Source organism: Jaculus jaculus, chromosome 1, assembly GCF_020740685.1.
Source record: "Jaculus jaculus isolate mJacJac1 chromosome 1, mJacJac1.mat.Y.cur, whole genome shotgun sequence".
Lineage (NCBI taxonomy): Eukaryota > Metazoa > Chordata > Mammalia > Rodentia > Dipodidae > Jaculus > Jaculus jaculus.
In genome coordinates this window covers 219760121-219832209 of record NC_059102.1, presented here as the reverse complement: position 1 = coordinate 219832209, position 72089 = coordinate 219760121, and the positions used below count along the sequence as shown (strand labels likewise).

The window sequence follows — 72089 nt, the reverse complement described above, 5'->3', positions numbered from 1 at the left end:
AGTGACATCTTTGATTCCCTACAAAAGGCAAAGTTTGATGTCTCAGGACTGACCACTGAGCAACTGCTGAGAAAGGATCAGAAGACCATCTACAGACAAGGCACCAAGGTGGCCATCAGTGCAATATACATGGACTTGGAGGCTTTTCTGCAATGGTTGAACCTCCTTGCTGATCTCAGTACTTTTTGCCAGGCTCACAGCTAGAGGCCCTGGTTGCCATGACAATATTTTTCAACACTCACAATGAACCCGTGCGGGAATTGGCTGTTTTCTGTCCTCATGTGGTGCACTGAAAGGCAATATGTGGAGTCCTGGAACACTCCCACTCCCCACCGCTGAAGCTGAGCCCTGTCGCAAGCAGCCACCCTAACCTCCAAGCCTATCTTCAAAGCAATACCCAAGTCTCCCAGAAGAAACTTCTGCCTCTCCTGCAGGAATTGCTGTCATCCTACTTTGACTCTACAAAGGGTTCTCCAGGGCAGCCTGAGACAGTGGGTGTGTCCAGGGAACAGGGAACTCTCTGATTTTTGGACTGATCCAAGATGAAGAGGACCCTCCACTGCCCTCCCCACCCCCATGAACAGCCTGATGGACAAGTATCCTCTGGATCAGGGGCTGCCCAAGCTCTCAGCGGAGGCCGTCTTCAAGAAGTGTACTCAGATCTCACTGTCCCAGTTGACCAAGCCCTCTGTCTCCAATAAGTGACCCTCGGACCGGGAGGGAGGGGAGGGGCGGGGCAGGTGGCTTCGGCCACCTCAGGTGCATGTTTTGAGATGTTTGACCCTTTCAGCGGTTGTCTCTCCATTGCTCAGGGTTGTGGTGTACTGTTCTCAATAAACTGGGAGGAGAGGAAGGGGAGGAAAGCAGTTGCTGTAAGAATGGCTTTCTGCTGTCTCTCCAGTCTGTACAATCAGACAAGTTTCATTATTTAATGTGATTATTTAAATCTGCACTGATTTTCTTCAGTTTCACTTGCCAAGGATAGAGTATGATACTCCCACTGCCCCAGCAGAGGGGGAAGGTAAGAATGTAGACCCCTTCTGTGTCCTCAGTAAAGATCATAAACAGAGTCTGTTTCTGGTTTCTGTCATGGAGCCCATCATTCCTTGCGTGTCTCCATGAATTCATCCCTCCTTGGCTACAGAGTCTTATGCAGCCCATGCTGGCCTCAAAGGCACTCTGTGGCCATGGCTGGCCTTGAAGTCCTGATCCTCCTGAGTATTGTGATTACAGGTGCGTGCCACCACACCTGGCTATCTTCTGTCTTGATCAGGTAGCCTGGCAACCTGTTTCTTTGACTCCTTCTGTCCCAGAGCCACAGGAAGCCTGAAGACTTCAGGGGCACTTGAGACCTCTGGTCCTTCCTTGAGGGTTCAGGAGGCATCCCGGAAGACTTCATGGGCTCTTTTGCCAAGGTGACAGGACTGGGATGAGCCTGGGTGTGTCCTCTGCCTTTGCGAGTCTGGTGATTTCTTGTTCATCTCTTTGTTTTGGTTTATGTTGAAAGAAAGCATGGCATTCTAACTCTGCTGTAAGTGTCTTTTAGGAAGACACTTTCTGACTGCAGGTCTCAATTTCCCCATCTGCAAAGCAGGGTTGGGACTAGATATTCCTTGGTACTCTGGGATCTGCCACTTACTGCTATCCTTTCTCTCCTCTGCCTCTCTATGTTTCTTCGTGTTTGGTCTCAGTGCTCAGGGCTTTGAATTGCCTAGTGCTAAGGGACTGGACCCCATGTAGCATGTATGGGGCTGTCATTCACACCAGAGTGACCAGCAGAGAGCTCCCTCCCACGGACTGCTTCTGCATGTGTAATCTCTGTTTTTCTTTAGATCAACTTGTTCCCATATTCTCACCCCATATAAGGTGTCAACAATTTCAGTGAGGTACATGGTAGTTTTGGCATTGAAATCTTCCAGTGTGAGGGGAACAGTCTGGTGTCACTTTTAAGGGTATGATGTCTGTAGCCATTCGTTTGGAATGTAAAAGTAGTGGTGTGATCACTGAACCAAAGGACTTTATGTTTTGTAACTTTGGTACTTTGTTTTGCATTTTTGTTAAAAGTATTAAATATATTTTTCCTGTTTTTAAAAAAAACAAACAACAAATGGCTGGTTGAGCCCAGTGTCTGGTGGATTCAGCCAAAACCAAGAAGTACAACTGCCCCAGCAATGGCAATGGCATGGCTCCTAAGAGGACCTAGGAGCAAATCAGGAACTCGGACAGAAACAGCCATGCTGAGTAGAAGCCTGGCCCAGTGATGGAGCACGCATTGCACAATGATGAATGAGTCTTGAAGGAAATCCAGAGCACTCTGGAGGAGTACTGAGGGAGCCACGGCAATTTGCGTTCTCACCGAGTGGCCCAGGGATGCAGTCTCAGCCGCAGGGAAGCAGAGTGAACAAGGCCAGCGTCCAGGCTGTGAGATGAGCACACACTACTAAGGGCCTTTCTGCAGGGCCTGCCCCAGCCAGAGAGGTCCAAGCACGGCCAAGCCAGGGACTGCCAGCATCCCGGTCACCATCCTGTTGCTGATGGCTTCAGGGGAGGAAGGCCCTACCCCTGGGCTGCCCCTCCTGGGGCCTTGTCTTGGTCCTTTTGTCAGTGTTGCACAGTTTTTATTCCTCCATCCCCCTCCCCCTGCCTTTTGTAGTGGGCTGGGTTTTAAATTATAAATTTCAACTGCCTTTGAGTGAACGTTTTTAATAAATACCTTATTACCTCAAAAAAATACAATGCATTCAGTCCAACTTTAAAAGTTCCTGCTGGGTGTGGTGGTGCATGCCTTTAATCCCAGCACTCTGGAGGCAGAGGTAGAAGGATCACCATGAGTTCGAGGCCATAGTTTTTATCAATCCCAAACATCAAACATCCCCATAGTCCAATATCTTTTAAATGAGCCATAATGCCAAAAAAAATACCCCCCTAAAAGACAAAAATCCCCACCCAAAAAACCCATATTGGCACAGAATAAACATTCACACTGCAAAAGATGGTACTGGACATAGCAAAGAAATATTAAACCAATAACAGATTTAAAAAGGACAAACATCAAACTCTGTAGCTAAATGTCCAACAACACTAGCCAGTGACAAGACTCCCAGTCCAATAATTCTAACCAGCAACAAGTTTCTGGAGTTCCAATTCCACTCTTCCAGCTAGGCTATAACAGTCCTGAAAACTTCATCCGGGGCTGGCAGCTCTTCTTAGCAGCCTTCTCTTGGTCCTGGCATCTCCACTGGGTCTCCACTAAAACCCATGGCCTATCCTCACAGTTTCATCAGGTTTCCATGCAGGCATCCAACAAACCTGCTTCACACTGCCCATGGCTGTCTCCAAACCACAAAACTGTTGCAAATTCAATGAGCCTCTCTTTCCTGCCTTTGTTATACTCCATACCAGGTGGGGTGCCAATTTGTTAATCCAGGGGGAATAAAGCAGACTTTGAAGAACAGTATACTTCTTGAGCATTCAAGCCCCTTCAAATAAGTCTACATTCTTCCTGTTGCCCCAATGCCAGTCAGCTGGCCGATTCTCAAAAGTTGTAATCTCTCATATAATTGCAGCTGAATTGGCAGAAGTTTCAGCCCAAAGATTTCAATTCCACGCTATATCCCTCTGCTCACACCAGTCCATTTCTACATAAAGCAACCCTGCACAAGCTCTCAGGATACAGGCATAACAGCAAGTCTCTCACACAAACTGCTTCTAGCCCAGGCCTGGCAAAGCTCTTTCTCACCCTCACAAACCAAACATCACAGTCCATAGTTCTTACTGCATTAAATTCTTACAAGTCTGATCAGAATAGTCCATCAAGCTGTACTTACAGCACTGCAAGGCATCTGTTAGGCCAAGGTTTCAAATTTTTCCACATTCCTCTGGAAAATCAGCTCCAAAAGGTCAAAGCCACACAGTCAGGTATCTAGCAGCAACCACACTCTGGGTACCAACTTTGCTGTTGCAGTTAGGTTCACTTTGCTTGCAGAAATCACCCAACCAAGAGCAGCTTTTGGGAAAAAAAAAGGGGTTTATTTTGGCTTACAGACTCGGGTAGGTTGGGGGAGCTCCATCACGGCAGAGAAAACAAGGGCATGATCGGGGGTGGACAACAACCCCTGGCCAACAGCAACAGGATAGTGTGCCAGACACTGGCAAAGGGACACTGGTTATAATACCCATAATCCTGCCCCCAACAATACACTGCCTCTAGGTGGTGTTAATTCCTAAATCTCCATCAGTTGGGAACCTAGCATTCAGAACACTTTAGTTTATGAGGAATACCTGAACCAAACCACCACATCTGATTAGCTGTTAATATTTTCATGTTCAGAATACCAGAGTTTCACCTAGCACCCCAAATTTCTCTAAAATGAAGGGAGCATCCATAAATCTTGTGTAATTGAGGACTGTGATGAATGACTAGAGATTGCTCCCCTAACACTCAAGGTTGCCTACCAGTGGAGGCTTGTTCCCAAGTTTTACATGTTTAAGAGCTTTTAAAGTGATTTGTTTTCCCTTGCATGAGAGTGGAGGTAGGCAGGTCAGGAGTTCAAGTTCATTTTCAGCAACATAGTCCCAGGCAGCTTGGGCTCTGAAGCAATGAAACAAGATTTTCCCAAGTTTTGGCTTTGTATTCCCACCATATACTCTGGGAATTGGCTTGCTTTGCTTAAAATTGAACTCTTATTTTGAGGGTTACAGCATTGACCCCACTTCAGTAAAAAAAAAAAAAAAAAAAAAAAAAAAAAAAAAAAAATCATAGAAATAAACAACTTAAGACTTCACCTCAAGGACTTGGAAAGAGAAGAACATCGTAAACCAAAAATCAGAAGAAAGCATGCTTTAAGTTTAAACAAAAGACACCATCTGGTCCTCAGATTTTACCATCTACAGCACAGCATTGTGATGCCTGTTATCAGTGTTTGTTCTATGAGGTTCTTTGTTCAAATTTTGGGGTCTTAAATTACTCCCAAATTATTCAGCTGCACTCAGAGCTTGAGATCATTGACCATACTAATTAGCCCTTTTGGGATGGTAGGGATCAACTGTCAAAAGCTTTCTGAAAGGAGTATAGGGAATTATATGGTTGGAACTTGCTTAGATTCACTTCTGAGCTTCAGAATAGGGGGTTTCAAATCATAGATTTCAGGACCATAAAGTTTACTTGGAGAATGAAACTTAATAAAAATGTGACATTGCCTAGTGTGGTAGCACATGCCTTTTATCCCAGCACTTGGGAGGCTGAGTTAGGAGGATCATCATGAGTTCAAGCCACCCTGAGACTACATAGTGAATTTCAGGTCAGCCTGGGCTAGAGTGAGACCCTACCTTGAAAAACCAATAATGATAATGATAATAATAATAAAATAAAGTAAAAATGAATAAAAAAATAAATATCCAGTAATCCAAATTAAGTGTCTTTTTGATCCTGAAGATTGCAAAGTGCTACAGTGCTTCAGGTTCATTGGTGGCAATTCTCCAGTGCTGCTTGGTCCAGTGAAGGACCATCACATGAACTGTGAGTGGCAAGGATGTTGTCAGACAGCTGTTTCACATAGAACATGAGTACTCAGAGCTAGGAAGAACAGTGAGGTACTCACCATAGATTTTCAGTTTGTGTGCTTGCAAACCCTCACATCTCAGATCTATGGCAAAGACATATATTTAGGTGCATCAGTACATTATGCCCACTGAGAGGGGCTTACATCTTTTTTTTGTGTGTGGTGGGAGGACAGAAGCAGTGTCATGATTGTTTTGTTGCCAAGGAACAGGCTCACAGAACTGTTGTTGCATGCACAAAGTCCCTCTCCCTTGTGGACTCTGCACTTTCCTTTATTTGCAATCTGGTTCTGTAACCACTATCCGTGGAGAATCCCCAGTTTTTGATTGCAAGTCTGAACCATTTCATGATGGTTGACAGAACTCTTTCCTAAAACTTGTTAATTCAACAACCTGAGTTCAATTCCTCAGTACCCATCTAAAGCTAGATAGAGTGGCACATGTGTCTAAAGCTTTTTGCAGTGACTAGACTCTCTGTTGTGCCTATTATCTCTCTCTGCTTGAAAATAAATAATATATATACCTATATATTTATATATTTAAAAAACTCTAATATTTATATCAAAGGTAATAGTCTACAGGCTTCAGGTGTATGTGGTGCACAGAAGGTGAGGCCTGGAGTGGGTACTGTGTGCAATGTTAGGAGGACACAGTACTAACTGAGACAATATAGGATTTTAATAAAAATGTCAACTGCAAGTCACACTACCACTGTTGTCAGTATTTAATGGCATTATAATATACTTTTAGTTGCTTTTCTAATTTAATTCTATTACTCTGTTGTCTGACTGACAACTGATAATAGTGTTAAATTTGATGTAAATAAATGATACCCTTGAAAAGGACTGCCTGCCTTCTGACAAGGTTTGCAAGCTGTGTTTTGAAGATATATTACAAAACCATTGTAACAAAAACCAGCATAGTATTGGCACAAAAACTGACATGTATATCAGTGGAACAGAATAGAAGACCCAGATGTAAACCTAGGCAGCTACCACCATCTACTTTTTAATAAAAATGCCAAAAATATTTACTGGAGATAAGATAGCCTCTTTAACAAAAGGTGCTGGGAAAATTGGATATCTATATGTAAAAGAATGAAAATAGATCCTTATCTATTTTCTGTTATCTCCATGCACAAGAATCAAGTCCAGGGCTGGAGAGATGCCTTAGTGTTTAAGGCACCTGCCTGAGAAGCCCAAGGACCCATGTTCAACTCTCTAGATTTTAAGTTAGCCATATCATAAAGGTGAGGCAAGTGCAAGGTCACACATGATGACTAGGTGGAGCAAGCATCTGAAGTTTGATTTCAGTGGCTGAGGCCCTGGCATGCCAATTCTCTCTCTCTCTTTCTTCTCTAAAAAGTAAGTTTAAAATTTTTTTAAAAAGAATCAAGTTCAAATGAATCACAGACCTTAATATCAGACTTGAAACTCTGTGTTAGAGGAAACAATAGGGGAAATACTTCAACATATCTGCATAGGCAATGACTATATATAACCCCAGTTGCTCAGGAACTAAAACCACTATTCAACCACTGGCTCTTCATGAAATTAAAAAGCTTTTTTACAGCAAAGCTTTTTTACACTGTGAATAGAGCAAACAGACAACCTACAGAATGAGAGAAAATATTTGCCAGCTATACATCTGACAGAGGATTAATATCCAAGTCATACAAGAAAAACTAAATATTAAGAAATCAACCCAATTAAAAATGGGCTATGTGGTAAGCACTTCTCTTAATGTTCATACTCATATATATTAATGCTACTCTCACTTTTGGTTAGAGAAGCTTCTCTTTTCAGATGGTGGTGACCTTAGGATGACTCAGAAGGCACCATAGTGCTGAGAAGAAGTGACAAAAGAGTGCTCAGCATTGAAGCATCTCTATCACTTCTTCCAAGGATCAGGTCCATTGCAGAAGAGGTGGTGGAAAGAATGTAAGAGCAGGGCTGGAGATATGGCTTAGCTGTTAAGGCATTTGCCTGCAAAGCCGAAGAATCCCAGTTTGATTCTCCAGGACCCATGTAAGCCAGCTGCACAAGGGGGCGCATGCATCTGGAGTTTCTTGCAGTGGCTGGAGGTCCTGGTGTGCCCATTCATTCTCTCTCTCCCTCTCCCTCTTTCTGTGTCTTTCTCAAATAAATAAATTAATAAAATATATTAAAACAAAAAAAAACAAAAAAAATACATATATTAAAAAAAAGAATGTAAGAGCACTCTTCCAGACACAAAATGGCCTGTATATCCATACCCTCATAGTGCCTGACACTACCTACACAAGACCACCATAACAGGAGGAAAAGATGATGACATCAAAATAAAAGAGAGATTAATTGAGAGGGGAAGAGGTATGATGGAGAGTGGAGCTGCAAAAGGGAAAGTGAGGGAGGATTACCATGGTTTATTGTCAATAACTATGGAAGCTGTCTATGTATAAATAAATAATAAAATAGGCTACAAAACTAAATATAGAGTTATCAAAAGAAGAAAGGCAGATGACCTATCAACATCTGAAAAATAGTTTTACATCCTTAGTCATCAGGGAAATGCAACTTAAACCTACTTTGAGATTCCATCTTACTCCTGACAGAATGGCTATCATCAAGAAAACAAATGGGGGGAGGCTGGAGAGATGGCTTAGTGTTTAAGGCATTTGCTTGTAAAGCCTAAGGATCCAGGTTAAATTCCCCAGAATCCATATAAGCCAAATGCACAAGGTGGTGCACATGTCTGGAGTTAATTTATAGTGACTGGAGGCCCTGGAACACCCATTTTCTCTAAAAATAAACAAACATGACTATAAAATCCAGTGAGGACTCATTCTACACTGTCAGTGGTAATGTAAACTGGTATAAAACAAAAAAAAAAAAAAAGAAGGGAAAAACAAAACAAAACCAAACAACACAACAACAACAACAACAACAAAAAGACCACTTGGAAGAGCAAAGGATTTGGATACCCAATATTCCATTCTGGCCAATCCCAAGCAAGCAACCCTGCCACAGCTAGGCATATGGGTGGGACAAAGGCACAACGATGTACATATTTACACACACAGCAAAAATAAAATAAAAAAAATGAATTAGGAAAATTAGGGCTAGGGAGATGACACAATAGTTAAAGGTGCTTAGCTTGTAAAGCCTGTCAGCCAGGTTCAATTCTCCAGTACCCACATAAAACCAAATGCACAAAGTGGTACTTACAACTTGAGTTCATTTGAAGCAGCAAGAGGCTCTGGCCCACACAATCTCTCTCTTCCTCCCTCCATCCTCCATTTCCCTACTTTTTTACTAACTAGTAATGTTAGAAAGCAAAAATAAGGCTGGGCTTGGTGCATGCCCTTAATCCCAGCACTTGGGAGGCTTAGGTAGGAGGATTGCTGTGAGTTTCGAGGCTAGCTTGGGCTAGAGCAAGATCCTGCCTTGAAAAACCAAAACCAAAACAAAACAAAAACAGAGTGTTAGGGCAGAAGTATCTTGTGGAGGTGGAGAATGTTGCCTCCAGAAGCCATACATTGTTCTTAGAAAAATTTCATTTCTTTGGTGGGATATCTTCGGGTGAGCTGTTGGCCAGAAAGCTTCCCCTAGAGTCCCCCTAAAACTGTACAAGTTATTACCAAGGCTCTGGGTTGCCCACCAGAACCAGATAGTAAGATCTTATTACTGAAGACTTCACATATTGAGGTTGCAGGTCACTAAAAATAAATCAAGATGGAGCTGAGCTGGAAGCCTTCTCCCTGTTAGGATGCTAGAAAGACCTACACAGCTTGTTGGCAGAGAAAAGTCGTCAATTGTTAACCAGCAGTGCACCCTGCAAACTTCACAGCTAGCCAGATAGGCCAAATGTTCCAAGAAGTACATGGTGTCATGCTAGTTAAGGGAGAAACCGACCTTTCTGTGATTAGACCTGGGGACCACTCCAGGGAGAGGACTCCTGCCTGGTACTGAAAACCTAATGACAAGCCTATGGCTTGGGAGGTCCTAAATGTGAGGGGAGAAACTTGTTGCCTCAATAAATGGATATATTAGTGTTGGGAGTGGTAATGCATGCCTTTAACCCCAGCACTGGGAAGGCAGAAGTAGGAGGATCACCATGAGTTCAAGGCCACCCTGAGACTACATAGTGAAGTCCAGGTCAGCCTGGGCTGGAGTGAGACTTTACCTCAAAATACCAAAACTAACTAAATAAAAATAAATGGATATATTAAATCCCTCAAACTGCCCTTGTAATACATGTAATACATGTAATACATGTAAATACATGTAAAGCCCAGAGATAAGAGACAACAGCCAGGCCTGGTGGCCCATGCCTTTGATCCCAGGACTTGGGAGGCCGAAGTAGGAGGATCACCATGAATTTGAGGCCAGCCTGGGACTACAGAGTGAGTTCCAGCTCAGCCTGGGCTAAAGTGAGACTAACTTGGGGTAGGGGGGAATAGAAGCTGGACATGGTGGCCCATGTCTTTAATCTCCCAGCATTAGGGATCAGGAAGCAGAGTTGGAGGATCTCTGTGAGTCTGAGGCCACTCTGAGACTACACAGTGAATTCCAGGTCAGCTTGGGCTACAGTGAGAACCTACCTTGAAAAAACAGAAAAAGGATAGAGAACAAAAGCATTGTTGATGCAAAAGATACAGTTTTTACCTGAAAGGGGATAAGAGATGGTTTATTTTGGAGCCAAATATGAGTGACCATGGCCTGTGGACACAGATTTAGGTTACACCACATTTTATGTTTTAACATGTTAACAATTTCAAGAAGGTTTTATAGTTATAGAACAAAAGAAAGTCATAAATCAATGCACTTTTCAAATACATTGGCTGACCATCAGGTAGGCAGGTTACAGGAAAAGAGGGAAATCTCCACCATAGGCCTCAGATGTTATCTGTTATCTGATGACATTCTTAGCCCTTGGGTTGGTAGAAGCTGGGGTCTGTTCTTCCGTTCCAAAAAGGATTACACCTGATCAACTGATAGTCACCAGGATGTTAGTTCAAACACAGAGGATGGCTATATATGGCTATTAAGGGGCTAAAGGTAGCCCAAGGTAATTTGGCTCTGATTTGAAATATTCCAACTCTTTGTGATCACAGGAACTTTTATCAGTCCATTCAGCCTTGCTGGAAGTAGGCACAGCAGATACAGCTATTTTCTGGAAACTTTAGTTCACAGTTCTCCCATGTTGGCCAAGCATCACATTCTGTGCATATAGAAGCCAAATATAATATTTATTATTGTAAGGTTTGGGATTGACCAAGGTCATGGAGACAACTCTGAGGCAAAGATGGAAGCTTTTATTTGGGGGAAAAGCATGAGCTGCCAGGACTGACTCTCAAGAGCAGAGCAAGGCCCACTTTTGAGATTACAGATAGTGGGCTATATAGAATTCTCAGCTGGGGGAAGGTGAGGAAGGGAAGAAAAACTCCTCTGTTCTTTACATTAGCCATTTCACAGAGCTAAGGTGTGAGACTAGAGCAGTGACCAAGTGGGAGATAAGGGGGCAGGACAGCTAGACCTGGGGCACTGTTAGGCAAGAAAGGGATAATAGCTGGGTGGTTTCTTGAAGAATATGGATGACCCATGTCCTCCTGTCTGTTTCCATCCTGATGTTTTTGGTGATTCCATTTTGGAAATCCCATCTTGACCTAACAATTATGCCCCACATAGCTGGGAAGGCTCATTCCTAGGATCTAGTATCGATGAGGCTGAATAGCAGGCAGGAAAACCATCTTTAGGAGAAAGGGGTTGTTAAAGTCATTAAAGAGGAAACACTTGGATCATGTTAAATCTACTACTCATCATGATCTAGGTATACTTAATTTTGTTCTAAGAAGTTGGATTTAAAAACAGTGGTACCCCAGAACATTTTTTTTTTCAGATTGTTAAAATAAAACCTTGTTAATTTTAAGGTAGAAGCTTGTTTTTTATCCAAATTATACTGAGAGAAACTTGCATCCCTTTAAATATAAAATCTTGGTTCAAGTAAGGTAGAAGTCTGGATAAGAAAACAGTCATAACAAAAGCAATTAATGAAAGAAAATGATATCATTCTCATTTGTACCTGTGCTAAAACCAACATTAGCTTTATCTTAATCATTTAAAATATGCTAATGAGGGCTGGGGAGATGGCATAATGGTTAAGGCATTTGCCTGCAAAGCCAAAGGACCTCAGTTCGATTCCCCAGTACCCATGTAAGCCAGATGCACAAGGTGGCACATGCATCTGGAGCTCATCTGCAATGGCTGGAGGCCCTGGCATGCCCATTTTCTCTCTCTCTGCCTCTTTCTGTCTTGCTCTCTCAAATAAATAAATAAATAAAAATCTAAAATACCAAAGAAAAATTCAAATATCTAAGACAATTTAAAAAAATATTTAAATATAAAGGGATTTACAAAATGTAAAAATAAGAGTTAGAGATGTTTAGTTACTTGGTGCCCTGGCCAGTGGGGAGTTGAAAAAGGACTCAAGGAGAAGCTAACCTGAGTGAAAGAAGGCAAACAGACCCAAGAAGGAGACTATGCTAGGTGTTTGTCATGGCCTTGAGAGTTTATTCTTACATGTAGGTTTATACAGGGTTGTAGGGGGAAGGGGACGTGGTCAGGGCAAGGAGTTGGAGGGGGAAGGGGATGTAGTTAGGGCAAAGATCACAGAGTTACATGAGATCAGCCTAGATTGGTTAAACCACAATGCCTTTGTTTCTTCATCAGCTACCGGCAGGATGGGGGAGTGTTCAGCCAGGTGTACGATCCCATTGTTTCTGGTAGTTGACTATTAGGTGAGGAAGTAGAAACTTAACTTGCTATATGGCAGGCTCTGTTAACATGGCTGAGGTTTGGTTCATAGCTCCCCACATCTCCTCCCTTCTTTCATACAAAAAGAGGGGAAGGCCCTCTTTGCAGCGGTGGGCATTAACCAACTGGGGGAGTAGGGACCTGACTCCTCCCATGGGATGTCTTTTTCCCACAATCTTTGGCCCTTGGTACCTTTTGGGGAGGGGAGGCAGGGCCTATGTGGCCGGAGAGCAAGGCACAGCCTTAGTGATAACAGTTATCACTAAGTTAACAACTTCCATGTAAGTCAGGTTTTTCTCTCAGGGAATTCAGAAGTGGTCAGAAAGGGACCTTCCCTTGCGGTGCTTTGCCTAGCACCCACATTGTTGCCCATATCACACTCACTTTATTGTGAGCTGATATGTATAGGTCTGAATGCTATGCAGCTCCTAAAGGAGGGGTAGCTATTTGGCCAAGACAGGTAGACCGCAGCGATAGCAGAGGTGTAGAGGACAGCAGTATAGTAAATAAGTACAGAATGCAAGATAAAGGGAGAGTGACAGCTGCAGGTGGCAGGTCTTCAGTGGCAACGCCTCGCCAGCTCCAGTCTGTGATAATGGACCTGTAAAGGCTGCACCTTAATGGCTTGAATCTGTTGACATACAAAAGACATGATTTTAATTATAAAAATGGGTCCGATTGTGAGTGAGAGGATTAAGATAAGTAGGTGTTCTGGTACTGATGGCAACCAGGAGAGGAAGGGGAGTCACCTGGCACATCAAGGCCCTGATCAATCAGGTCCAATCAATGACAATGGATTTGGATGGGCTTGGAAATGATCTTGTCAATCTGTCGTTGGATGAAGTGAACGAGCATGTTAATAAAAAATGGTCCTAGTGTGAATATGAGAATGAGGCTAATTAGGGGTCTGACTAGGGGCATGATAAGGGTGAATAGGGAGGACTTCCACCAATCATTGGCAGCTGATGAAAATTGTCTTTGGAGATCTAGGCTGATCTCATGTAATTTTTTTTACTTGGGTTTCTAATAGACCTGTCTCATTAACGTAATAGCAACATTCCTCTCCCAGAAAGAGGCAAGTGCTTCTGCAGTGAGCAGATCTAGTGCTCTCTGATTTTGTAAAGCTACTTGGGTGACTGATGTTATCTGTCTTTTCAAGGAGGAGAGGCACTCAACAGAAGCTTCTATGACTAATTGGAATATTTGGGACAATTGTGCTGTAGAGACCAGGGAGTGGCCTAGGGCTCCTCCGGCAAGGCCGACAGCCACTAGGGAGGTTGCCAGGGAGATGCCTGCCACAAGGGGGAGGAAGACAGCTCTCTTCTGATGATTGGCAGGATGGAAGGCTGGTTCCAGAAGTTCAGCAGGAGTCCAAAGTGTCAATTGTGGCACCAAGGTTACTGGAAGGCAAAGTTGGTCAGAGAGGGATCTGGAGATATTTTTGTAGAGGGTTTTGTTACACAAGAAAAAGAAGCCTTCAGGGGCATAGAGTGTGGAAGAATTAAGGGAGAGAGTCTTATTGCAGAGGGAAGAGTTGCCTCCATAGCAAAAGGGGAATTTGTCATGAAGAAAGTAAGAAAATAATGGAACTTCTGGGATGGGGTTAATGGGATGCCTTGGAGTAGAGGAAAGATTAAGGGGAGCAAGATAAGGAACAGCCATACGAGGGGGGCACTCGAGGGCGGCGCATAGAAAACAAGCAGAGAGGTTACCATTTTTTGTCATTTCAGCAACCATTAGGCCTTCTCTGAGCAGGGCAAGCCAAGACAAGGGGTGGGAGGCAGAGGATAGCCAGGAGGAGAGCTCCTTTTCAGCTTTTAACTTTTGGAGGGTAAATGGACCCAGAAGAGGGACCCCTCCTGCCAGAACACCCCAGTGGATGTAAATTCAGTGGCACAAATGACCAGGAGAAGAGGATTTTTATAAGAGATAAAAGTGACCGTTTGGCTCAGAATTATAGCCTCCACTATCTTTAGGGCCTCTAAAATCTACCACAGGAAAACTAAACATAAAATGCTGACAATTCTCAGGGTATAAGGGAAAAAGTAATCTTTTAGGTCAATAATGATTTGACAATATCCTGCAGGAATTGCTACTGGAGTGGGGAGGCGTGGTTGTAGGGCTTCCATAGGTACCATGGCCTTATTAATTTTTCTAAGGTCCTGGAGCAATCTCCATTTTAAGGGCATTCCAGAAACACTCCACTGTGGGGGCCTCTAGCCTCTGACCACCTGTTTAGATAAACCTATTATTTTTAAAGTCTTAAAGTACCATTGTTTGCTTAGCCCATCACAATGGAGATTACCTTATCCTCAGTGCTTTTTGACCCAGCAGGTTTCTCTGTTTTAGATTCTCCTTTTCCCTTCTTTTTCATCTCTGGCCATCAGCCAGACAAAATTCAGGGAGAACTAGGATAAAGTCTGAGAGAGTCAAGGACATGTCCTATAGTGTATAGTTTGGACCTCTGTGCGAACATTTACAATAGACTTCATTAAACACTTAAAGAAAAAAGGCAATAGGCATAAGAAAAGCAGAAAGCAAACTTCCACAGCTGTAAAGCTGCCTATCCAGGAACTTAGAGAGTCCCAACCAGGCAACACAGACTTAATTGTAGTAAATAAATCATTAGCAGCCTTAGTAGCATCGAAATCAAGATGATTGTTCTGTATAGTTAGAATTTTTTAATGTAAGTTAACCAAATCTAAAAAAAATGTTATCATGGTGCCAAAATTGAGACAGTTACTTTACATACAATAGAGTAGAATTTGGTCTTTTTTGAGCCAAAACAGCTAGGTAAATATTAATATAACCCTTGATAAAGTTTTTGAAAGAAAAATATTATTTGACAACCAATGATTCTGGCTTGAACTTTGATAGCTATTGATTTTATGTACCACAGAAATTTTAATTAACATAAAGCAATTTTATGTTTTACCCATGACTTAAATTTGATAAAGTTTAAGTAAGCTATTCCAATAAATCCCAGGAAGATGAAAGTTATTATTACTGAAATTAAATCACTTAAACCTAAGTGATTAAACTTAGTTATGACTAATAAAATTAGCATAAATAAGACAGAAGCTATCTGTAAAGTCACAATGTCTTTAGGTATGAATACTTTACCTTTGGAAATTAACCATTTCTATGTGAGCCTTTATCTTTAGAATAGTTAAAACCTTGATGAAAAGAGGAACATAATTTACTTTACTGAGAGAGTCTTAAAACCAGTTGTATAATCCTTAAATCATAACAAATTAGCATCAGTGACCTGTTAATGAGTGAGGCCTTATAATAAGACTCAGTTTATCTATTTAATATTTTGTCTAGTGAGAGACTTTATCTAACAGATGTGACTTTAGGTGTTCATAAGAGATGAACTAAAGAGAACCACAGTTATATGCTGTATTCCTTTTTCCTTGTCAGAGACAATTGGCCATTTTTGTCTCTAGTCAGAGTCTGGGGGACACATGGCTTAAACTTGCATGGGGTTTGAGATAAAGGGGGTTCCATCTGTTTTTTTTTTTTTTCCAGAGTCCAGCTTTCCATGAATTTAAGTAGCATATGTTGGAAAGCAAGAACAAAATGAAATTATAGAGCAGAGAGATAAGCATCCTGACATTTCTTTCCTATTCTGAAGTTGTTTGGTTTTACATAGCAAATTTATCCATTTGCAGAACACAAGGTGATAGACTTTTGCCTATGTTTAACCTGGTTAAACCTCCAATTACATCTGTACTTATGACTTTGTGACCCACCTAACATAGGTATCACCTGTGTCTAATGTAAGATGAATTTAGATTAAGATTATGTCCCTATATAAAACTTTTAGAGTATCCTTAAGAGTCTGTAAACAGTTGAAGAATCTCTAACTTTAGGCATGGCATTTAGGTTTAGGCTGAAAATTCTTTCCTACATACGCACATCTTTATCCATATATTTTAACATTCTCAGTACCACTAAAAAAGCATTTTTAATGAGCATTCTATGTCCCAACATTGAAAAATTCTTTCCCAGTTCCTTCAATCAATTCATCTCACCCCATCATTAATTATCTTTTCTCTCTCTCTTCTATTTTTTTAATTTCCCTGAGGGGGTGCACCATTCCTGGAAGTACTGCAATACCAGGTCAATGAGTGGAGTGGATGGAGCAAGCTCCTATTCCAACTCTAAGCTCCAAAATTCCTTTTAATATATTGTTCTCAGACAGAAGCCATATCAGATATTAAACTGATAAGAACAGATACTACACTTGATCTTAGCCAAAAGGCCGAGAAGCGATTATCTTTCTTATAAGGCTTTTAAAAAATTACGCCGAATTGATTAATCCTATTACTAAAAAGAAAGCAGTCTTAATATAATTTTATATCATTAATACCAATAACACACTTGGAAATGATTTTATTAGGAGTAGCTAAGGCAAATTGTGTTCTTATCTTGAGGCAGGCTGGCTCAGAAGTCAGATTAGTTGCCTCCTCCTCTTAAGTAACAGGACATTACAATCTTTTTTTTTTTTTTTAATATCTGACAAATTATAAGTTACCTCTTTAGAGGAAGTTTTGTTGTTTTTAATAATCCTCTATGTAAGGTGAACTTGATCTAGAACAAATATCTGGCAAATTTACTCCTGTAAAAGGCATTTAACTGTTCCTTTTTAATTTCTATGCTTAGGTCTTTGATTTCCTTGAATGGTTTTCTAGAAGAGAAAGGAATGTCACCTGCGTCCATCTCATCTCTTTAGTTACAAACAGTCACAAACAAGACACGACTAGCAAGCACAATGAGCACACATAAACACACACACACACACACACACACACACACACACACACACACACACACACACAGGGGGGGAGAGAGAGAGAGAGAGAGAGAGAGAGAGAGAACAAATCCTCCTGATAAAATCAAAAAGAACTTGAAGTAATGTCAATTTTTTGTGTTTTTAAAATATCTTTTACTATGGCAATTAGTTCCTTTTCACTCTTTGTTAAATCTTTTTTTTCTTTAACCCATGTTCCTTGTGCCTTGAGAGAAGTTTTAACCTTTCAACAATTTCTGCTTACTTAGGGTCTGTCCCATGGTAGAAAAGGAAAGAGGAGAAATGGCAAGACCAGAGGGCAATGTTCCTGGTTGGAGAACTGGCATGGGGGGGTTCCCCGATGGGTATAACCACAATTTTAAGAACAAATGACTCAATAGTCTTTACCTTAATTGCCTAAAATTCATCGCTTACCTCAAACAGATCAGTTTCGCAGGCGGGCTTTTATGTGTTAATCGCGGTACAGGTGTGTATGACAGGTATATTGCCTGTAGTGACCTCTATGCAGACCTTCACTCACCCCTCCGGTGGGGTGGCGGTCAAATGGCTGGGACGGTCATCCACTCGAGTGATGCCCAGGTCACATTTCGTACCTTTGGCCCCACGTTCTTGGGCACAATTGCCCTGGCCAGCAGGGAGTTGAACAAGGACTCAAAGAGAAGCTAACATGGGTGAAAGAAGGCAAACAGGAGGACTTCTGGCTAAGATGGCAACCGCCTAGCTGCGCTGCAGATACTGGGGAAAGAAAGGCAAGAAATTAAGGGTTATCAGGGTCTTCTTGCCAATGGGAGGGCACAGAGTGGGGAAAAACAGGGAATCACGGATCCCCCCTCAGGTGTGTGGTCTACCCACCCCCATACAGCCACCACGCCCCACGCTCCAAGCGGCTGTGCTCTGATCGTGCACCCGCCAGCCCACTGCACTGATTCACGGACCTCCGCTGTTGTGCTTTGATCATGTGTGTTGGCCCATCACATTGTGCTCGGTTTGCACACCCATGGGGGCCACCTCTGCCATGATTAGGTGGCTGCCAGACCCCCTGCTCCTGTGCTCTGATTGCTTGCCCACCAGCCAGCTTCTGCTGTGTCCCGATTCCATGCCCACATCACCTGCCTCTGCACTACAATTGCATGTGCAGTGGGCCCAGTCCCACACAAGCCCACACTGAGTCACTAGCGCCAGCACAGATGCCATCCCCATTCTGTCTGTCACCACCCATCGCCCACTCCCCTGAGGCAGGAGAGCAGACTGTTTGCAGGTCCCAGTGTTCCCAGCCAGAGTTTGGGCACCTTCAGGGCTTGCTACCTCAGTCCCCTTTCAACCTCGAAGGCAGGCAGGTTTGGTGCATTACTGGGTGAGAATTCAGGCAACTTTGGCACCCATGTCAGGCAGTAGATAGGCTGCTTTGGAAAGAGAGAGCAAAAACCCAGGCTGCTTACAGCTGCCCCAGGCTGCCTTGGATTCTCACTGAGCTAGAGCCCAGGCTGCTCCACCCAACTACTTGCCTGTACACTGACATGGGTAGACCACAGCACAAAAGAAATAACGTGAAAAATAAAATGCTAGAAAATCCAGGCAGATCACCCAGTCCAACAAGGATTACATCTAACCATTTTCAATAGCAACAAAAAAAATAAAATACCTTGGAATAACATTAACCAAGGAAGGAAAAGATCTATACAACGAAAATATAAAAACTCCCAAAAAAGAAACTGAGGAGGACTTGAGAAGATGGAAAGACCTCCCATGCTCCTGGATAGGCAGAATTAACATTATGAAGATGACAGTCCTACCAAAGGCAATATATAGATTTAACACAATTCCAATTAAAATCCCTACAGTGTTATCAACAGAGATAGAAAAAATGATCTCAAATTTCATATGGAAAGGCAGAAGGCCACGCATATCCAAACATATCCTCAGTAAAAGAAATACCTCTGGTGGCATCACCATACCTGATCTAAAGCTATACTACAAAGCCATAGTAATAAAAGCCATAGTAATAAAAACAGCATGGAGTAGACTTGAGGACCCGGATTTTGGGTTAAGCAACTATAGCTACTTGATATTCGACCACGGCCTGAACAATATAGGCTGGAGAACAGATAGCATCTTCAACAAATGGTGCTGGACAAACTGGATAACCACATGCAGGAAATGAAAAGTTGATCCACACATTTCACCATGCACTACACTCAAATCCAAATGGCTCAAAGACCTCAACATAAGACCAGAAACTCGAATACTACTGGAAGAAAATTTAGGAAGTACTTTCCATGATATAGGAATGGAAAAAGGCTTCCTGAACAAAACCCCAGTGGCTCAAGTTCTTAAACACTCAACCAATGGGATCATATGAAGCTGAAGAGTTTCTTTACAGACAAGCATATAATAAGCAAAGCCAATAGAATACCCACAGAATGGGAGAAAATATTTTTGGGTTATCCAACTGATAGAGGCCTAATCTCTAGAATTTACAAAGAACTCAAAAGTCTAAACAATAAGAAGACAAATACCCCAATCACAAAATGGGGCGCAGAGTTGAACAGGCAATTCACAGAGGAAGAGATACAAATGACAAACACACACTTAAGAAAATGTTCATCATCCCTAATCATCAGAGAAATGCAAATTAAAACAACTATGAGATTCCACCTTACCCCAATAAGGATAGCCAACATCAAAAAATCAAATGAAAATAAATGCTGGTGAGGATGTGGAGAAGCAGAAACACTCATTCACTGGTGGTGGGAATGTAGGATGGTACATCCACTTTGGAAAGCAATATGGAGATTCCTGAAAAAGCTGACTATAGATATACCAAAAGACCCAGTTATACTCTTTCTGGGCATCTACCCTAAATTCTTCAAACCACAGGCCAGAGAGATTTGCTCAACCATGTTTGTAGCAGCTCAATTCATAATAGCTAAAAGCTGGAATCAACCTAGATGTCCATCATTAGAAGAATGGATAACAAAGATGTGGTATATCTACACAATGGAATTCTATACAGCAGTAAGAAAAAATGACACAAAGAAATTTGAGGAAAAATGGTTGAACCTGGAACAGATCATTCTCAGTGAACTTACCCAATCACAGAAAAAAAAATTGCCACATAGTCTCACTCATCTACAACACCTAACCTGAATCTACCCAAGATAACTTACATACCCAGAAAGCACCTCATGGACTAGACAATAGGATGGATGGGGAGGGCAGGGAGGGCATCAAAGGGTGGAAAACAGTAATCTGGACCCAAATGGCAATGGTACCATAAAATTCTACTTCCTAAAAGACAGACCAAATGGCTGAACCTTCATTAGACCCTTACAGGAAACACCTGAACCACAAGACACTGGAGAGGGTAGGATCAAGACTAACCTAAGTCTTCTACATCTTCCCTCCCTCCCTCTCCCCCTCTCCCCTCCCCCTCTATCTCTCTTCTCTAACTCTTGTATATTAGTTATGTTTTTCCTCAATTTCTTAGTGGGCACTGACCTGTAACCCCCACTACCAGCTTGGGGCTAGAATCCACAATGAGCTTTTGATCAAAGAAACCCAGAAGGTTTCCCCAAACAATGACAGATTTCTGTCAGAGTACTTGATGACCCACCAAAGGCCAGTGGTAAGACCCTATTGCTGAAGACTCCATATGCAGCTGACACGTAAAATGGAATGGCATGGCTGGAAGCCAGGATAGAGTCAGTCCCCAGATAGTCAGCGTGTCTAGTGCCAGAAGGTGTTACATGGGAGACTGGAGGAAATGACCAATATCTGTCCAAGAACTCATTATCTAACCTAATTAGCAACAAATAACCTGATGTGATGCCCACACAAGTGCAATAGTGACACACAGCCATGGTGGGGAACCAACTGCTCTTGATTTGGCTAACTGATCCCCGGATGAAATATCAAGTCTTTGTAAGCTACTTTTTTTGTTGTCTTTTTGAGGTAGGGTTTCACTCTGGCCCAGCTGACTTGGAATTCACTAGGTAGTATCAGTGTGGCCTTGAACTCACAGCGATCCTCCTACTTCTGCCTCCTGAGTGCTGGGATTAAAGGCCCAGCTTGTAAACTACTTTTATAAACGCTCGTAAAAAACAGAATATTTAAGAGTCTATGTTGTAAGTATACAAGCAGATATTATTAAGCAAAGAAAATAAGGGTTACTCTAAAGGAAAACGTATAATTTTAAAACTTTAGTTTTTACATCAATTTAGTGTGCATTAGTAAAAGTATGGTAAAAACTAATAAATCTGGAGACTTCCGGTTAAGATGGCAGCGTAGGTACCACGCCAAAGCAGCCTAGGGGGGGAAAGACCAAAAAAACTCAGCAAAATACACACTTTTACTAAAAAGTGAGGTGTATAGGAAATTGAAGTGGCAGCAGGGAAGTAGAAGAGTTCTAGAGCATCCAGAGCCTGCACAGGAAATCAAAGAGGAAATCAAAGGAATCAAAGAAGAGGCAGGACACCAATTTAATGAAATAAAGAAGGCAATCCAAGACATAAATAGGGAAATAGAAATAATAAAGAAAAACCAGTCAGAATTACTAGCAATGAAGAACACAGTTAATGAAATAAAAAACTCTGTAGAAAATCTGACCAGTAGGATGGATGAGGGAGAGGACAGAATATCTAAGCTAGAAGATCAGGTGGCAGACCTAATGCAGTCCAACAAAGAGAAAGACAAACTTATAGAGAAGTATGAGTGGGAATTTCAAGATAGTCGGGACACTATGAAAAGATCCAATATAAGAATTTAGGGCATAGTAGAAGGAGAAGAAATCCACTCCAGAGGCATAGTAGGCATCTTCAACAAAATCATAGAGGAAAATTTCCCCCAAATTGGGAAAAAGGTGCCAATACAGATACAGGAAGCCTTTAGAACCCCAGCCAGACAAAACCCAGAAAGAACCTCTCCTCGCCATATTATAATCAAACTTCCAAACACACACACCAAAGAAAAAATATTGAAAGCAGTTAGAGAGAAAAATCAAGTTACCTACAAAGGCAAGCCCATCAGGATTACAACAGATTATTGAACACAAACTTTTAAAGCCAGAAGGGCTTGGAGTGATATATTCCAAGTTCTGAAAGATAACAACTGTCAACCAAGGTTACTTTATCCTGCAAAGTTATCCGTTCAAATAGATGGAGAAATAAAGACATTCCATGACAAAAGCAGGTTAAAGGAGTATTTGAAGACAAAACCAGCTCTGCAGAAAATACTTGATAGAATCCTCCATGCTGAACAAAAGGAAAAGGACACACATAAAGAACCTAGAAAAAACCAGCTATACTCAAATACCAGTTAACAGAAGAGAGCACAGGTAGAACCAGAAACACACACACACACACACACAAATGGCAAACATAAATACACACCTTTCAATAATATCTCTTAATATCAACGGTCTCAATGCCGCAACGAAAAGACATAGATTTGAAGACTGGGTTAAAAAGCAGGATCCTACAATTTGTTGTCTCCAAGAAACTCACCTTTCTACAAAGGATAGACATTATCTTAGGGTGAAAGGTTGGAAGACAGTGTTTCAAGCAAATGGGCCTAGAAAAAAAGCAGGGGTTGCTATCCTAATATCAGACAGGATAGACTTTAGTCTGATGTTAGTCAAGAAAGATAAGGAAGGTCACTTTATATTGATTAAGGGCACACTCCAACAGGAGGACATTACAATCCTAAACATATATGCACCTAACATGGGGGCTCCCAAATTCGTCAAACAAACACTATTAGAACTAAGGTCACAGATAACACCAAACACAGTGGTGGTGGGTGACTTTAACACCCCACTCTCATCAATTGACAGGTCATCCAGGGAAAGAATAAACAGAGAGGCATCTGGACTAAATGAGGTCATAGAAGAAATGGACCTAACAGATATATACAGGACATTTCATCCAAAGGCTGCAGAATATTCATTCTTTTCAACAGCACATGGAACATTCTCTAAAATAGACCATATATTAGGACACAAAGCAAATCTTAACAAACTCAGGAAAATTGAAATAATTCCTTGCATTCTATCTGACCACAATGGAATTAAACTACAAATCAGTAGCAAGAAAGGCTATAGAGCATACACAAAATCATGGAAACTAAACAATACACTACTAAATGATGAATGTGACAATGAAGAAATCAAAAAGGAAATCAAAAAATTTATAGAGTCAAATGATAATGAGAACACAACATACCAAAATCTCTGGGACACAATGAAGGCAGTTCTAAGAGGTAAATTTATAGCCTTGAGTGCCTATATTAACAGAAAGGTTGCAAGTAAATGACCTAATGCTTCACCTTAAAGCCTTGGAAAAAGAAGAATAAGGCAAACCAAAAATCAGTAGAGGGGAAGAAATAATAAAGATTAGGGCAGAAATTAATGAAATAGAAACAATAAGAACAATCCAAAGAATTAATGAAACAAAGAGTTGGTTCTTTGAAAGGATAAACAAGATTGATAAACCCTTAGCAAATCTGACCAAAAGAAAGAGAGAAGAGACACAAATTAATAAAATCAGAGATGAACAAGGTAACATCACAACAGATTCCAGAGAAATTCAAAAAATCATAGGGACTTACTATAAAAGCATATACTCCACAAAGTATGAAAATCTGAAAGAAATGGATGATTTCTTGATCTATATGACCTACCTAAATTAAATCAAAATGAGATTAATCACTTAAATAGACCTATAACAAACATGGAGATCCGAACAGTTATCAATAATCTCCCAACTAAAAAAGCCCAGGCCGAGACGGATTCACTGCTGAATTTTACCAGACCTTTAAGGAAGAGCTAACACCATTGCTTCTTAAGCTTTTCCAGGAAATAGAAAAAGAAGGCATTCTACCAAACTGGTACGTCTACGGCGACGTCGGCTGTGTAGCAAGCAGAGATGCTTCTGTACTGGATGAGAGCTGAGGACAGAGGGCCAGCACTCTTCAGAGGGATGCCCCCAGTGACCCCTTGGCAGTCAGTTACTGTAATGGTTCCTGCTGCCCATGTCACGACGACCTAATTGCTGGCGCCAATGAGCTGTTTTCTGCGCTCTGTTTCTTTCCTGCTTCCTTCTAGTTGTTTGTCAAAGAACAGCTAGTTTCTACGCTACGCTTACTATTAATCATGCATGCAATCAGAGTACAAAAAACAATTTGAGTATTGAATGTGCCCCTCCTATGATTAGGGCAATGGAGGAAATGTATAACTCTACTAGGAATAAAAAATTAACTCTAAAACAGTTTTTAGATGGTGTAAAGTAGAAACAGCTTATGATGTTTTAGAACAATACTGATCCTGAGAAAGTGAAAGTAGAAATGTTAATCGGTAATGTTCATAAGAAGCATGACAATTCTGCAGAAAAGAAGTTACAAAAGTTGGGGTATTCCCACCAGAACGCTTCCTGGGGGGTATGTTCAGTACTTGATCAAGGGCTGATAGTAGACTCCCAGAGCTGGGAACTACCTAGATCCACTCCCCTATGAGGGAGGATATGATGAATTCGGTAATAGATGAATGAATTATGAAGGAATAAGGAGGCTATGGCATTCTCTTCCATTTATGAAATGCTTAGCAAGGACACGTAAGCCTTGGTACTTATACTCTAGACAAGAAAGAAAAGAATTCCTGGAAAACATTAAACCAGCCTTAAAATATTGGTGGTCTTTTGGATAGAAACACTTTTATAATGAATATGAGGATTATATAAATAATCTTATAAGTGGAAAGAGATGGCTCTCTGCTCGGTTTATAAAAAATAAATAACCTATTGTTCACCTTACATCCCTTACCCCAAGCTTCTATTCATGTAAAGCTGTGGTCAACGATGCAAGGCATCCTTCTTAAAAAATGGGTACAGTTCCTGCCTGATCAACATTGCATGTATGCTTACAATAGAACAATACTTAAGATTGTTTAGATTAATGATTTCTGAGATCACTTGTTGGCTTGCTAAGTTTCCCTGTTCAATCTTCATGAAACCTTCAGTAAATTGCAGCAGCATATTCTACCTAGAGTGTGTCTGTCTGTCATTTCCTCGCCAAATCCCGAGTTCTCCTTGAGCCTTCGCCCTTGTTCTCCCTCGGTCCTGATCTCCCTGAGAGTCAGTCCGCGGCACCAAACTCCTTCTATGAGGCCAGCATCACCCTGTTACCAAAACCAGGCAGATAGAACAAAAAAAGAAAATTACAGACCAATCTCCCTCATAAACATAGATGCAAAAATTCTCAACAAAATATTGGCAAACAGAATACAAGAGTATATCAAAAAGATCATTCACCCTGATCAAGTAGGCTTTATCCCAGAGATGCAGGGATGGTTCAACATACGCAAATCTATAAATGTAATACATTACATAAATGGGTTGAAGGACAAAAATCACATGATCATCTCATTAGGTGCAGAGAAAGCATTTGACAAAATCCAACATCCCTTCATGATAAAAGTCCTACAGAGACTGGGAATAGAAGGAACATATCTCAATATAATAAAGGCTATTTATGACAAGCCTACAGCCAACATATTACTAAATGGGGAAAAACTGGAGCTTTTCCACTAAAATCAGGAACAAGACAAGGGTGTCCACTGTCCCCACTTTTATTTAATATAGTTTTGGGAGTCTTATCCATAGCAATAAGGCAAGAGACACACATAAAAGGGATACAAATTGCAAAGGAAGAAATCAAGTTATCATTATTTGCAGATGACATGATTCTATACATAAAGGACCCTAAAGACTCTACTAGCAAGCTGTTAGAGCTGATCAAAACCTTCAGCAATGTAGCAGGATACAAAATAAATACACAGAAATCAGTAGCCTTCATATATGCTAACAACAAACACACAGAGGATGAAATCAGATAATCACTCCCATTCACAATTGCATCAAAAAAAATAAAATACCTTGGAATAAACCTAACCAAGGAAGTAAAGAATCTATACAATGAGAACCTTAAAACACTCAAGCGAGAAATTGCAGAAGACACTAGAAAGTGGAGAAACATCCCTTGTTCCTGGCTTGGAAGAATCAATATCGTGAAAATGGCAATTTTACCAAAAGCAATCTACACATTTAATGCAATCCCTATCAAAATTCCAAAGGCTTTCTTCATGGAAATAGAAAAAACAATCCAAAAATTCATTTGGAATCACAAAAAACCTCGAATATCTAAAATAATACTGAGCAACAAAAAAGAGGCTGGTGGTCTCACCATACCTGATTTTAACCTATACTACAGAGCCATAGTAACAAAAACAGCATGGTACTGGCACAAAAACAGACATCTAGATCAGTGGAACAGAATAGAGGACCCAGATGTAAGCCCAAGTATATATAGCCACCTGATATTCGATAAAAATGCCAAAAATACTCATTGGAGAAGAGACAGCCTCTTCAGCAAATGGTGTTTTGAAAACTGGATATATATCTGCAGAAGGATGAAAATAGATTCTTCTCTCTCGCCATGCACAAGAATTAAGTCCAAATGGATTAAAGACCTTAACATCAGACTGGAAACTTTGAAACTGCTAGAGGAAAAAGTCGGGGAAACCCTTCAACATATTGGTCTTGGCAAAGACTTTCTGAATACAACCCCAATTGCTTAGGCAATAAAACCACAGATTAACCACTGGGACCTAATGAAATTACAAAGATTTTGCACCGCAAAGGACACAGTGAAAAAAGCAAAGAGGCAACCTACAGAATGGGAAAAAATCTTCGCCAGCTATATATCTAATAGAGGATTAATATCTAGGATATACAAAGAACTCAAAAAGTTAAATAATAAGGAGCTAAATAGAGAATTCTCAAAGGAAGAAATACGAATGGCATATAAGCATCTAAAAAAATGTTCTACGTCACCAGTCATCAGGGAAATGCAGATTAAAACTACATTGAGATTCCATCTCACTCCTGTCAGATTGGCCACCATCATGAAAACAAATGATCATAAATGTTGGTGGGGATGTGGAGAAAAAGGAACCCTTCTGCACTGCTGGTGGGAATGCAATCTGGTCCATCCATTGTGGAAAACATTGTGGAGGTTCCTAAAACAGCTAGAGATTGATCTACCATATGACCCAGCTATAGCACTCCTAGGCATATATCCAAAGGACTCATCTCATTTCCTTAGAAGTACATGCTCAACCATGTTTATTGCTGCTCAATTTATAATAGCTGGGAAATGGAACCAGCCTAGATGTCCCTCAACTGATGAGTGGATAATGAAGATGTGGCACATTTATACAATGGAGTTCTACTCAGCGGTAAAGAAAAATGAAGTTATGAAATTTGCAGAAAAATGGATGGACCTGGAAAGTATTATACTATGTCAGGTAACCCAGGCCCAGAAAGCCAAGTGCCACATTTTCTCTCTCATATGTGGATCCTAGCTACAGATGTCTGGGCTTCTGCGTGAGAATGAAAATACTTAGTAGCAGAGGGCAGTAAATTGAAAAGGAGACATAAAGGGTGGAGAAAGGAAGGGAGGAGGATACTTAATAGGTTGATATTGTATATATGTAATTACAATGATTGTAATGGGGAGGTAATATGATGGAGAATGGAATTTCAAATGGTAAAGTGTGGGGGTGAGGAGGGAGGGAATTACCTTGGGATATATTTTATAATCATGGAAAATGTTAATAAAAATAAAAAAAAACTAATAAATCTGTTGTCAGAAACATAATAAGGCATTTTGTAAACATTACTAAAAACAAAATCATTTCTACAAAATTTGAATTTTGGATTCTAAAATTTACTAACCTTTATTTCTTTTTTTTGTTTGTTTGTTTTTTTTGTTTTTTGAGGTATGGTTTCACTCTAGCTCAGGCTTTCCTGGAATTCACTATGGAGTCTCAGAGTGGCCTTGAACTCACGGCGATCCTCCTACCTCTGCCTCCCGAGTGCTGGGATTAAAGGCATGCACCACCATGCCTGGCTAACGTTTATTTCTTTAAACATATTCTAAGGAACTTAAAACTTGATCTAGGCATTTCATTTAACATTTTAAATCTAGAAATATATTTTATTTCCTTTTTATCTCTAAGGCCAGTTCTCTGGATAGGAGGGAGTGGATTTTTCCTTTCTAGTTTTACCATGTGAAAAGAAAACTGTTATCAAAGGCAGCCAAAGAAAAATAACATCTTTGACATCTCTGTTTTAAAACCTTTTCAAAAAAGTTATTTGCTAGCAGAGAGAGGAGAGAAAAACAGAAGCTGTAAACGAACTCTAGATGTATGCATCACTTTGTGAATCTGGCTTTATGTGGACACTGGGAAATCAAACTCAAATTATGTCAGAGAGAAATACATAGAGGGTTTTTGCCAACACCCAATGGGCTGTCGGGGCCCAGGCACAGGACGGCTGGCCTTCAGTCAATTCTGAAGAGTGGCCTCAGCCAAGAGACATCAGTTGTCAGTTCGTTTTGTCTGGTCCTGTCGAAGACACAAACCAAAAATAAAGGAGGAGAAGGAGAAACCTGCCAGCCCTCAAAGACATGGAGGCAAGGCTGCATGGGCTGATGTCTCCTAGTCCCTCTGGGAGAGCACTCACCCACCCTGTCCATCTCATCAGTGCTCCCTGCAAGAACTGGGGCTGAGGCTTCAGCAGTGGGCTTGGTGTCTCTTCTGGGTGTAAGTGCCAGCACCTGTAAAGGAGGGGGTGAGGAAGGGAGGAAAGACTTCACCCAGGGGAGAGGCTCTTCTATCAGGTTCCTCCAGGTCACAATATAAGGGATTTGATCAGGGTGTCTATTCCTAGGGTGAAAGACAGGTGTTTTTTTTTTTTTTCAACTTCTAATATGGTATTCAGATGAAACATTCCCTCTGGTGGCCATCCTACATCAAAGGTGGGCCACTCAGAGGTACAGAGCATGATCCATTTGCCTTTCTTAACAGCTACTCCATTCTCTTGGGCAACATTTTTGTCGTCCCTCCAGTGTGCCAGACAGAGTCCTAGAGGGGAAGAAGGTGTCTGTCCCATGTTATAAATGTCCAGGGAAAAGTATCTGTAGGATCAGGGTGAGTGTAACACAGACACACAAGTACAACACAAACACAGAGTGCCCAATAGAGAGCTATGCGCACTTCAGAGCTAAATTCAAATCTGTGATATCCAAACGAGTCTGTGTCCTTAAGGGATGGCTCAACAATACCAAACACGGTACGAATGGGAGCTGGTCTCCCCAAATCCGTGATGGCCAAAGGAGTCTGTGTCCTTAAGGGATGGCTCAACAATGCCAAACATGGTACGAATGGGAGCTGGTCTCCCCATCAGGTTGGCTCTGTCCTCCAGGACAGGGTCCCCACTCAAATGAGAGAACAAGATGTCTCAAACCTCCTCCAGGTCTGCCCTTATGGTGCATCCACCAGGGACATAAGACCTGTTCAGAATTACAGAATTACAAATGCCGCGAATGCAGCTTGCCAGCAAACTGAAAGTAAAAGGGAAAAAAGAAAAAAGGAAAAGGAGCACTCAGTTACTCACCCAACTGGTCGGAGAAGAAACCTTCAGGGTCCTGGGTTCATTGGGGGGTGTCTGGGGATCCTGGACAAGCCCCCACGATGTTGTGCCAAGATCCCTGACCAGAAGCCAAGACCCCCAGTCACCCAGGATTCACCTAGAGGACTGCCACAGAAGCCGAGACACTTGAATGTAAAAGCAACAGGTTTCTTTTAATGTCAAGCTTAAGCAGGGACTCAATCCACACAGACTGACGCAGTGGGAGTGGGAGAAAGCCCCGCCCTTCTAAAAGTAGGGGTTTATAAAGGGAAAAGACCGGGAAGGGGATAAAGAGGTTACATCACATTGCATCTTTTAAAATGATTGGTTCCAAGAAGGCGCATGCGGGAACATTTCTAGTTGCTTATCTCTGGTCAGAAGACTGCTTGCAGAACCTATCTTTTGCAAGAGGCCAGAGGCCCCCACAGCTAAGTATTTCTGGAATGTCCTGTTGAGCAAGCGAGCATGAGTTACAGAAGTAAAGGTCAGCACGTTAGTCAGCTAGTTCCTTATCTGAGCTGAGCCTGGGCTCCTCTTTTGTTCACAATGATTTGTCCTAAAATGGCAGTGCCATTGTTTAACTATTTATGTGTTATTTCTTTTTGGTCTCTCATCCTTTCTTCAATTCCCCAAGTGAGAGCAATTGTGTTAAGGCAGAGACTTGAGTCCTGAGAGCCAAGCTAAGCAAAACAAGAACTTTGTATAATTTGAATTAAGGCAAGGACTTGTCAAATTAAATCTCGATTGAGATTTGTATAACATTTTGTTTAAAATTTTAATTATGTGACTTTTAAAAGGAACTTGGGACTAACTTAACAGTCTTTATCTGTATGTTTATTGAGAGGAACAGTGAGGGGCAGCAGCCTTCCCACAGGATGAAGGCTGAAGCACTGAGTCAGGCTGGCATTCAAACTCATAAGGAGGATCCTAAGGCAAAGAGACTGAATCAGCTGCATGTCCAAGGGAAGCAGATAAGGGATCAAAATTATTTGCTCAGAATTGGCTCTTTAGCAGAATTGACTAGGGAAGACTGGATGTCTCCATTCTTTATGGCCTTGTAAGCTTACGGTTAATTATAAACTCTTTAGTTCCCTCTAGTTTTCAGGGAAGGCTATTAACCTTTCAGTGCCCAACCACCAATATTGTCTCCTTAAGTGCAGGTTGGTGAATTTATTAGGGGGCTCAGACCTCCTTTAATTTTGTTGATGGTCCCTTTGTTTATTTTGAGCTGTTTTAGGATCCTTTTTTTTTTTTGTCATTGTTATTGGATACATTTTTATTTGCTTTCAAAATGTTTGTTATTTGCTCTCAAAATGTTTGTTTTAAGGTATCCATTTTGTTTGCTTTGAAAGCATTTTGGTTTTGACCATTGAGTTTGTTGTTTGCATGCAGATACTTGAGAGCATCTTGATTTCTGACTATTGTGTTTGGTTTGTGTTAGGTAGGACAAGGGTACCAAGATGGAGTTGAAATGAAGGAAGAGAACAACAGCAGTCTGATTGATGCAACTTTAGGTATTTATATTGCCTAACTGCCACTCCCCTGACTTAACAATGCCCTCAGTCATATAGATTTCTGCTGATCTTATCTCAGAGACAGCCTCGCTCCTCTCCTGGTAACATCTTTTCTTCCTCTGCCCTTTGATCTCTCTCCCTCTGACTATCTAGTGTAAGATTCCCGGGGGAGGGGGAACCTTCCATGGTGGGAGACCCGCGCCCAAGAACCAAGACCGAGCCACTGGATGCAAAGGCAAGAGGCAGCTTTATTGTTCGCACAGGTGCCTGTGGGCACCCCAGTCCTTCGAGAGGCTGAGCGTGCCAGGCAAGGGGAAGGCTCTCTTTTTATAGGGTTTAGGGAGAGCAGAAGCAGGTTTACAGAAGCAGAAGCATGATTTCAGTCCCAGCACTGATTACTGGTTACTTATTAATAGACTTGGAGTCGGTGGGGATCCTCTTTTTTTTTTTTTTTTTTCTCAGAAACATCCTGACAGGGTTATCTATAGTACATTAGGCGGGGTTAATGGTCAAGCTATGGTCACAAGGTTGTTTGCCTGTCTGCATCTGGGGGTCACAAGGTTGTTTGCCTGTCTGCATCTGGGGGTCACAAGGCTGTTTGCCTGTCTGCATCTGGGGGCTGTTTTTGGCTCCTGGTATTTTTCCATGGGTTTTACATTCCCCCATTTCTCTTGGAACTGAGTAAAATCTTTTACTTATAATCCTATGTCATTTTGGCTTAATGGCTGATACTGACTAGTGAGGACGAGCGCCTGGATAACTGAGAGCCTGTCCCGTATAAACTGTACCAGCCTATTGAGAATACATGGACCAAAGGTTAATAGGAGCACAAGAATGAGCAAAGGACCCAGGAGAGTGGATAAGAGGGTGGTGAACCAAGGGGATTTATGAAACCAACTTTCGAACCAGCCCTGTCGTGACTCTAGCAATCTCTGCCTCTGGGCTAGTCTTTCCCTGAGCATTTCCATAGATTCCCGGACTATGCCCGTGTGGTCAGCATAAAAACAGCATTCTTCCTTAAGGGCAGCACAGAGGCCCCCTTCTTTTAGAAACAACAAGTCTAGGCCTCTTCTATTTTGCAATACTACCTCTGAAAGGGAAGTAAGGGAAGTTTCTAGAGCAGAAATAGATTTTTCTATGGCCTGTAAGTCTGTGGTTATCGCTTCTTGTAGGGCTCGGGTCTGCTCAGAGTGTACCAGGGCAGTTGTTCCAGTTCCTATCCCCGCTAAGATTCCTCCTGCTCCCAAAAGGAGGGCGATGGTAAGGGTTATGGGCTCCTGCCTAGGTCTGTTTTCAAATACCTGAAGAATGGATTCTGATCTATGGTAGGTAATGTGTGGCCATAACTGGACTAGGACACAGTAATCAGCAGTAGAACTAAGGACAATAGCAGAAACGCAAGGAGTCAGTCCTGTATTACAGGCCCAATAGGTTCCATTTGGAGATTCTAAGTAATAAGCTCCAGGGGACACAGGAGTAGTTTTGTTACATAAATGTTGAAGAGTAGTGGGTATGGTCCCGATACAGGAGCCCTGGCCAGTTACTTCTGCAAGAGTTAATTTATGAGATGCAACAGCAAGACATCGAGTAGGAATGTTAGTGGAATTGGTAATATTTCCTGGTAAGGCTATGCCTTCATAGTAAGGAGGGTCAGCAGTTAAACAGAGCCAGCAGTCTTGGGTATAGTTACTCTTAGAGGCATTTAGGGAGAGATAAGCCCCCTGTATTAGACTAAAGAGTCGATTACCTGTTCCCTGGGGTTTATAGGGATGAGTGGTTGGTCTTTTAGGAGGGGGAATTATAACATTGGTAGGTTTAGAAGGCGGGGCCAAGGAAAGTGGGAGTCGGGGGATAGGTTTTTGATCTGGTAGAACTGGGTTGGGGCCTATTGGACTTATGTCAGTCGATAATTGGAGCTTAATAGTAAGGAGGAAACCTGGGTCTGGCCCATCTATGTAAAGACGGACCCCCCAAGTATGGCCTTTGAGCCATGTCCTATCTGCCTTGCCGGGAGAAGTGAAAGTAATGTTTAGAAGCATCTTGTTACCCTGATTTAGGCGAGTTACAGTAATAAAATCCCAGGAGGATTTGGGTTGCCAGTATACATTTCCAGTGGTTTCACATCCCCAGTTTTTACAATAATAGTCCACTCTAGTTCCACAGTCTGATGCCTGGGCATGTTGGGGGCAAACATATGGAGTGGAGTTTAACAACTATCTGGCAGGTTTGGAGTAACATCCTGGGCTAACAGGAGGGTTGTGTCTCTTCCGGTGAGTCCTTCTTAAAGTCTCTTCAAAAGGTTTTCTATGGGCAGTCAAGGCGCACAGACTGGGGGTTAAGGAGGGCCACCATGTCCATAATGGGGCAGGGGAGGTATTAGACCAAATAATTTGTCCTCCCTCAGAAATGACTAGCCAAGTCAAAGATAAGGGAAGGTGAGGACTAGCAGAGACGTTACTCACAAAACTGAAAGTTAAGAAGAGGCATGTTAAGATCGAGAGAGTCTTATCTTTAGGGGATTTGGAGTGCAATGTGCTTTCCATGATGCGAGGTTTGGTGGTGTGCTGTCTGGGTACTCTGTCAGGGCAGCCTTGACGTGGGAGGCGTGGATCCAAGTGGCGATTCCGTCTACTTTTAAGGCCGTGGGAGTTGTCAGGAGCACGGTGTAAGGTCCTTTCCAGCGAGGTTCCAGATTCTTGGTCTGATGTCTACGGACCCAAACAGAGTCCCCTATCTGGAATGAATGGGGGATTAGCGGTTTATTAGTTGTCTCTTTATAGGCAGCTGCTAGAGGTTTCCAAACTTCCTGGTGTACCAACTGTAGGGCCTTCAAGTGAGCCTGTAGGGTGGGGGTATCAGTAAAATTAGAAATTTCTGTAAGCATGAAAGTGACAGCTGGTGGGGGACTGCCATAAAGGATTTCAAAGGGGGTTAGGCCATGAGGGCCTGGGGTGTTTCGGGCCTTGTAGAGGGCCAGGGGTAGGAGTTGTAACCAATCCTTTGAGCCAGTTGCAAGCGTTAACTTAGATAAAGCCTCTTTAATTGTTCTATTCATTCTTTCTACCTGACCTGAACTCTGGGGTCTGTATGCACAATGTAACTTCCAATTGATCCCCAGTGCCTTGGCCACTGACTGACTTACCTGGGAGACAAAGGCGGGCCCATTGTCTGACCCGAGTGCCTGTGGCATTCCATACCGAGGAAAGATATCATCTAGTAATTTCTGGGTTACCGTTCTGGCGGTTTCATGCTTGGTGGGAAATGCTTCTACCCATCCTGAAAAAGTGTCTACAAAAACTAGGAGATATTTGTAACCATACATACCCGGTTTTATCTCAGTGAAGTCAAGCTCCCAACAAGCCCTGGGTTGGTGTCCCCTCAGGCGAGACCCAAGGGCCATCTGGGCTCGTCCAGCATTTACCTGAGCACACACCTTGCAAGTGTTTGCAACTTCTTTTAGGATTGAACCTTTGTTTAGAAAAAGATGTCCTGTTTCCTTTTGTTCTAGTAGAGTATTCATCTTCTGAGCACTCATGTGGGTTAGCCTGTGAAGTTGCTTAATGAGGAGGGCTGTAATCTTTTGAGGTACAATAGTCTTTTCTAGGTAAGTCCATTTGCCGTGGGCAGCATCATATGATGCCCCCAGTTTCTGAATCAAGTCCAAGTCCTCATTCGTGTATTCCCATCCCGGAGTTGGAGATGCTGCTTTAGGAGTCCCCTCCTCAGTGGCCATCAAAATCAAGAGTTGGGGTCCCAGAGCTGCCTCACGGGCGGCTTTATCAGCGAACCTGTTCCCTATGGCCTCGGGGCTGTTTCCTTTCTGATGACCTGGACAGTGTATAATGCTGAGTTTCTGGGGTAGGTACAGAGCCTTGAGGAGGGCCAATATCTCAGTCTTATTTTTGATTTCTTTTCCCTCTGAAGTCAGCACGCCCCTTCTTTTGTAAATTTCCCCATGTATGTGGGCGGTGGCAAATGCATACCGGCTATCAATGTACACATTGAGTTTTTTACCTTTAGCCTGCTGGAGGGCTTGAGTCAAGACAATGAGTTCCGCTTTTTGTGCCGAGGTCCCTCCAGGCAGGGCGCTAGCCCAGACTACCTGGTCTCTGGTGGTCACTGTGGCCCCGGCTCGCCTCTCACCATTCAGTAGGAAGCTTCTACCGTCCGTGTACCAGGTGAAATCTGCATCCTGCAGCGGCTGGTCAGTGAGATCCTTTCTGGTTCCGTGTACCTCTGCAAGAATCTGCTGGCAGTTATGAGTCTCTGGCCCCTCAGGGAGGGGCAACAGGGTGGCCTGGTTTAGGGCCACTACCGGACCAAATTGCACACGGTCTTTGTCGAGAAGCAAGGATTGGTAATGAGTCATACGTGTATTAGACAGCCAGCGATCTGGGGGCTGTCTCACGATAGACTCAATGGCATGTGGCGTTAGCACAGTCAGAGGTTGCCCCAGGGTTAGTTTACTTGCATCCTTGGTCAAGACTGCAACTGCAGCGATCATTCTTAGGCATGGTGGTCAGCCTGAGGCCACTGGATCTAACTTTTTTGAGAGATATGCAACCGGGCGCCTCCATGGTCCAAGCTGCTGAGTTAGCACTCCCTTCGCAAACCCCTGTCTTTCATCTATGAATAGCTCGAAGGGCTTGGTGATGTCAGGCAAGCCCAAAGCCGGAGGAGAGAGGAGAGAGTGTTTAATTTTGTCAAAAGCCTCTTGCTGTGGCTTAGTCCAATTGAAGGGGGTTCCTTGTTTAGTCAAGGGGTAAAGAGGGGCTGCCATTTCAGCAAACCGTGGTATCCATAGGCGACAGAACCCAGCAGTCCCCAAGAACTCTCTGAGTTGTCTATGGTTCTGGGGGACAGGAATGTGAGCTACAGTGTCTATGCGGGCCGGTGTTAACCAGCGTTGGCCATTTCTTAATTTGTACCCCAAGTAGGTGACCTCTCGTTGACAGATTTGGGCCTTCTTAGCAGAAGCTCTATAGCCCAAGCGTCCCAGAGTCTCAAGCAGGGCCCCGGTACCTGTATGACAGTCCTGATGTGAGGAGGCCGCAAGCAGGAGGTCATCCACATATTGGAGCAGAATTAAGGAAGTATGCTGGATTCGAAAGTCAGCCAGGTCCCGATGTAAGGCTTCATCAAAGAGGGTGGGACTGTTTTTAAATCCCTGGGGAAGTCTTGTCCATGTTAATTGCCCTGAGATTCCACAGTCAGGGTCCTTCCATTCGAATGCAAACAGGGGCTGACTCTGGGGAGCCAGTCTCAGGCAGAAAAAGGCATCCTTTAAATCCAATATTGAATACCACTGATGAGAGGGAGGTAAAGAACTCAGCAGGTTATAAGGATTAGGCACAGTGGGGTGGATATCTTCCACCCTTTTGTTAACTTCCCTAAGGTCTTGGACAGGGCGATAGTCCCCGGTACCAGGCTTCTTGACAGGTAATAGCGGAGTATTCCATGGGGATCTACAGGTGGTCAGAATTCCCTGGTCCAAGAGCCTTCTTATGTGAGGCCTAATTCCTAGGTAGGCCTCATTAGACATTGGGTATTGTTTAACTGATATTGGGGATGCCAATGTCCTTAAGGTTATAATAAGGGGGGCCTGTTGTTTGGCCAATCCCATCCCTCCAGTTTCTGCCCAGGCCAGCGGGTAGGCCTTTAGCCAATAATTTATATCTTTAGGTTCACTTAGGGAGTTGTCATGGAGCCGATATTCATCTTCCAGATTAAGAGTCAGTACATGTAGGGGAACTCCCTTAGGACCAGATACTTTGGCCCCAGTTTCTTCAAAATGAATTTGGGCTTTTAATTTTGTTAAAAGGTCCCTCCCTAACAATGGGTAGGGGCAATCTGGTACGTGTAGAAAAGAATGTGTGACCTTACCGGTGGCTAAATGTACCTTCCGCTCAGTGGTCCAGTGGTATTGTTTTCCTCCTGTGGCACCTTGTACCCAGGCAGTCCGGTTGCTCAGGGGTCCAGGGCACTGGGTGAGCACCGAATGTTGGGCACCAGTATCTGCCAGGAACGTGATAGGGCGCCCCCCGACAGTAAGAGTTAACCTAGGCTCAGGGGGGGGCTCCTGGCCCTGACTGCCCTAGTCTTCATCTAGGGCAAACAGGTTGGATTTCGGGGTGGAATCCGTCGGTTTCCTGGGTCTTTTAGGGCAGTCCTTTACCCAGTGTCTTTTTTCTTTGCAGTACGCACATTGGTCCCGGTCCACTCTGGGTCTGGGTCTCCCTTGGTCTCCCAACCTATTAGTCCTATCATTGTTCTGTACTACAGTGGCCAAGAGGCGGCTCAATTCCTTGCTCCTTTTGCGTTCTCTTGCATTCTCCCTGTCCTCTGCTTCTTTCCTAAGCTTGTCCTCCCTGTCCTCTGCCTCCCTACGTAAGCGGTCTTCTCTCTCTTCTGGTGTCTCTCGCTTATTAAAAATTTTTTCTGCTTCCTTTAATAAATCTTGGAGAGACTGTCCTTGTAAATTGTCTAATCTTTGAAGTTTATTTCTAATATCTGGGGCAGACTGCCAGATAAAAGTCATGGACACATTTACCCCCTGATTAGGATCCTCCGGATCATAGGGGGTGTACATGGGATAGGCTTCCTTAATTCTCTCTAGAAAGGCAGCAGGGGATTCATCTGGTTTTTGTATTACTTGCTTTACCTTGGCCAAATTAGTAGGGTGGTGCCCAGCACCACGGAGGCCCGCTATGAGCAACTGGCGATAAAGGCGTAGGTGTCCCCTACCGTCTGCTGAGGTGTGGTCCCAGTCGGGGCGGGTCAAGGGAAAAGCATCATTAATCTCATCTAGTATCTGGGTGGGTCTCCTGTTATCGCCTGGAACATTCTTTCTGGCTTCCAGGAAGACTCTCTGCTTTTCTTCTGTCGTGAGAAGAGCCTGTAAGAGTTGTTGGCAATCATCCCAAGTGGGTTGATGGGTAACTAAGATAGATTCAATCAGGTTAGTTAAGGCAGTAGGGTCTTTGGAGAAAGGCGGATTGTGGGTCCGCCAGTTATATAAGTCTGAGGCAGAGAAGGGCCAATATTGAACCTGTTCCCCTGGCCCCTGCCTCAAGGGAAAGGCTTGTGAAGTCTCCTTCTTGAGTGGTTGCTCTTGGTGACTCCTCAGACGTCCAGCCACTGGGGAAGGGAGCTTGGGTGGGGCCGAAGGGGCCTGTGGCTGGTGACTAGGGGTATCATGGGTCTGAGACCTATAGGGAGGGGGCTCCTCCGAGAGGAGGTCTATAAGGGGGGTGTTGGGGTCCGGGGGAAGTACTGGTTTTAGGGGCTTCTTGGTATCAACTGGACAACAAGAGGAGGAGGAGGTAGGGGCAGGGATAAGCAGTGGTGGGGTAGGTGGAGGAGGGATAAAAGGAATGACCCAGGGTGGCAGGTCGACTGCCAGACTTTCCCAGGTAACTATATAGGGTACCTGATCTGGATGTCCGTGCGGGCCACGATCAAACACTTTAGCTTTCACCTGTAAAATAGTAGAGAGGTTAAAAGTTCCATCCCTTGGCCAGCCCACATTGAAAGTGGGCCATTCTGCCTAGCAGAAAGTTTGCCATTTTTCCTTTTTGACGTCTACTGACTGGTTGGAAGCAATCTTCCGAATGTCTTTCCAATGATCTAGGGTTAAACTCAGGGGGGTCACCATTTTTTGACCCATTTTGTCAAGAGACAACACTAAACAAACACCAAGGACTAGGACAACAGAGAGACAGCTGGCACAGAGACGCGCAGCGCGGCTTCAGTAGCAAACTGAAAATGCAGATTCAGACGGGGAGACTGTTCGTCTACCCAACAGACTAACGTATCCCTCGGATACTTGTTGAGCTCTGAAAAATTGGGCTCCCAAATTCCCTGAAGTGTCCTCCAGGGTGGCGGGGGAGAAGTCCAAGCCCGTCAGCTCCTTCTCAAGCCGCCCAGATACAGAACGACACGGATCCGAGCCGATTTTCGAACGCAGCGCAAAAAACGTTACCAGACGTAGACAGACAGAATGGTGCACCAAATCAAATGCTTACCTTCTGGTGGGCAGTAATTGGGTTGGGCGGGGGTCCCCCAATCCCGGACGAGCCCCCAGCTGTAAGATTCCCGGGGGAGGGGGAACCTTCCCTGGTGGGAGACCCGCGCCCAAGAACCAAGACTGAGCCACTGGATGCAAAGGCAAGAGGCAGCTTTATTGTTCACACAGGCGCCTGCAGGCACCCCAGTCCTTCGAGAGGCTGAGCGTGCCGGGCAAGGGGAAGGGTCTCTTTTTATAGGGTTTAGGGAGAGCAGAAGCAGGTTTACAGAAGCAGAAGCATGATTTCAGTCCCAGCACTAATTACTGGTTACTTATTAATAGACTTGGAGTCGGTGGGGATCCTCTTTTTTTTTTTCTTTCTCGGAAACATCCTGACAGGGTTATCTATAGTACATTAGGCGGGGTTAATGGTCAAGCTATGGTCACAAGGTTGTTTGCCTGTCTGCATCTGGGGGTCACAAGGCTGTTTGCCTGTCTGCATCTGGGGGTCACAAGGCTGTTTGCCTGTCTGCATCTGGGGGTCACAAGGCTGTTTGCCTGTCTGCATCTGGGGGCTGTTTTTGGCTCCTGGTATTTTTCCATGGGTTTTACACTAGCTTCTTTTTTGGTCCCTACTGTTCTCTCCATTTCCCATCCTTTGTCTTTTTTATCACCCTCCCAAAAGAAAGAACTGTATAAAAACCCAAACTACCCATACTCATGCCAGCTGTTCTCTCTCTCCTACTGTCAGACAGCCTGGCAATTCAGACTCCAGTACACAACTTTTCCCTGCCTCAGAGTGGTCCTGCATGGTCATTGGTAGTTCACAAACCTTACAGTTTGTCTCTGCTAGCATTAGCATTTTTTTTCCTCTGTTACCACTCCTTCCAAGGAAGAGGAAATGTTAGGGGGAGAAAAACACTACTCTTTATCTTTAGTACTCTAGCTGGCATTAACATTTTGCTAATTTAACTTGCAAGTATTTGAAATTAAAAAAATGCGAAAATCTAACTAAAAATGGGTTTACATTTCCCACAATGGGGAAACATTTAATCCTAAATTGGGGTTCATTTTTATTTTACCTTTTTAAAATGCTAAAGTCCTAGACAACGTTTTAATTATGAAAAAAAATCATAATGGGCAGTCTGCTTTAATTAAAATTTTAACATGTAAAGTGAGCAAAATGTTATACTTCTCTACATTTCTTTATACCTAACTTAGAGAAAAATAGAAGTCACTTCCTTGTAGGAGTTCATAAAAGAATGTAATGAAACACTTGTTTAAGCAGATGAGGATGTAGATAAACAGGAATCTCTGCTAATGGCAGGTAAACAGGAGGTGTGAATAGCATTACCCCAGCCTGCATTGTTGAGCAAACTCCTTAAGGACAGATAAGCAGGAGACTCCTGGGAAACTCCTTGTCACAAGCCTACCTCACACCCCCAGGCACTTCATGTAACTGACCAACAGACCTGTTTACAACTTCTTTTCTTTTCTTTTTTCTTCCCTATCAGCTGCTAAGATGCATGAATTCCCCATTATGCTTAAAATTACTTTCATGGCTGTAACTGTCACATGTGAATTGTGATTTATTGTATTGACTCCCATTCTGTTTTTTGTTTTTGTTTTTGTTTTTGTTTTCTATAAACATCATGTGGTTACTTCCAATAAAAAGCTGACACTCTGAACAGTTCAGGGCTGACCACTGAGATTCTGCCCTCTGGGATGCAGAACTGGTATCACAGAGTTTCTTCTTTTTCTTTTCTCTTTTTTACCCAATAAAACTTTGCCTCACATTCTATGAGTAGATGATCTTACTTGTGCATCATCAGACCCATAACATATTGGAGGCTCCTCCGGGATCCACATTTCAAAACCTCCCTACCTGACTCTAGAGAGACTGAACCAGGGAAAGATCCTTAATCTTGGCATGAGAACCATATCTCCATCCATTTTCATGTTCCTGGTTTTGGAGTTAGTAGCAAGACATTGAAAGGAAACTTTTGCCTAGGACTACCAGCCCCCTCCTTTATTGGGTTAGAAACTTCCAGAGATGATTTCTCCACTCTTCTTTTTGTTTTTCCTGGTTTTTATGGTTTTCTGGTTTTGTGCACTCTTCTGGGTCCAAGAGGGAAGCTGGACACAGCATTAATTCCCCTAGACAAGTGATCAAGGGGCCACCCTTGACCTTCTGTGGCTCATTTGGAGATTTTGGATGGAGGTATGTTTCTGGTTCAGTTTTGGTTTGGCAGTGTCACAAGAACCATTATTGATAGCATATTTTTGTTTGGTGTTGTATTCATTTGTCTTGTCTTCATCTTTGAAGATATGGGTCAAAATCATTCTGTTTCAGCCAGAAAGGCTCAACTGTATGCATGTAAGGCAACCTACTTGGGATATGAACTCCACGGAGGTAAGAGTATGTTGTTAGAATTCAGGCTATCACTCAAATCCCCACTAAGAGAGGGATCCAAGAATTCCTCAGAGCTATAGGGTATTGCAGAATTTGGACCCCAAGGTTCGCTGAATTAGCCAAGCCTCTATATGAGGACATGAGAGGGCAAAAAAAAAAAAAAAAAAAAAAAAAGAAAAGAAAAGAAAAGAAAAAAATTAATTGGACTGAAATAAGAAGCATTCTAAGAACTAAAGTCAGCTCTGGCATCAGCCCCAGTCCTGGTGCTTCCAGACTTAACCAAACTGCTCCACTTGTATGAAAAGAAGAGGAAATCCAGGGGCATCTTAACTCAAAGACTGGGGCCTTAGCATTGCTCAGTGGCCTACTTGTATAAGAAGCTAGACTTAGTAGCTGCTGATTGCCCCCCTTCTCTCCAGGATATTACAGCTGCTGCTATTCTGACAGGGAATGACCACAAATTAACCTTTGTCCAGACTTTATCAATTACAGCCCCATGCTGGGGTCCAGCCCTGGCTTGAAGGAGGGTCCCCAAAGAGAGGTGTGAAAGGGCGTGGCGCAATAATGACTTGAATTCAAGTTCTAGTGCAAGCTGACAGGTTAGTGTTGAAGGCAGCTGAGTTTTTCCATCTTTCTCTCTCTGCTTCTCTGTTTCTTTTTTCTTTCTCTCTCTCTCTCTTTTTTTTTTTTTTTTTTTGGTCTTTTTCTCTGTTCTTTGTTTTACCCTGCTTCTATGCTGCCACAGCTCTTAGCCTCAGTCTTTTATTTTCTGATCATGTCATGCAAGAGTAAACTTCAAGAAAGGTACAGTTCCACAGAATTCATAGAAACTTTTTGTTATTCCTTTACATCAAACAATCCCATAATTATTCACCTCAAGTAAAATCGTCAGGCCCCTATAATGATCAACTGTTTTCATACTTTCCCCATGTATGTGCAGTCAAGCAATTGTGATTTCCTGAACTTCTACTTCCAATTACGATATTAAAGGTGAGAGACAAAACAACCACAAAATGGGGGTTCCCATCATTAATCACTGATCCAATAGATCCATTTATCCATCAATCATTCATTTTGAATTTTCCTTTTTATGTCTCTCCAATACTTAGACTTTGGTTCCCCCAATTGAACTCTCTGACTTTGGTTGTTTTTCCTGTAAGGATTCTTGGTAAAGAGTCATTTAGAAAAATTAGTCATAGAACAATTTTTACATTGTTCCAGGAGGCTCATTGTTTCTTCCTAAGTGTACTGTACTCCATGCCTGACTTTATTTAAGGCCTTTAAGGAAAACATTTTTCCCTGACCCATTTTCTTGGTTTTCCAATTCTATGCCAGAGCCTCTTTCAGATACATTGACCAACACTTCACTAACACCAAGTTTTACTAAAAAAGTAGACTTAGAGATTGGTACATGAAGTGAAAGACAAAGAAAGACAAACATTATACAGAAAACCACAGATGTCTGTAACATAGAGAGCCAATGATTTTTCTATAGAGGGGCCACATTGGACTTTAAGGAAGAGACAGCTGGGCTGGAACTGTGTCATGCAGCTCTTCAGCACTCGATTCCTTGTGATCCTGAAATGGCATGCTTGCCATCTCCAGCAGCCCCACATGTGATAGAGACTCTTTTACAAAGCCCCCCAAACTGATGGTGACCAACATACACAGAACAGGGCCTATAGCTCACCTCTTATCTAATAAAGGAACAGACCCCACAAAGATGATATCAACTAGATAATGGACAACTGTTGCTGTCCCAAGCCCTAGGGTGGAAACTGACTAAGAAACTACATGAAGGAGCTCACTTAGGAAGCAACAAGTTAGCTGAGCTAATAATGAATGAGCTTTTCTTCCCAGGTATGGACTCATTCATCAAGGACATCACCACCTGCTGTCAGGCCTGCCAACAGACAAATGCCCCCTTTGGTAAGGTACCACCAATGAAGACAAGAGTGCTGGGGGACAGAGCCAGGTAGATAACAGGAAGTTGATTTCACAGAGGTAAAGCCAGATCAATATGGATATAGATATTTACTTGTTTATGTTGATACCTTTTCAGAGTGGGTGGAAGCTTTCCTGACCAAATCTGAAACAGCCCAAATAGTGACTAAGAAATTGTTAGAGTAGATAATTCCCTACTATTGGTTGTGCCTCAGGATAAGATCAGATAATGGGCCTGCCTTTGTGTCACAGTCACTAGGGAATCGACTAAGATGCTGGGGATTAATTGGAAATTACATTGTACCTAAGATCCCCAAAGTTCAGGACAGGTAGAAAGTATGAATTGGACCTTCAAGGAAACTTTAAATTAACCTTAGAGACCAGCAAAGGACAGGTGGGACTCCTCCCCTTTGCCCTGTTAAGGGCCAGGTGTACCCCTTGTGTAAAAAGAATTACTGCAGTTAAAATTATGTATGAAAACCCCACCCATCCTGCCCAGGATGGGTCTTGAACAGATAACTGACTTTACTAATAAAATGCTTCTTCCGGGCTGGAGAGATGGCTTAGCGGTTAAGTGCTTGCCTGTGAAGCCTAAGGACCCCGGTTCCAGGCTCGGTTCCCCAGGTCCCACGTTAGCCAGATGCACAAGGGGGTGCACGCATCTGGAGTTCGTTTGCAGAGGCTGGAGGCCCTGGCGCGCCCATTCTCTCTCTCTTCCTCTATCTGTCTTTCTCTCTGTGTCTGTCGCTCTCAAATAAATAAATAAATTAATTAATTTAAAAAAAATGCTTCTTCCTATCCAAGTGTTACAAAGAGTCCAGGAGTCCATTTTTCTGGCAGTCAAGGTTGTTTTCCAGACACACCCTGTTTGCCCCCATTCCTTTCAGTCCAGTAACAGAGTTTGGATAAAGAGACACCATATTGGGACATTGAAAGGGCCCCATCAGGTCATTCTAACCACTCCAATGGCCATGAAAGTGGAGAGTTCAAAATATATTTTAAAAATTATTAGACTTACTCTTTATGAAACAAAGAGGCCTATGTATGGCTTTAGGTAAAACTTGTTGCTTTTATGCCAATAACTTGGGAATAATCCAAAATATAATGGCTTTAGTTAGAAAAAAATCTCTGAGAAAGAGAACTTCAGAGGCAATCCACTTATAATTGGTTTCAGTCTATGTATAATTGGTCTCCATGGTTAATACTCTTATTTCTGTGGTTGCTGGCTCACTTTTGTTATTATTGCTAGGCCTCACCCTAGGACCCTGCATTATTAATACTTTGGTCAGATATGTTAGAATAGTTCTATTAAGCTTATGGTATTACTGACACAATATAACGCCCTATCTGAAACTGAACAAACTCTAGACTTTATCCCTCACGAGTCCAATGCCATGTCAGAGGGAGAAATGTAAAGTGAGCAAAATGTTATATTTCTCTAAATTTCTTTATACCTAGCTTAGAGAAAAATAGATGGCTTATTCTTATATCTAATTTGTCTTGAAAGTTAGGGCAATTTCTTCAAAATATCATCTAGGAAGGATATAGATTGAACGACAGATCAGACTGAGGATCATAGAGAGAAAGGCTAGCTATAAGCCATTTCCACCTGTTTGAAAAAAAAGAACAACCTTCTCCCTTTTTATTTTTACCTCTCATGACCAAATGGGAGTAATTAGCTGCTATAGATCTATGTAATAAGCTTCACCTTTGATCATCTGTGTTGCTGAGCCTTATATCTCAAAGAAAGGATGGAAACTTTTCACTTAATTTTACATTCTTAAGGCAAACCTGGAGTTTATGTGCTTGTATCATTGTTATCCATGACATTTATATGTTTGTTTTTGTGTGTTTTGTCCAAAAAGTGACCACACAAAGTTCCAGATATAGGTTGTGGCCACTTTAATTTTTTGTTATTTTTGTTTTTGCTTTTAATATATCTTTGGTATACCAACTTAAAGTGTGAGTGTATGTGAATGTGGTGGTATATTAAAAGTTTATAGTAAGTACATTTTTCTTAACTATAAGTGCTCTTAGCTTCTTAAAACTTGTAAAAATATTATCTTTAGATTTACAAAATGTTCATAAAAACTTAAGAGCTACTTGTTTGGGTGATAAAATATATTCATTAAAATCTAAATTTTAGGCTATAGCGGTTATCATTGGATGCAGATTTTGATTATTTCCTTTCAAACAAGTTTTACAATTCTATTAAATTGATTTTCAATGGTCATAGGAATTAAGACATCAAAACACTTCTAAATAGTATACAATGAAGGTCCTTTATTTACCTCGATTACAATTTCTCTTTGAAGATTGATATACAAGTGCCAAATATAATTTCTTTCATTTTATATGCTCATTGGGAATCTTTAAATTTCTCTCTCTCTCTCTCTTTTTTTTTTTTTTTTTTTTTGGTAGAGATTAAAGAAATACAATCCCAGAAAACAATGGCATTCAGAATCTGGGTAGGCCTATGTGTGTGTAATAATGATAGCCATGTTGTTAAGCTTGCAATTAATATCTTATGATTTTTTTAAAATAAATTTTAACTTGCAGTTGTGACTTTAAGATGTAAAAATTATTGCCTTCCTATGTTCTCCTTCCAAACAGTTTTTTTTTTTGTTTGTTTTGTTTTTGAGGTTTTAAAAAGTTTTGTCAATGTTAAAAGCCATTTTAAAGGCTGCCAGTGCCCGGGCTCTGTGGCTTCTTCTAGAGTTGGGCCAGGACTTGGGGGGAGCGGGTTGCGGCTGGAGCGCAGGTGGAGCGACGGGGGTAGGGGGAATTGGGCGCAGCCAGGGACCTAGGCTTCAACCGTGGGAGTAGTCCTCATAGTGCAGTGGGCCCTGGACGCCTAAAGCTCTGGAGGAATTTAAGAAGATTTTATTCAAGTGCATGGGTTAAAAGATGAATTCTTCCTCCTCCACCATGAATGAAGACCCTGACACTCTGTCAGTAGCTAACCAGCTATGGGATTTAGTGGTAGATCCACTAAATAGAAGAGCCATCATCCAAGACCAGGGATTTCTGCCTGGCTTAATTTTGTTTATGGACCATCCCAACTCCCCTGTTGTGCACTCAGCTTTGCTTGCTCTTCCATACTTGGCAGAATGTCATGCAAACAGAGAAAAGATGAAAGGAGAACTTGGTATGATGCTAAGCTTGCAAAACATTATCCAAAAGACTAAAACTCCAGCAGAAATAAAAGTTTTGGCCTCTGAAATCTATGATATTCTTCAATCTTCCAGCATGGCAGGTGGTGATAGTTTTAATGAAATGAATGCACATCGAAGGAAAGCTCAGTGTTTTTTTTTTTTTCTGGGAACTACAAACAAATGTGCCAAAACAGTGGTTTTGTACATAGATGGTCTTGATGATACATCTCGAAGAAATCTATGTGAAGAGGCTTTGTTAAAAATTAAAGGTATTATTACCTTTACTTTTTTTTAAAATTTATTTGAAAGCGACAGACACAGAGAGAAAGACAGATAGAGGGAGGGAGAGAGAATGGGCGCGCCAGGGCTTCCAGCCTCTGCAAACGAACTCCAGACGCGTGCGCCCCCTTGTGCATCTGGCTAACGTGGGACCTGGGGAACTGAGCCTCAAACCCGGGTCCTTAGGTTTCACAGGCAAGCACTTAACCGCTAAGCCATCTCTCCAGCCCTACCTTTACTTTTTAAATGGCTGTTCAAAGATGTGTGGTGTGAATTTGTTCAGATTTGAAAGCAGAGGCTTTGACATCAGCCATAGCATCAACCAAGGTTATGAAAGCTCAGCAAGTGGTGAAAAGTGAACGTGGGGAAGAGCTGCTGGTCCCATTCATTCCAAGATACTCCTGTGGAAGTAGAAGAGAACACAGAGCTTCCCCATTACCTGCCCCAGGATGGGAGTCCCTCACAGGGACAGGACGAGGCAGTGTCCCGTGTTGGCTCACACCCAGAGGGTGCAGCGAGCTGGCTGAGCACAGCCGCCAACTTTTTATCCAGATCATCTTACTGGTGGCTTCAATTTCAGTTTGGGGCTCAAGGACTATGTCAACCAACAAGGGGCCAGTTTTCCATTGTGGTGAACTGTCAAGTGTAATTTGCAATAAGTTATCATGAAAGTTTTTAGATTATGCGATTGCATATGCTGCATTTTACATTTTATTGGACATTTATCTCACTGAGTGGTAAACAGAGGCTACAGGTGGAGTTTGTTTATGACGGTATTTTACTATTGTTTTCCTTTGCTTATTTGCCTCTCAATTTTAAAAATATGGGTCCACTGTTAAAATCAAATGTATGTGCAGCTTTTCATTTTATTTTATATAAAGCATATGATTAGGAAAAGTAATGTTCACCTCATGCCTCAGGATATTTCTGAAGAGAAGTTTTCCATAGCTCAAGTTGTGCATGAATTACTGAATTCTTTGTCAGCTTTTCTTCATGAACAATACATGATACATGCTTTGGTGCTTGTCACCAAAAGTTGCAAATGTATCTTGTTTGCCCTTTTTTGTGCCTTTTTAATTTTGCCAACCATGTTTACAGAAAGAACATTACTAATGATATTTTGCAAACTGAAATAACAGTCCCTTAAAATACAATTCTTTAAAAAATTACAATCTTATGTGATATAAATTTAATAAGATTAACACAAAATCAGTTCAGAAAGAAATGTGTAGTAGCAGAGTGCTTTTGGAAATATTTGGATGTGACCAAATGTGGCTTTAGTTGACTACTGTTCACTTTGGTTTTTATAAGCTCTTGAGAATTAGATCCACTATGATACTGTGAGCAATGTAAATGGTCTGTCAGCCTTACTGTGTGATTACACACTGTGTCCTGCTTGAAAAGGGCAATTGTAGTAAATAACTGACAAACCTGAAAAAAAAAACATAAATTTCAATGCTTATATGCCACAGTGCCACTTTGGTAACATCTAACCTAACATGAAAAGCCTGGCTGAAGCCTATCCAATAGCGGTTTCTTTTTACTCTATTTTGTGAGGTTATTTTAAAAATGCTGCATTCATATTCAATTTTATTTTTAGGTACAAATTGTTGCTTATTAAGAAAGAAACCCAGTATTGGTCACTTACCTTGTTTCTCATATCTAGCCAGCTGAAGGGGATTTCATTGACAGTAAGTTATATAAATAAATATATAAGTGTTTTGTAGATAAGAACAAATTATATGTAGGTAATTCTTTTTAAAAGTTCTGAAATATTTGGGAAGTAAGGTTTTCCTTTTGTAGATCCAGCTAAATCTGTTAACATGATTGAAAACTAATAGAAAGAAACTGAAGTTCATTATTGTCACCATGTAGAGCCACTATTTTACTACTTGGAGAATGTGAAGTGAAAATTAGACCCTGAAGAAATCCTTTCATTATCTTTGCTTCTCTTTTAGAGAAATGTTAAAGCATCCACTGTTACTGGAGAAAAATAAGTGTAAAATACCATCACTAGTAAGAGTTTTGACCTCTGTTCATTAACATTCTGACTTTGTGGAGGAAAAAGTACTAAGGATATTGAGAAAAATTATTTCAATTATTTTTTCATGTGTCTGGTCTCTGGTTCAACTGATAATGCACAAACAGAAGATACTAGTTTTCAGGGCACATGCTGCTTTAAATGCATACTACTACTTGCTGCCAGAACCAGATGTGTTGGAAAATAAAAACAAAACCACCTCTTTTCTATAGCCATTAAAGCAAAGTTTACTTTGTGTTTTAACAAGCTTTAGTTCTATTTTGCATTATCACACATCTTCTTTTTTAAAAAACTAACCTTTTGGTTTTGTGGTTCAGTACATGTAGGTGTTTCAGCTTGACGTTTGTGTGTTCTAAGTGTTCTTTCATTCCTGGTCTTGTAAAGCAGTCAAGGCAACTATAATGGCATTTTTTGAAATATATTGTAAAATAATAAAAGGTAACAAAATTTTAACAAAGTCATTTTAAAGGCTCTGCTTTTGAAATCTAAATTTTCTGCTTTATTTTTGCTAAGTCACATCTTTTAAGATATAGACTTAAAATTAAAGATTTAAAAAAAATTAGTCAGACCAATAACTAAAATGAAAACTAACAATGATAGGTCTAAATAAAAGCTACAAAATCTTTTGTTTTTATTTAGTCTATCTTTCTATGTGTGATATGTAATGTCAAATTGACTTACAAGTCCGGTGTTCTTGCTTGCTTTTCTTCTTACATTTTGGTGCCATGACTCAGATCCCTTCAGAACTTTTGGGCTGCACACCCTCCCCTTTTCTTTCCCTCTCCTCTTCCCCATCTCCCTACTAATGTTTCACTCTTTCAGGAGTATGGACATTCACTGAGCTCACTATTTGGACTAAAGAGTCACCAATCTGACCTGAGAATTCTGGTCTTTTGTGGCTTTTGTGTATGTGAGTGGTACAAGTTCCGTTCAGCCTTGCAGCTCAGGGAGATTTATTGATGCTCTTGGTAAACCCAGCTTGATACCATGAAGCTTTCTCCTTCTCTTTTCCCTCTTACCCTGATCCTCAGATTGTATGAACTCAGTGGCTCATCTATGGAGACTGAGTTCTGGCCAGGGCTACTCCCTGGTGGATGTCCAAAATCCATCTCTGAGCTGATTCTCCAACAGCCATTTGGGTAATCCACCAGGTCATATATCTCTCCTTCTCCCTCCCCTCTCCCGCAGGACTTTTAAACTCCAGATAAGAGGCCTCTCACAATGTGATCTGCTACATTCACACCCTCATCAGATTACAGCTTTAGGACAAGGTATTCATTATTGGTCTGTGGTGGAGGCATCCCACCCCAGACATTAGAAACTCTAGGAATTTCTCACTTTTCGGTCTGTGGATGATTGGAGACTCTGTGAGCCTCCCATGTATTGTTTCACTGGACACCCCAAGCATTATGAGTGTAAGGACACTCCCTCATAATACTTTTTGGCTTTTTGCCCTCCCTAAGCCTGGAAGACATCTCCAGTGGTGGGATTGGCCACTCCAGTCCTTGTCCCCCAAAATGGGCTCTTAATTTCCAAAAGATACTCCATTGGCATGACTCAGGCTAATTTAAAGGAGCTCAAACTTCCTGAGCTCTGGCCTGCCAAATTAGTCAAACTCTCTATTTAAATTTGGCCACAATATTCTCTAAACAATGGTCAATAATGGCCTAAATTTGGTATTTTAGGTTTCAACATTTTCAGTGGTCTTGATAACTTTCTCCAATGACATAGTAAAAGGTACACAAGATTCCCTTCCCTGCTCTTGTTCCTGCCTTTCCTAAAGCTCTCTTTCTCACATAGTTCTATCAGCTGACCATGACTCACCAGGGTCTCTCTCTTTCACACCAAATTAAAGTCATCTCACTAAATCAAATACAAACCCTGTCTTCTTTAAAACAAAAAATAAAAACAAATAAACAAAAAAAACCCTCCTGTCTTTACTAGGCTTCTTTAACTTCTTCTGTATATGGATACATAATTTCTTTTTCCTTGCTTTTCCCCTTTCTTGCTGGAGAAAAGCCTGCAGGGAACATGGGATAATCATAGTAACCCAACAACTGCCTCACAGCTAGCTAAAATAAACAAATACAGGCACCTAGGGAGGGCCTTGCTTGGGGCTAATTGCCAATAGAAAAAAAGTCAGTTTTAAAATTCAAACTAGGGCTGGAGAGATGGCTTAGTGGTTAAGCACTTGCCTGTGAAGCCTAAGGACCCTGGTTTGAGGCTCGATTCCCCAGGACCCATGCTAGCCAGATGCACAAGGGGGCGCACGCGTCTGGCGTTGGTTTGCAGTGGGCGGAGGCCCTGGTGTGCCCATTCTCTCTCTCTCTGTCTATCACTTTCAAATAAATAAATAAAAGTATGCAAAAAAAAAATTTTTTTTTTAATTCAAACTAAGCACAGATATTGCTCTGTTGGTGGTGGTGGTTGGCTGTCCCAGGTCCAAACCCAAATCCCACAAAGTTTCTGGTATCCACCCTATCTCTCTCTCTCTCTCTCTCTCTCTCTCTCTCTCTCTCTCTCTCTCTCTCTCTCCCCTTTCATCATGATAAATTGCTTGATAATTCCAACTCCCCTGGGCTCAAAAACTCCCTAATGGTTGGAACATATCTCCAATAGCTGGATTCACCTGCTCTATGTCCAACCATAGAGAGGCCATTTGCCATATCCACTTCATTTTAGCCCTAAAAGGGGGTGAATAAGCCTTCATTTGTCTGTCTTCCCAAGGTACCTAGGAATACAGGTCTGGCTTCCTTGTGTTGTGATCAGAGGACTGCCCTGAAAGCCTCCAGTCAAAATGCCTACTTGCCTTCTGAACTCTCTGTCCTTCTCAAGGAGAAGGGCACTAGCCTCTATCTTCAGATCAGGAACTCCTGATCCTCAGACAGATGCCTCAGCACTTCTCACCACTCTATGGGTTCCCAAATTTCCAAAATTCCACTGGCCTCCCTGCTGGGTTGTCTCCTGACCAATCTTAAAATTTTTGGTCTAAAAGAAGACATAAAGTCCAAGTGCCTCATTTTTTACTACAATATAGTTTGGCCACACACACAAACAAAGACAATGATTCCCTTTGGCTGAAAATGACACATTTGGCTTCCAAATTCTTAAAGATCTTGGTAACCTCATAAACTGGGATGGAAACTGGCTGTATTCTTATACCCATGATCTCTTCTCTGTCAGTTCTGCTCTCTGACCCAGGCCCTCCTGGAGGAACAATCTTCCTTCTACCCTATTAAACAGTTCCTATTAGTGACCACAAGAAGATGACCACAAGCCCTCCTTTACTGTGCCACTGCAAATGACAATCTCTCTCTCTCTCTCTCTCTCTCTCTCTCTCTCTCTCTCTCTCTAATCCTAAACTGCAGTTGTTTGCTTAACCTGTTTCTATTCAAAGTAGAGCTATAAAACTGGCCTTTAAAAATGGCTTCCAGCCCATTCTCCAGATTCCACCAGTTTTCTTGTGCCTCTTGTTCTACCTTGAAGTTTTTAAAATATGATTTGCTTTCTTAGAGAAATCTGCCTATGATCAACAGCCGTGTCGTAAAATGAGGACTCTGTTCCCTCCTGTGTAGGCCTTACTTTACCATTCATAAACAGTGGCCATACACATTTCTCTTTATGGCTCCAGGTAGAATCAATTGGACTTGCTCATCAACTCCATGGGCATGCAGGCCTCTCCCATATGTTAGAGTCTTCACCCACAAAAAAAGTAAAACTAAAATTGTGGTGGTTTGATTCAGGTGTCCCCCATAAACTTAGGTGTTCTGAATGCTAGGTTCCCAGCTGATGGATATTTGGGAATTAATGCCTCCTGGAGGGAGTGTATTGTTGGGGGCGGGCTTATGGGTATTAAAGCCAGTTGCCCCTTGCCAGTGTTTGGCACACCCTCCTGTTGCTGTAGTCCACCTTATGTTGGCCAGGGGGTGATGTCCACCCTCTGCTCATGCCATTGTTTTTCCCTGCCATCGTGGAGCATCCCCTCAAGCCTATAAGCCAAAATAAATCTCTTTTTCCCAGAAGCTGCTCTTGGTTGGGTGATTTCTACCAGCAATGCGAACCGGACTGCAACAAAAATCTTCAGAAAAAGACATATTTTCATGTTCATGTTCTTTGTCATGACTAATGCTGGCCAGCCATGTCATGTCATGTGTTCTATGTTTTATGTAGTCTGTCTTTATGTGCAACTAAATTCATGCTCACTAATTGCTCCAATGCTTATGGTCATTAAGCATTCTGATGCTTATAGATATATATTATGATAATGTTAAATTACTAAAACCTGGTTTATGATATATTTCTGACTTTATGCTTGTTCAGGCTTACTACATGTTTATATTCCAGGGTTTGATCCTGCCTCTAACAATGCCTTCTGGATGTTTATGACTCCCTTTAGAGAAATGATTAATTTGGCTTTACTGACAAAACACAAACATATTGATATGTTTAACCTATATTTATAAGTATTAATTTATGATACACATGCTTTCTGTTAAATTAAATTATTGAAAATGTTATTATATTTCTAATATTCCTAGCCTATATCAGTCTGGATGGAGTATAATCAATGTATCTATGAAAATGTGTGGATGCACCTTAGACTTTCAGTAAAACAACAGATATTGCACTTCCCTTTCCTAAAACTACTGCAAGGAAGATTCCTTTATGATAGCTTATAGATAACAAAAAATTCTGTAACAATTTACAACTAAAGTTAAACAAATAGGAAATGACACTATATAACTACCTTATCTCGAGACAACAACCTGTCTTATTTGACAAAAAGGAATGTCTTAACCCTCACAGACCATAAATCTCTTTCCTGTACAAGCACAGAAAAATTCATAGGATTGTTAAGGCTGAGAAACTCTAGCACAATCAGCATTTGGGAACTCCATGCATAAAGCTTCGATGAAATCTCTCTCCCTCTCTCTGAAGTAAATTCTCCCTAAAAGTGTGTCTTCAGTTAGAGTGTTTTCAGTTAAGTTAAGATGGGTTAAAATAAAAAGTTTCTCTGTACTTCTTTCATCTTAATTGTTTATCTAATTCAAACTTAACTTTCTTCAATAAATTGGTAAATTTATTTATAGTGGCATGCCTTATATTGAGATAAAAATTGGGATTAAAAAATGTAAAAGCCCTGACCCTAAGTTATGTACTGTATTGTGATAGACTTTTGTGTGTTGGTAATGTTCCACACTGCATAGTCTTTTGTACTGACACTGTAGTTTTTGTACTGTTTCAAGACCATAATTGTACGGCTCTGTCCTGTACTGAAAATCATCTTGTTTCTTCTCATAAGATTGATATAAATGACCTTCTGGATCTTACAGTTCCACCATATCACCTAAGAGGGCCTTGTAGCAGACTAACTCCATTTATCTGGGCCCTTTTGATTGTTCTTCAAGGCCTAAAAGTTGACAGAAACAGAGACTTTCAACATCCCACTTCAGCTTAAAAGACTTGAACCTGCCATGCATCTTCCAAAAACTTGGGGTCTCTCTCCACTGACATTAGGCTTGGAGGTCATTAGCATACAGACCCTATTTCCTTCGTCCCTGATAACATCAAAAAAACCTTCATTCTGACCCTAAACAAAGACACAAAATATATAATATGTGCTCATAGATAAAAGAATTGTAAAAGTATCTCTGATTAAGATATCTAAGTTATAGCCAGATGCTTAGCTTATATGTTTTCCATCTGATAAAGCCTGTATTTTGTTGCATAAATACCTGTTTACAATGGTAGGTTTTTTGTTTTTTTTTTTGTTTGTTTGTTTTTGGCTTTTTGAGCTAGGGTCACACTCTGGCCCAGGCTGACCTGGAATCTATTATGCAATCTCAGGATGGCCTTGAACTCATGGAAATCCTCCTACCTCTGCCTACTGAGTGCTGGGATTAAAGATAATAGGTTTCTTAAGTGTTCTATTCTTATATGTTTTCCTATTAAGTAAAACTTTTATTTGTATGCTATGAATTTATTCCAAAGGAAAAAGATCACAGAAAACTGGACCTAATTATATAAAAGTTACTGTGCCTGCAAAATTAATCAAACTTTAAACTTTTACTGCCTTAACATACCCCCATGAGTTCTTCTAAAGCTAAGTCTGACCTTTTGATCTCTGGACTATATAAATAAAAACTAAGCTTTCTTTATTAAGACCTTATAAAAACATTTAAATCTGATAACTAAGCTTCAAAATTAGTTAATTTCTTAACCTCTATCATATTTAAATTTGAAATTGTTGACAATGAAATTGAAAATGTTTCAAATATTGCTTCAATACTAGTCTCTTATATTTCCTAAATTACCTAAGCCAAATCTTTACATTTCAAAATATTCCAATTAATTCCCCATCAAAGTTAACAATTCCTTCTTTCTTCCAGACAGCACTCCTGTTTTCTTTCCTATCACCCATAATATTGTCTTTCAACCTTAGATATAATATTCATGTCACCTGTAAATGTCATCTCATATACAAGAAAATTCATACATAGATATTAAACAAGATCATAATGGCTAATAGGTTTAATATTATCTAGGAGTTTCTTTACTAATAGCTCAAGTAATTATCACTTTCCTGAAGAGCTGCCACCTTGCCTGTTCATAAAAGCCATGTGAAACCACAGCATGCCATGTACACAAGGTACAAAATCAACTGAAGAACCAAAAGCTGAAGCTCTTAGAAGCCACACCATGTGACTAGAACTTCAATGTTGAACTGCAGCAATTGTGGAGAAATAAATGGTATAAATCCAGAGCCAATAATATTTTGGTCTGTTTTAGCCATTTTAATGGCCAGTAATATTATTTCTCTGTATGTGACCTGACATCTCTCTGTGACCAGCTAGAATAGCTATTGTTTTAAGTTTAAAAAAAAAGAATTCACAACTCTACTACCTTCAAGTTAAACCTGTCCTGTCTCTGACATGTGTTTTATTCCCCTGAATATGATAACATTCACCCTTTCTTTTGGTCCTTGCATACTCAGATGCATCACTGAATTCTTCCAAGACAGAATGCATGCCTTCACTTCACAGTGAGCCACTGAATTCTTCATGGCCACTGAATATCAGCCCCTGGACATCCAACCTCCACAGGACTGCATGGTACACCCCAAGAGATCTACTCCCCCCCCCCATCCCGCCCATCAGGAAGGAGTCTAAGAAAGCTCTTCACCACAATTCTGGTTGATTGGCAAAAAAACAAGTTTTACCTAGTCATACATAGGCCACCTTGTTTCATAAAAAGTAAGTCTAATCCTTTTCTATTTTGTCCCCTGCACTTTCATGGCCACTGGAGTGCTTAGAATGACCTGGTAGGAGACCTTTCCAGCAGGGGCCCAAAGTCCCAGTATGGTGTCCCTTTACCCAAACTCTGTCATTGGGCTGTTAGGGATGGGGGCAAATAGGGTGTGTCTGAAAAGCAACCTTGACTGCTGGAACAATTATCTCCTGGACTCTTTATAAGGCTTGCATAAAATGTAGAAGCCTTTCATCAGTAATGTCAGTTATCTGTTCAACACATGGGGGCAGGATAGGGGAAGAGTTTCCAAACTTAATTTTTTTTTTTCAAGGTAAGATTATCACTGTAGCTCAGGCTGACCTGGATTTCATTATGTAGTCTCAGGGTGGCCTCGAACTCATGGTGATCCTACCTTTGCCTCCCAAGTGCTGGGATTAGAGGTGAGTGCCACCATACCTGGCTCCACACATAATTTTAAATGATGTAATTTCTTTTACATAAGGGGCACACCTGGCCCTTAACAGGGCGAAGGGAAAGAGTCCCACACATTCTTCGCTGGTCTCTAGGTTTAATTTAGTTAAAGTCTCCATTAGGGTCCAATTCATTTTTAAAAAAATATTTTATTTTTATTTACATATTTGAGAGAGAGAGAGAGAGAAAGAGAGAAATAGGCAGAGAAAGAGAGACAGAGATAGAGAATGGGCATGCCAGGACCTCCAGCCAGTGTAAATGAACTCCAGATGCATGTGCCCCCCTTGTGCATCTAGCTTATGTGGGTCCTGGGGGAATTGAACCTGGGATGTTTGGATTTGGAGGCAAGTGCCTTAACCACTAATCAATCTCTTCAGCCCCCCCCCCCCAATTCATTCTTTTTAAGCTGTCATGAACTTTGTGGATGATAGGAACAATGTAGTTTCCAATTAATCCCCAATGTCTGGGTCAATTCCGCTAGTGATGTTTATTTATTTATTTATTTATTTTTGGGGTTTTCAAGGCAAGGTCTCATTCTAGGGCAGGGTGACCTGGAATTCACTATGTAGTCTCAGGGTAGCCCAAACTCTCAACAATCCTCCTACCTCTGCCTCCCACGTGCTGGAATTAAAGATATGTGCCACCATGCACAGCTCCTAGTGATTTTTGACACAAAGGCAGGCCCATTATTGGATCCTATTCTCAGACTATCTGACTAATTAAAAATATTGACATAGGGCTGGAGAGATGGTGTAGCAGTTAAGGCACTTGCCTGCGAAGCCTATATTCCCAGGTTCAGTTCACCAGTACCAATATAAGCCAGATGCACATGGTGGCACATACTTGGGTTTGTCTGCAGTTGCTAGAGGCTCTGATTCTCCCATTCTCTCTCTCTTTCAAATAAATAAACTAATTAAATAAAATAAAAACAATTTTGACATATTTAGTGGACTGTATTGTCATTACAAAATGAGGCCAAATCTGTTGATTCTTTTCTCACAGAAACCAAAACATGCACATGGATCTGATTTTCCTGTACTCATACTTCCAGTCTTCCAGTAATGTTTTCTTCTTTTATATTCAAACTCTCATTACCTTTCTTCTTCCCCTATATCATGTCTGGCTTCATACCCCAGCATGGCAGAGAATGCTAGAGGTCCAAGATTACACAGAGGCTGAAGCAAAGGGAATAAAGCTTTGTTAACTGCCACAAGGTTTTCACTGAGAGGATACAGACAGCAGCTGGGATTAGTGGCTCACATCTGTGATACTATCACTAGAGAGGCTCAGTTAGGAAGATTGCTCATGAAACTAAAGTCAGCTATGGCTACAAAGAGAGTTAAATGTCATCTTGAGCTACATAGTGAGAGCCAATTGGAAAGTCATAAGAAGATAAGGAGTGATAAGGGGATGAAAAAGAGGAGGGATAAGGAAGAGGAGAAATCATCTTAGATAAAGCAAGTGTGAGGGAGGGAAGTTTGTAGTCAGCTGCAACTTCTACTTGTCTACAGTCAGCTGTGATGCTTAGAATTCATTTCTCAAACTACCTGGACACTGCAGAGAGTACCACTGACTCTAGAAATTGACAAGAGTTGGTGTCTATGAGAGTGAAAATGCAAACTGAAGGCTTATGCAAATGCAATTCCCACAATGAAGGACTAATAGGAGAGCAGTAGAAAGATGTCCATCCAAAGTGACCATACCAGCCTAAGGAAGGGAGAAGTCATGGAGAAGAAACTGGAAGAGAAGAGCCTTGGACTTCCTCATCCCTACAAAGTGCATGTGATGACCTTCACTTTGCTTTTCAAACTAGTAAGAAGTGCACTTTAACCCATATCTGTCCTCCAGAGCTGCCATCACTTGTCCAAACAGGTCAACTGAGATGGTTTCAGGACATTTGTATTTCTTCAGCCTACGTAACTCTTTACTTTCTCCCCAAGGATGACATTTTAGCATAGACTAATGAGGATCTACTGGAATATGAAATGTCCCATGAGAGGTATAAATAACTTTTCTCATGAACCCTTATCTGAAACATGCAGATGTTCCCCCTAAGCTAGGAGACAAAGGAAAGAAGGACTATCATGGTTGTCTTGTGGACACTCACTTGCTCAGGTCTCAGCCACTCAGGGCTTCTACTAACCCCCCTGCCATTCTCTCCACCCAATACTGTCTTTTGGCTAGGAAGTTGACCTTCCAAACCTCCCAATTGGCTACTACCTTTTCATGACATCATTCTCCTCCAAACCAACCACCATCTGATAGAATCTTGGGGTTTTCATGTAGCTGTCTGTAAACAAATTTGGATCATCACAAGTGGTCAGTGACCACTTAATAGTGTCCTTTATATTCAACACATGTGCCAATAATTTCAGATTCCCAGAAAAGTTAAAGTACAGTTTCAAAATCTTTTGTATGTGGGAGGATATAACTGCTTTTCTTTCTTTCCTTCTTTCTCTATTTCTTTGGCATTCCACCTATTTTAAAAGAATTATTGACAACTTCAATACATACAGAAAATACACCATGATATTTCCCTCTCCTCCCCAATTCTCCCCTTCACAACTCTTCTCTCCATCATATTCCCTCCCTCTCTCCATTAATCTCTTTTATTGCCATTGTCTTTTTCTCCTATTATGAGGGTATTGGAAGGTAGTAGGTCATATAAATCAAGGAAATGATCCATTTCTTTCAGATTTTCATACTTTGTTGCCCCAGCCAGCGGGGAGTCAAACAAAGAAGAGAGGTGAAAAATCAACCTGAAAGAAATAAGGCAAACAGACACAAGAAGGAGACAATGCTAGATGTGTCACGGCCTTGAGAGTTTATTCTTACACATAGGTTTATATAGGGTTGTGGGGGAAGGAGATGTGGTCAGGGCAAGGAGTTGTAGGGGGAAGGGGCATGGCTAAGCAAGGAGTTGTCAGGAAACCTAGAGGGGATGTAATTAGGTATTCATCTAATCTTGCCTAACTGGCTTAACATCCTGACTGCACCATCCTTTTTCATCCTTTTTCAAATGAAGGCTCTAATAACCTATATTTAAATTACATATAAATTCTAAATTTATATGTGTTTCCACTTTAAAAATCTTCATTTATGAGATTAAAAACTTAATAAATAAAAATTTAAATTTGTTTATAAAATTTATAAATTATAAATTTGTAAAATTTAAGTATTATTAACTTTTACTATTAACTTAAAAAAAATTAAATCCTCAAGAGGTTAAAAAAAGGAAATGGGGCTGGAGAGATGGTGTAGCAGTTAAGCACTTGCCTGTGAAGACTAAGGACCCTGCTTCAAGGCTCGATTCCCCAGGACCCACGTTAGCCAGATGCACAAGGGGGCGCGTGTGTCTGGAGTTTGTTCACAGTGGCTGGAAGCCCTGGTGCACCCATTCTCTCTCTCTCAATCAGCCTCTTTCTCTCTCTGTCACTCTCAAATAAATAAATAAAAATCTTTACAAAAAAAAAGAGAGAGATGTTGATAACTTGTCAAAACTTACCAAAATATTTGGCTTCCTAAAGTTAAGTACTAAGCGACCTATAACTATCAAGTGTGTATATATATATATATGTGTGTGTGTGTGTGTGTGTGTGCTTTCTACATATATTTCATCGCTAATAAAAAAGTTTTAAAGCAACTTTAAGTTAACTAAAAATTCAGAATTATAGTTTGTCCACAATGAGCTGCTAGGAGATGAAGATGACATCAAAGACTTCTAATTACAGAACAAGGACACTATCAAGTACTTCTAACTAACTTCTGTGCTACAGAATTTCAAGGGATGGACTCTCAAATTCATATTTTCCACCTCAACATTTAAACATTCATGTGGACTTCAGAAATGATGGATGACACTGATCTTCAATTGCATTGATAAACTAAGTACTCCAAGTGTTGGGAACTATGAACCAAACCTCGGCCATGTTAACAGAGACTGCCATATAGCAAGTTAAGTTTCTACTTCCTCACCTAATATTCAACTACTAGAAACAATGGGATTGTGAACCTGGCCAAACACTCCCCCATCCTGCTGGTAGCTGATGAAGAAACAAAGGCATTGTGGTTTAACCAGTAACTCTGTGATTTTTGCCCTAACTATGTCCCCTTCCTCCTACAACTCCTTGCCCTGACCATGTCCCCTTCCCACTGCAACCCTATATAAACCTACATGTAAGAATAAACTCTCAAGGCCATGACAAACACCTAGCATGGTTGCCTTCTTGTGTCTGTTTGCCTTCTTTTTTTAAAATTTAATTCATTAGTTTTCTTTTCAGCAAATACAAGCAGTTTGGTACCATTGTTTAGGCTATTTCATGATCTACCCTGTCCCATCAGACTCTCCTTGTTGTGCATTGTGGAGTTAGCCCAGTTATTGGTACGATAAATGTCTCTGCATATCATGACCCAACATGTGACTCTGACATTCTTTCTGCCCCCTCTTCCACAAGATTTCCCTGAGCCATGTTGAGTTCATTTTTGGTCTGCTTCAGTGCTAAGGTGTTGGGGGCCTCTGAGGCTCTGGCTCTCTGATTTGGTAGGAGTTGATTTTTCTCTGTGTTGTTCTCCTTCCCATTTGTGCTGGTATCCAGTTCATCAGGAAAACATCACCCTTGCTTGTTTTGCCAATTGTCCTTAGTTTCAGTCGGGCCCCTTTGGGGTATGTTGGGGCAGCTCTCTCCTTAGGATCTGCGTCTATCTGAAAAAGAGAAGCAGATTCTCCAACGGAGAGTAAGTTAGCAGCCAGAAAATTGAGATAACACTTACTTTTTTGATAGAGAGTTTGATAGGTGTAGGCCCTCTTGTACCTCATGATTGATGGTAGCTTGATATTGGAGAGTGGGCTTATGTTTGGGTATGGTTCTGACTTGTTTCCCAGTTCCAGATATGGGTCTCGAACCACTGCGGGGATCAGTTAGCCAAATCAAGAACAGTTGGTTCCCCACCATGGCTGTGTGTCACTATTGCACTTGTGTGGGCATCACATCAGGTTATTTGTTGCTAATTAGGTTAGATAATGAGTTCTTGGACAGATATTGGTCATTTCCCCCAGTCTCCCATGTAGCACCTTCTGGCACTAGACACGCTGACTATCTGGGGACTGACTCTATCCTGGCTTCCAGCCATGCCATTCCATTTTACGTGTCAGCTGCATATGGAGTCTTCAGCAATAGGGTCTTACCACTGGCCTTTGGTGGGTCATCAAGTACTCTGACAGAAATCTGTCATTGTTTGGGGAAACCTTCTGGGTTTCTTTGATCAAAAGCTCATTGTGGATTCTAGCCCCAAGCTGGTAGTGGGGGTTACAGGTCAGTGCCCACTAAGAAATTGAGGAAAAACATAACTAATATACAAGAGTTAGAGAAGAGAGATAGAGGGGGAGGGGAGAGGGGGAGAGGGAGGGAGGGAAGATGTAGAAGACTTAGGTTAGTCTTGATCCTACCCTCTCCAGTGTCTTGTGGTTCAGGTGTTTCCTGTAAGGGTCTAATGAAGGTTCAGCCATTTGGTCTGTCTTTTAGGAAGTAGAATTTTATGGTACCATTGCCATTTGGGTCCAGATTACTGTTTTCCACCCTTTGATGCCCTCCCTGCCCTCCCCATCCATCCTATTGTCTAGTCCATGAGGTGCTTGCTGGGTATGTAAGTTATCTTGGGTAGATTCAGGTTAGGTGTTGTAGATGAGTGAGACTATGTGGCAATTTTTTTTTCTGTGATTGGGTAAGTTCACTGAGAATGATCTGTTCCAGTTTCAACCATTTTTCCTCAAATTTCTTTGTGTCGTTTTTTTCTTACTGCTATATAGAATTCCATTGTGTAGATATACCACATCTTTGTTATCCATTCTTCTAATGATGGACATCTAGGTTGATTCCAGCTTTTAGCTATTATGAATTGAGCTACTACAAACATGGTTGAGCAAATCTCTCTGGCCTGTGGTTTGAAGAATTTAGGGTAGATGCCCAGAAAGAGTATAACTGGGTCTTTTGGTATATCTATAGTCAGCTTTTTCAGGTCTCCATATTGCTTTCCAAAGTGGATGTACCATCCTACATTCCCACCACCAGTGAATGAGTGTTTCTGCTTCTCCACATCCTCACCAGCATTTATTTTCATTTGATTTTTTGATGTTGGCTATCCTTATTGGGGTAAGGTGGAATCTCATAGTTGTTTTAATTTGCATTTCTCTGATGATCAGGGATGATGAACATTTTCTTAAGTGTGTGTTTGTCATTTGTATCTCTTCCTCTGTGAATTGCCTGTTCAACTCTGCGCCCCATTTTGTGATTGGGGTATTTGTCTTCTTATTGTTTAGACTTTTGAGTTCTTTGTAGATTCTAGAGATTAGGCCTCTATCAGTTGGATAACCCAAAAATATTTTCTCCCATTCTGTGGGTATTCTATTGGCTTTGCTTATTATATGCTTGTCTGTAAAGAAACTCTTCAGCTTCATATGATCCCATTGGTTGAGTGTTTAAGAACTTGAACCACTGGGGTTTTGTTCAGGAAGCCTTTTTCCATTCCTATATCATGGAAAGTACTTCCTAAATTTTCTTCCAGTAGTATTCGAGGAAATAAGCCCAAGACTTCTGAGGAGCACAAGCAAACAGGGAGCAAAATCAAGGTGTGCCAGCCTGCAGCATGAAGGTTGAAACAAACCCTGAAGGAGGGAGTGGGAATAAATCTGAAACAGGAACACAAGGAATGGAGCCAAGACAAGTTCTGAGCAAGGCTTGCATTTATTCAGGCAGACACAAGCTCATATGCAGATAAAAATTTCTCAACGATGCCTATGTGCCTACGGTCAGCTTCGCCAGGGCCATGTGGTAATGCCTCTGTGTCTGGTGCCTATGTATTATGTTAAATAATGCCTTTGTGACTGGTGCCACCTCACCTGGGCTGCCTTCTCACCTAGGCTGCAGGATACAGCTTTGTTTTAAGAGATTAAAGACCACCTGTAGCTTGCAGTTCCTCTGCAGCTCCTGACACCTCCCCTTTCTTTATTTAATAAAAGAAATGGCTGTGCCTGTCTTTAGGTTGTCAGGGGCAGAAGGACATCCTTAGCTCCCAGGGTCAAAGAGCAGCTGTGGCTCCCAACATCTCCTCCCTTCTATACAAAATGGGGGAGACCCATTATTCAGTGGTGGGCTTTCACCATCTGGGGGAGTAGTGACCTGACCCCTCCTGTGGGTTGTCTTTTTTTTTGTCCCACAATCTTAGCCCTTGGAACCTTTTGGGGAGGGGAGGCAGGGCCTTTATGATCTTAAGTGTGGTACCAACCTCCATGCAAGTCAGGTTTTTCTCTCAGGGAACTCAGAAGCAGTCAGAAAGGGACCTTCCCTTGTGGAGCTTTGCCTCACACCCATGTTGGTGCCCATATTGTACTCATTTTATTGTGAGCCAATAAGCATAGGTCTGAGTCCTATGCAGCTCCTAAAGGAGGGGAGTCTGTAATTGGACAAATGTATTATCTTTCAGTACGTGCTCTGTCTTAGGTTGGAAGCTTCCTCCCCCGATCTTACCCATCTCTGGATACCAGCTGAATAAATTCAGGGAGAATTAGTATAAGGTCTGAGGGAGCCAAGGACGTGTTCTATAGTGCGCACCTCGGACCTCTATGTGAACATTCACAATAGACTTCATTAGACACTTGAAGAAAATAGGCAATAGGCATAAGAGAAGCAGAAGGTAAGCTCCCACAGCTGCAAAGCTGCCTATCCAGGAACTTAGAGTCCCACTAGGCAATACAGACTTAATTGCAACAAGTAAATCATTAGCAGCCTTAGTGGCATCAAAATCAAGATGACTGTTCTGTATAGCTAAAATTTCTGAATGTAAACTAACCAAATCTAACAAAATGTTATCATGGTGCCAAATTACTTCCAAGTGCATTTTGACCTTTGCCCAATCTTCATAGCTAGCATTGTAAGTTTTAGAAGTGATGCAGATCCATTGATAATCTGCATGGCATTCCAATCGAACTCCAATATTCATTCCTTGAATTTGCTCTCCTAAATAGGTCACCATATCAAACAAGGCATCTATCTTTTCTTCTAACTTCTTATCTATGGCTACCTGAGTTCCCAAGGCAACAGAAATGTTTTTAGCTAGTTATTAACAAAGTGAGCAGTATGAACTTCTTGTGTAAGAGCAACAGCAGCAGTAGTAATAGAGGCTAATAATGTAATAAATGCAGCAATTCCAGCAATAATTAAACCTACAACTCTCTTTTGTCTACTTAAACTATTTTTAACCTCATCTAGAATTTGAATACCTTTGTCAGAATACCAAGGCTCTGAAAGATTAACAGGAATCATAACAAATACAGGTTGTTTGACAATCATTAGTTTCAGAATCATGAGAAACACAATTGGACAGACTACAATTATCACAGGTAACATTAAACATTCCTTCGGACCCATGATGCCAAGTAATATTTATATTTCCTAACATCAGGGCATAAGGTGGTGTAACACAGGCCATAACAGTTCCCTTTGGAAGACTATTTGAATTATTGCTGGCAGATGTAACCTTGATAGCTCCCATAGCAGCAGCAATTTTCCACATGTAAGTTTGCTGATGTCCATTGTCTGACCACCACAATCCTGAGGACAGTCCAGTAGCCCAATCATTAACCCATACAGTTTTATTCCCTGTAAGACATGCTGATCTTGACAAATCCTTAACATATCTAGTAGATCCAGAAACATTATACTTGATAACTTTTTTTTCTATATATTTGCTCCAATGTATAGAGTTATTGAACCAAGGTGTATTTCCTTCACAGGGAATAAAGTCCTCTGGTGGACTATCCCCTGTAACTTGATTTCCATAGGAAGGCCAAATAGAAATTCTGCTTGTTTGAACCTGCTTAATCTTCTTTATGCCTTGTACATGCTTTACAGTAATGTTTCTTTCCTTTAATTCAAAACATCCCACTATGCTGGTCTTAGAAAAGCATAGTGGAATACCTAAACTATGCCCTGAATATGAACTCATAATTACTTGATGTAATTTTATATTTTTACTAGATGGCGTGCTTAGCAACCAAGTGTTATTGACTAGAACTATGATTTCTTTTTTCTCCCAGGTCACTGGATGTAATATAGGAGGGTCAGGAAAATAGGTTCAGTAGAGGTCACTGTAAGCAAGATGTATATGACTCCATATTATCAGGATCAGCAGTGTCCTCTTGTTTGATCTCATGGACTATATACCGGACCAAACGTTCTGGCAACCATCTGGCTCCATTTTCTTTCTATGAAAAAATACAAACAGGTCCTCACCCCCATATTAATACAGGGTCAGGTCCACTCCATTTGTTAGTCAATGGATCTTTCTACATTACTTTAGCATAATTAGTCTTGGTTTGTGCATGCCAAAAATGGTCATCAGCAGAAAACCCTTTTGCATCCAAAAGTAAAAAATTTAAAATAAATAAAGTATAATTTAACCATTTTGTTACTGATCCCTGTGCCATTTCCCCCTTTTTAGCTTTTGGTAACCAGATTTTTAATGTTCCATTTGCTCATTCAATGATACCTTGCCCTTGGGGGTTATAAGGTATGCCAGTAGCATGCTCAATATTAAAAGAAGAACAAAAGTGCTTAAATCCTGCACTTGGATATCCTGGTCCATTATCTGTTTTCAGTTGTTTAGGTATTCCTGAAATATTAAAAGAATGAAGACAATGAGCAATAACATGCTTAGCAGCTTCTCCTGTTTGAGCAGAAGCACAAATGAAACCAGAATAAGTGTCAATAGAAACATGTGCAAATTTCATTTTTCCAGACTCAGGAACATGAGTTATATATATTTGCCATAAATGGCCAGGAGTCAAACCTTGAGGATTGACACCATGGTGTAGCACAGGTAAAAGTGTAAGATATTGTTGACAACTTTTAACTATCTGTCGTGCTTGTTCACGTGTAATTTTATATTTAAGATGTAGAGTATTAGCATTAAGATGATGAAGCTTATGAGAATTAATAGCTTCTTTCACAGAAAAAATTCTAGTAGCCTCGTCTGTAATAGCATTTCCCAGAGCTAAGGGTCCAGGGAGGCCAGAATGAGCATGAAAGTGTCCAACATAGAAAGGTGTTGAGCACTGGAGAATCAAAAGTTGAACCTGTGCAAACAAATTGTAAACAGTAGAAGAAGGACTTATTCTACTACAGGTTTCTAAATAAGGTACTGAGTGGGCAATATATTGGCTATCAGTGTAAATATTAACAGACATAGTAGCAGTATGCTTAAATAAAGCTTTAAAGGCTGCCAGTTTTCCAAATTGTGCAGATTTATAAGGAGTATTAAAAGTAAATGTTTGTCCATTTAAAGAATAAGCAGCTAGGCCAGAAGAAGATCCATCTGTAAAGGCCAACATAGCATCCTTAATAGAAGAAAATTGTGTCTTGCAAGGAAAAATGACTTGATGTTGCATGAAGAACTGAATTAATTTATGTTTAGGGAAATGATTATCAATGTTTCCTGCAAAACCTGCCATGGATAGTTTCCAAGTATCTGAAAAGGCAAAAAGCCAAGGAACCTGTTTTGAATTGCAAGGCTGACAGAAAACCCATGGTTCTATACCAAAATATTTAATAGACTCAGCTCTTCCTTCCATCACTACTTTAGCAACATCATCATAATGAGGAGTGACACTTCTTGGAGGAGAAGATGCAAGATGTGTCCATAGTATAGGAGCTCCTTGCCACAACAATCCTGTTGGAGTATACGGGGTAGGAAATACAAGTAACCACAACTCTTTACTATAGTCAATATAAGTGATAAATTGTTCTTCTATAGCCTTTTGTACTGTAATTAATGCTTTAGAAGCTTCAGGTGTAAGAGAACGAAAAGAAGAAGGATTAGAGTCCCCCTGTAGTATATTAAATAAAGGTTTTAATTCATGAGTAGTAAGTTTTAAATAAGGCCTAATCCAATTAATATCTCCTAACAATTTCAGAAAATCATTCAAGGTGGTAAGGTTCTGTGTTTTAAGAGTAACTTTCTGTGGTTTAATTTGTTTTGGGTATAAATAAAACCCAAGATAAGAAAGAGGGGAATCTTGTTGTACCTTTTCAGGTGCAATTTTTAATCCCTACATAGTGAGCTGTTGTTCCATATAGGAAAAACAAGTCAAAACATCTGTCTTTTCCTTTCCAGCTAATAAAATATCATCCATATAATGAATAATATATATCTGAGGAAATTTGTGCTAAAGCTTTAGCCACAAATTTCTGACATAAAGTTGGACTACTAACCCTGAGGGAGGACTTTCCATTGATATCTTTTCCTAGGCTCCTTAGAATTACTAGAAGGAACACTAAAAGCAAAATGGCAACAATCTTGTGGATGTAAAGGTATAGTAAAAAAGCAATCTTTCAAGTCAATAATCACTTTAGAAAAGTCAGCTGGAATAGCTACAGGACTAGGCAGACCAGGTTGCAATGCTCCCATTAAATGCATAGTAACATTCACAGCTCTCAGATCTTGTAGTAATCACCATTTTCCTGATTTCTTTTTAATGACAAAAATTGGAGTATTCCAGGGTGAAGATGATTCCTCTATATGCCCTGCCTCTAATTGCTCTTGAACTAGCGTTTGTGCAGCTATCAGTTTTTCCTGTGTCAAAGGCCACTGATCCACCCATGCAGGATCATCAGATTTCCAACAAATGGGCTCTGCGTGGGGCGGCATGGCCTGACCAGTGGCCACTAGGGGAAATACTCCAGCCCTTGTGATTTGTATTAGAAGCTACCTGAATAGGTGATGAGTCATCTTCTCCCCATTTTCCTAATCCCTTACCAGGCAAGTAACCCTTTCTAAGCATTTGAGTGGTAACAACTTCATTAGGACTACACATTAACAATTTCATTTGACTCAAAACATCTCTTCCCCACAGGTTTAAAGGCAAACTGTCGATAATGTAAGGTTTACAATACCCAGTATTTCCTTCCTCATCTTTCCAAAGTAATTCTGCAGCACTCTGCTGAGGACAAGAGGATTGTCCAATACCTCTCAATTGAGTCCCTGCAGGATGCTTAGGCCAAGAAACAGGCCAATGATTACCAGACAAAATAGTAACATCAGCTCCGGTGTCTATTAACCCTTCAAAATGCTTCCCATTTAATTTTAAAGTTAATTTTGGATGTTCCTTACTGATAGGTTGAACCCAGTAAGCATCTGATGAACCAAATCCTCAAGTCCCTCGACACTGAACATTAGCGACCCTTCCCATTCTTATCATTGGAAGGAGCAACAGTTGAGCTATTCTCTGACTGGGCAACATTGTAAAAATTGGTTTTGGATAAGACACCATAATTTTAAGTTCTCCTGTGAAATCTGCATCAATAACTCCAGGCGCTACTTGTAATCCCTGCATAGTACTGCTACTTCTTCCCAAGATTAAGCCTACACTTTCCTTTTGTAGTGGGCCACATACTCCGGTAAGCAGTGCTTGAAATCCAACTTCTGCGGTCAGTACCGTGAAGGTGGAGGAACTGAGGTCGAGTCTGGCACTCCCTGGGGTGGCTCAGAGAAGTTGGGAGACTGGCTGTAACTGGCTGTTTGAGGAAAAAACTGAATTGCCCCATAAACTTGTTTTTGTGGGGCTTGGGGCTGGCCCCTCCTCCTGTTTCCCTGCTGATGAATAATAAGGTTGCCATCTCTATCTGTTTTAGATCTACATTCATTTGCCCAGTGTTTTCCTTTTTTGCACTTTGGGCAAAGACCAGGAGCTGGATTATTGGAATTTCCATTATTTCTTTTATTTGGACAATCTTTTTTCATATGTCCTGTTTTTCCATAAAAAAAGCACTTGCCAGATCTTGCTGCAGTGGTGGCCATTTTAAAAGGAATTCCTTGTAATGCTGCAGCCATGGATATCCCCTGCATATAGCTAGGGCCAATATCAGCACATAATCTAATATATCCTTGTAGATCAACTTTCTTTCTATAAGGCTGTATAGCTGCTTTGCAAGCACTATTTGCACTTTCATAAGCAAGCTGTTATACAAAGTCCATACCAGCGCCAGCATCTCCAAATACTCTCCCTGCCGTTTTTATCAATCTATCTACAAAACCAGCATAATTCTCATCAGGACCCTATATAACCTTAGTTAAATTTTCCCCTGCAGTTTCGCCTTTTGTAGGAAGATTAAACCAGGCTTTATGAGCTGCTGTGGCTAATTGCTGATAAATAGCACGGGGATATACAATTTGATTGTCATTCCCAGCATAATTTCCTTCCCCAGTAAACATATCAACATTCCAATCACCATTCCCTGCCTGTTGATTCAACATTGCAGTCTTTTTGCATAAGTCATAGAATTCTACTTTCCAAATTAAATATTCTCCTCCTGATAAATAAGCTTTGCCTAGAGATTTCCAATCATCTGCTTTTAAAAATTTCCCTGTAAACGCTTCTACAATTGTCACAGTATATCGCGATGTAGGTCCATACTGTGCACAAGCTATTTTAAATTCTTTAATGTCTTTAAAATTAAAGGAAGCATATTGCCTCATCATTTGATCACCCTGTTGAAATTAAGTTACTGTATAAGCCAATGGGAAAGGTCGTGCTTCCTCATCACCTTCTTCCATGGCTTTCTGTATCACCCTTTCTAATGGGGAGCAATTAAAAACAGGCTGAGTAGGATGCAGTGAAGATGTGTGGACAATTTCAGAAGGCTTCTTAATAATACTATCTAAATCATACTATCTAACTCTTTTTTTTTTTTTTTTTTTTTTTTGGTTTTTTGAGGTAGGGTCTCACTCTGGTCCAGGCTGACCTGAAATTAACTCTGTAGTCTCAGAGTGGCCTTGAACTCATGGTGATCCTCCTACCTCTGCCTCCCAAGTGCTGGGATTAAAGGTGTGCACCACCACGCCCAGCATTAACTCATCTTTTAACCTTTTTCTTTCTCCAGGTTTACTCTCTCCTTTAAAGCTGCCAACTTATTTTTTAATTCTGCTACATATACTTGTGTGAGCAGCATGGGGGCAGAGGGACACAGTGGGTCTCAATCTGCATGATAATTAGCGGCCTCTTCCTCTAATTCTGCTGTTTCTTCTGGCTCTAATTCCTCATTCTTCCTCATCTCTATTTCCTTCTAAATCTGTAAAGATTGCAATGTTTTATTTAATTTTTTTAAATTTTTATTAACATTTTCCATGATTATAAAATATATCCCATGGTAATTCCCTCCCTCCCCACCCCCACACTTTCCCGTTTGAAATTCCATTCTCCATCATATTACCTCCCCATTACAATCATTGTAATTACATATATACAATATCAACCTATTAAGTATCCTCCTCCCTTCCTTTCTCCACCCTTTATGTCTCCTTTTCAACTTACTGGCCTCTGCTACTAAGTATTTTCATTCTCACGCAGAAGCCCAGTCATCTGTAGCTAGGATCCACATATGAGAGAGAACATGTGGCACTTGGCTTTCTGGGCCTGGGTTACCTGACTTAGTATAATACTTTCCAGGTCCATCCATTTTTCTGCAAATTTCATACCTTCATTTTTCTTTACCGCTGAGTAGAACTCCATTGTATAAATGTACCACATCTTCATTATCCACTCATCTGTTGAGGGACATCTAGGCTGGTTCCATTTCCCAGCTATTATAAATTGAGCAGCAATAAACATGATTGAGCATGTACTTCTAAGGAAATGAGATGAGTCCTTTGGATATATGCCTAGGAGCGCTATAGCTGGGTCATATGGTAGATCAATCTCTAGCTGCTTTAGGAACCTCCACACTGTTTTCCACAATGGCTGGACCAGATTGCATTCCCACCAGCAGTGCAGAAGGGTTCCTTTTTTTCCACATCCCCGCCAACATTTATGATCATTTGTTTTCATGATGGTGGCCAATCTGACAGGAGGCCAATCTGCATTTCCCTGATGACTAGTGACGTAGAACATTTTTTTAGATGCTTATATGCCATTCGTATTTCTTCCTTTGAGAACTCTCTATTTAGCTCCATAGCCCATTTTTTGATTGGCTTGTTTGATTCCTTATTATTTAACTTTTTGAGTTCTGTGTATATCCTAGATATTAATCCTCTATCAGATATATAGCTGGCGAAGATTTTTTCCCATTCTGTAGGTTGCCTCTTTGCTTTTTTCACTGTGTCCTTTGCGGTGCAAAATCTTTGTAATTTCATTAGGTCCCAGTGGTTAATCTGTGGTTTTATTGCCTGAGCAATTGGGGTTGTATTCAGAAAGTCTTTGCCAAGACCAATATGTTGAAGGGCTTCCCCTACTTTTTCCTCTAGCAGTTTCAAAGTTTCCGGTCTGATGTTAAGGTCTTTAA

General features: G+C 41.3%; 1 non-coding gene and 2 pseudogenes across 1 annotated transcript; 2 read left to right on the top strand and 1 right to left on the bottom strand.

The window, feature by feature from the left end:
* Nucleotides 1-705, top strand: part of LOC101602335 — a 1153-nt pseudogene extending 448 nt beyond the window's left edge.
* Nucleotides 706-16441: 15736 nt separating this feature from the next.
* LOC123458009 lies at nt 16442-16632 on the bottom strand. The gene has a single exon (XR_006635344.1). It is a non-coding gene; the product is annotated as a U2 spliceosomal RNA (small nuclear RNA).
* Nucleotides 16633-46473: 29841 nt separating this feature from the next.
* On the top strand, nt 46474-47649 carry LOC101602036 (annotated as a pseudogene).
* Nucleotides 47650-72089: the final 24440 nt, after the last annotated feature.